This window comes from Capricornis sumatraensis, chromosome 2 (assembly GCF_032405125.1).
Source record: "Capricornis sumatraensis isolate serow.1 chromosome 2, serow.2, whole genome shotgun sequence".
NCBI classification, from domain to species: Eukaryota; Metazoa; Chordata; class Mammalia; order Artiodactyla; family Bovidae; genus Capricornis; species Capricornis sumatraensis.
Window position 1 is genome coordinate 55753922 of NC_091070.1, and position 72089 is coordinate 55826010.

Here is a 72089-nt window from a genome sequence, read left to right on the forward strand (position 1 = left end):
GCATTAATTTCTTCAATTTCTCCTACTTCACAGATTGCTTACGAAGATCTTAGCAGCTGCCCACAGTCCCTAATGAGGGGTGTAGGCACTGACTAAGCAGGTCAGAGCCAAGTCATTTTCCTGGAAGCAGGAATTAGCAGAGACCAGAAAGGAGAGTGTCAGAGAGGTGAGTATCCATGTTCTTAAACCACACAAGGTTCCAATGCTAAGACAGGGAATAGGAGCTGGACTCAAACAGGAAACACAGGTGAATGCCTTGTTTCAGGGGCAAATGTGCTGGACAGGTAGACAGATAACAGAACAGAACTGCAGTGGCCATAGCTTGCCTTATAGGATCAGGTAAGGTACAAATGGAGTGAGTTGGGTGACTCACCTATCGTGTGGAAATGACTGAGAGCATTACCAAAGGCATGTGTTTGTTTACTAAAATCCCCAACTCCCACACCTCCACCCCCATGATTCGGAGTACAGGTTGAGAATCACAGATATTAATAATGAAGTAGCGGTTTGATGAAGGTCAGGGCTCAGATGTGCATAGATCTCAACTGTGAGATTTCAGAGCCTTAGATGTGCTTTGGATTGGATGTGATAGTTTTTGTTTGTTTTGGTTGGGTTTTTAAAATTTATTTTTGGCTCTGCTGGGTTTTTCTTCCTCCGTGTGGACTTTATCTAGTTGTGGTGCGTGGGCTTATCGCAGGGCTTCTCTTGTTGTGGATTGTGGGCTCCAGAGTGTGGGCTCAGTAGTGGTACAAGAGTTTAGTTGCCTAAGGCATATGGAATCATCCTGGACCAGGAATTGAACCCACGTCCCCTGTATTGGCAGGCAGATTCTTAACCACTGGACCACCAGGGAAGTCCTGGATGCAATAATTATTAAGTGCAAATTTGTTTTCATTATCCCTTCCCCTTTCGTAATGTATAATTGAATGTAATGGCGAAGTTTGGAGCTCACTGACCCTACTTCCCGTTTGGGAGCCTTCAGTGTTCATCCCAGGATACCAACTTCTCTCCCCACTGCCCCTCTGCTGAGCTCAGAGGTCTCAGATCTGTGACCCTTGGGTGAACAGAATCTGCCAGGATGTTCCATAAGGGCCCACTCACTTTAACAAGTGATTTTAATGAGAAACATCCAGGTGATGCCAGCAAGATACTTAGGACCAGAGACTCAAGTTTAAAGTCTTAGCATTTCTCTCCCAGTGAAGCAACCAAATTCCATGTTATAGAAAAGCGCATAAAGAAAAATATATCCGTGAAGATTCTCATTAGACCAGAGAATCTGTTGTAAGTGAAAAGGGCAAGGATTCAGAGACCTGCCCAATAAAGACATCTAATCTGAAACAATGAGCCAGAGATTGCTCTGGACTCTGCTGCTTTTGCACCCCAGAGTTATTTGGTTTGAATGACTGCCAAATCCTCAAGTTCAAAAGGCAGTCACAAGTGGGAAAAGAGGCCAGCATTCTTGGGGTTGGATTCCCAGAATTCTCCCATTAATTGTAAGCCTCTCCTTCTAAGGTCAGCCCGCTCTGCTAGTGGTTTGGTTTTGGAGACAGCCCCTCCCTCTACTATGAAGACTGTGAGACAGATTCTGATGGTAAAATCAGCAACCATATTGTCCACCCAAGGACCTGATCTTGGGTATGTCATTTTCTTCCAGAAGCCACCACCATGGTCATGTCTCAGGTTCATAAGGATGGGCAGCTCTCTCACACTGAATCTGTCTGTTCTCATTAGGCCTGTCAGAATATACACAAGAGCGAGCATTTCATTGAAGTGTTTGATTGCAATTGAATGTAAACACACATTCAGTTAATAGGAATTTATGTTAGCCATTAAACTTGTTTTGTCTTTGAAGCCTTTCATTCTTTTCCCCTGCATGTTAAACATGCCCTAATGGGTTTTACCTCCAAATTACCACAAGACACTAGCCATTTCTCTTTTTTTTATTTTATTATTTATTTGACTGCATGAGATCTCAGTTATGGCATGTGGGATCTTTTCTTTCTAGTTTCGGCATGTGAACTTTTAGCTGCAGTCTGTGGAACCTAGTTTCCCGACCAGGGATTGAACCCAGACCCCCTGCATTGGGAGCGCAGAGTCTTAGCCACTGGACCACCAGGAGAATCCCATGGACCAGCCACTTCTGCTCTCCATTGCCATCACGCTGACCAGTCGCCTTCATGTCTCCTGTTACTGTGAGAGCCTCCTTACCACCCTCTCTGCTCCAGTTCTGCACTCCCCTCCCCAACAAAATCTGGTGGCCATGCTCTAACCCAAATCTGAGTGTGTCAACACCCTCCCCTTGCTACAAACTTTTGCTCTTAGGCTAAAACCCAGAACTCTTCCCTGTTCTCTACCTGCCTCTGCCACCTCATCTTGACCCTTTTTCCATCCATCCCTCTCTGCCTGCAGCCACATTAACCTCACGGCTTCCCCCACCTTTCTCCTCCACTCACCGACTGATCACAGTTCAAATGGCACTTCATCGGGAGTTTCCCATGAGACTCCCTATTTAGGACCGGTCTCTTTAAGTTTTCACTAACCATGTTTCTTTTCTTAAGAGTAATTACCTCCATTTTTTAAAGGAGTAATTACCTCCGTTTTTAATTACACATTCGTGAGTGTGATTATTTAATAAAGATTCATCTCCCTACTGGTCTCTAGGCTTTGTGAGACCACGAGCACAACTGCTCACTATCATATCCCTGGGCCCTTACCCCAGTGCCTGGCAAATAAACAGATCCCCATGGGATGTTCTTTGGGTGAATTTCAGAGGTAGACACTGAGTGGAAAACAGACAACTATGAGTCAGAGTTGTTGTTTTAAAAGGTCAGTACTTTTGAAGGTAAGGTAAATTATTCTCAAAACTTCAAGACAAGATTACTCACACAAATGGACACATAATGAATGAGGGACTTCCAATGGCTAAGACTCCACACTGCCAATGCAGGGGGCCCAGGTTCAATCCCTGGTCAAGGACCTAGATCCCAGATGCCACAACTAAGTGTTCATATGCTACAATGAAGTTCAAAGATCCTGTGTTGCAGCAACTAAGACCTGGCATAGCCAAATAAATAAATAAATAATTTTTTTTTAAATACCTGAAACACATAATAGATGAGATTATCTGTGCACAGAATCCAGGAGAGAAAAAAGTCCTAATAGCTTGTCAATACCACCGAGGCCTGCCTGGAGTATATGATCAAAAGTCAGGTGGTGCTAGTGGTAAAGAACCCGCCTGCCAATGCAGGAGACGTAAGAGACGTGGCTTCAGTCTCTGGGTTGGTAAGATCCCCTGGAGGAGGGCATGGCAACCTACTCCAGTAGTCTTGCCTGGAGAATCCCATGGACAGAGGAACCTGATGAGCTACAGTCCATGGGGTCAGAAAGAGTAGGACACAAATGAAGCAACTTAGCACGCATGCATACAGAAAGAGGGAGAGGGAGAGCAGGGAGCACTGAGGTCCTGGGCTGACCCGGGTTAAACACAGTCTCTGGAGACCGGTTTGTAACATGGTCTGTCAGACCACGTTAACAGGCACAATTAATGGGGACCAAGGGTGAGACAGGTCAGGTCCCATCAAACAACCAGAAGAAATGATTTGGTAACACGTCATGTTGGGGAGTTGGGATCCACCCAGATCTATAAGCAGAGAGTAGTAACTGACCAATGGCATGTGGTCTGTGTGACGGAAGTGTACGGCATCAACAAGGAGAAAGGCCTGAGTACCAGAGGTTCCCACTCCCTGTTTGTTGGGCGGAGGATTGTTGCTCAGCTGGCTCATGTTTGACTGATAACTCTGACCATGGAGATCATCCACACCACAAGGCTCTAGTCTCAGCTTCCCCAAGCAGTCCCTGATCATAGACTAGACCTATATGGAGCCTTCCTGCCACAGTGGAGAGAAAAACAGACCTACTGTGGTTAGTTGAGTAATGACCAAAGGACTGGTGGATTGGTTGAATATCACTGGTTGACCCCCAAAGATATTCACGTCTTAACCCCTAGAACCTGTCTCTGGGTTACCTTATGTGGCAAAAGGAATTTTGCAGATGTGATTAGTAAGGATTTTGAGGTGGGGACATTGTGCTTCATTATCTAGATAAACCAGACATAATCCCAAGGGGGAGGCAGGAGCGCAGGGTCAGAGAGAGATGGGGAGATGGCAGTGCTGATGGCTTTGAAGATAGATGAAAGGGCCGAAGAATGAAGGAAGGGTGTCTCTAGAAACTGGAGAACTCAAAGAAGTATTCTCTTCCAGAGCTTCCAGATGGAGAAGGCAATGGCACCCCACTCCAGTACTCCTGCCTAGAAAATCCCGAGGACGGAGGAGCCTGGTAGGCTGCAGTCCATGGGGTCGCAAACAGTCAGACACGACTGAGCGACTTCACTTTCACTTTTCACTTTCATGCGTTGGAGAAGGAAATGGCAACTCACTCCAGTGTTCTTGCCGGGAGAATCCCAGGGACAGGGGAGCCTGGTGGGCTGCCGTCTATGGGGTCGCACAGAGTTGGACACGACTGAAGTGACTTAGCAGCAGCAGCAGCAGAGCTTCCAGAAGAAATGCAGGCATGCCCACACCTTGATTTTAGACCAGTGAAACAAATTTCAGATTTTTAATTCCAGAACTGCAAGATAATACATCTGTAGGGGGTTTTATTGTTGTTATTATTTTATTGAAACATAGTTAATTTACAATGTTGTTAGTTTCAGGTATACAACAAAGTGAGTTAGCTCTATACATCTTTTTTTCATATTCTTTCCTCATAGGTTATTACAAAATATTGATTATAGTTCCTTATGCTATATAGTAGGTCCTTGGTGGTTACCTATTTTTTAAATTTTTTAATGTATTTATTTGTCTGTATTGGGTCTTAATTGTGGCACTGGGGTCTTCATTGCATCATTAAGTTGTGGGTTCTTTTGTTGTGACACACGGACTCTCTAGTTATGGATGTGAGCTTAGTTGCTCTGAGGCATGTGGGATCTTAGTTCCCCAAACAGGGGATCGAACTCACGTCCCCAGCATTGCATGGCGGTTTCTTAACCACTGAACCACAGGGAAGTCCCCTTGGTTATCTATTTGATATGTAATAGTGTGGTGTGTATTTGTTAATCCCAACCTTCTAATTTATCCCTCCTCCCAGCCTCTTTTCTCCTTTGGTTACCATAAGTTTGTTTTCTGTGTCTGTGGCTCTATTTCTGTTTTGAACGTAAGTTCATTTTTATCTTATTCTTTTTTAGATTCCACATATAAGCTATGTCATATTATAGTCTTCTTTCTTTTTCTGGCTTACTTCACTTAGTCTGATAATCTCTAGGTCCCAGTGTGTGTTGCTTGAAGCCACTAAGCTTGTGGCAATTTATTACAGCAGGAGTAGGAAAGTAATACATGGTAATATGAGTATCTGGCCAACAGATTAGTTCCTCAATCATGCATAAGTCTCTGGAGAGTTTAACTGTTTTCCTTAAGTTCTCCTGGGTCTATGCCCCTGCTAGAGGCATAGACCCAGTTTCTGAATCTGCTGAGAACCAGTATGGCTGACCTCAACTTCCCTAAAGGTCCTTCTTTCCACCCTGGGATGCCTTGCCTCACTTGGCCTGAGGCACCTCTGGCTCTTCTCTGTAAAGACCATACTGCCACTGATAGTTACTCATTTGTGTGGGCTGTTAGGTGAGCTCTGGGAACAAAGCACAGCCTATGGCATCAGAAAGGCCCGAGTTCAAATCCCTCTTCCAGGCCTGAGATGACATCTTCCTGATTTATACTGTGGTTGTATGGATTGAGAGAGGTGATGTATGTCCAACACCAAACACAGGGTCAGCGCCAGAGTAGGCATCCATTCAAGGTTACCCTTCCCTTCCCACATGTGCCACCTCTACCATGAGTCTTTGCTGTCCTCAGCTTTTGTAATGTAGGTCTCTCCAGTTACCTTCTCTGCAGCTTTGCAAACCCAGTGAGAACCCTGTGTATTGCTAGCACTCCAACTACAGATCAATGCCCTCAGTGCCACCCTCCCAGTGACTTGATGTCTAGTTGGAGTTTCTCCAGAACTGTTACCTGAGACAAGGATTCCAGCAGTGGTGGTTTATCTGGGAGATGGTCCCAGAAAATACCAGTGGAGGAAATGTATACTTGTCTTTTGATTTGTGCTGGGAAGAAACACCATTTCCCCAGCAAACCAAAGGCTGCTTTGTCTGGCATAGGCTTTCTATTATACTTTCAAATATCCTACAAAACTGCCTCCTTTTGGCAAGTTTCAAAGCCAAAATCTGCATATATTAAAGGTTTCTTAAGCCCAAGAAAAACTTTTCATCACCTCTAAAACCTTTACTTCTTCCCCCCATTCCATCACCTAAAGGTTACAGCCTCCCAGGGTTACTCTTATTGTTACCTGAGAATATTTTCAAATATCCAGATAATTGAGAACCCTAATTTAATAAGTCTGGATAATAGGAGGGTCACCATATGAAATGCAGGCTGATCATTGCCTGAGTAAAGTACAGAGGAGGCATTTCAGATGTGCTCAGCCCTGAAAAGCCAACACTGACACCCTGATGCTGTTCATCATTAAGTGATATGTATCAAATGCCTGCAAGATGGTAAGGCACTGCGCTGGGTGCTGGGAGGCACTCAGAGAGGCTTGAGAAGGTTTTGGGCAAAAAAGAAGAACTTTCCTTCCCTAAAACAATTCTGAGTCTGTTCCAGCTTCCACTGTTAGAGTTTTTTTTTTTCCTGGCCTTATTCAGCATCCCCTTATACAATGAACCTCTCACTAGGAGGGACTGAAACCTCATATATCGTGTGGCTGAGAGGGGCCCTGAGGTCCTGCTGGTATACAGACAGAGACTCAGAGGGGAAGTAATTATTAGCTGGGAGTGACCCAACCCACAGGTGGTACAGCTAGTCCTGAAATCTTTCTCCCCAGTGTCTGCTTTCTTCACATTTTAAGCTGTTGCCGGACCTTTGTACTTGGGGGTAGGGGGAATTAATTAAGGGTTGGCCTCTGAGATGGCTTTCTAAGAGCACGTACAGGCAAAGTGGATTCCCCCAGCTGTACCTCTTTCCACTTGGTAGCTGGCAAGCCCTGCTCCAGTGAGCCCAGCAGACCCTCTGCTGCCTAACCTCCTCTGAACACCCTTCTGTCTCAGTACTGTTTCTTCTCTGACCGCTATGTGAAAGTGAAAGACGCTGAGTCCTGTCTGACTCTTTGCCACCCCATGGACTATACAGTCCATGGAATTCTCTAGGCCAGAATACTGGAGTGGGTAGCCTTTTTCTTCTCCAGGGAATCTTCCTAACCCAGGGATTGAACCCAGGTCTCCCACATTGCAGGCGGATTCTTTACCAGCTGACCACTATACCCAGATCCTATAGGAAAATCATTTTAAATGTTCATTCTTGAGCCCTTCCCCAAACCTCCTGAATCAGAACTCATCCTTGGGGCTCCAGCCAAAGAAACCACACTTGTAAACAGGCTTTCCATGTGTTTCAGACCACACCAGAATCTGAGAACCACTCGCCTGGGGGCAGCAGCCCAGTGCGCTCAGTGTGGCTTAGAAGGCCAGCACCATCTGGCTGTGGCTACCCTCTGACCTTACCTCCATCAGCCAGGTTGAACTGCTCCCTGTTCTAGAAACAGATCTTGTCATATCAAACCTCTGAATCTTTGCTCACTCTATTTCCCCTGCCTTGTTTGCTTTTCTTTCACTGAACGAGCAAATTCCTGTTCCTCTTCCAAAGTGCTCTTGAAATGTCCCTCAATCTCTGTCACTCCGTTTAACTCCTTCCCCCAGAAGACTCCCCTGCTCCCTCCTCCCGCCTCACAGCTATTGATATCTGCCTCTAGGACAGCACTTTTCTTATTTTACACATATTTTTAATATTTATGTATTTATCTGGCTGTGTCAGGTCTTAGTTGGGTACCTTTTGTTGTGGTACATAGGTTATCTAGTTGTAGCACTTGAGCCCTGGAGCACAGGGGCTTAGTAGTCGCTGTGTGCAGGCTTAGCTGCTTCTCAGCATGTGGAATCTTAGTTCCTCGACCAGGGATCAGACCCGCATCCCCTGCACTGCAAGGCAGATTCCTAAGCAGTGGACCACCAGGGAAATCCCACGTTTCTTCTTATATTAATGAGCTCTAAGGCTGTACCTCAGTCCAGAGCTGCAGGGAGCACACCTTGCTCATTTGTGCATATTAGAAAGAGTCACCCCTTCCTTCAGAGCCAGACACAGGAGCACAGGCTGCATCTCCACTCCCTCACCCCTCCACAGACTCCCTTGTGCAGGACAGAGCCTGTCAACTGTGTGCAGAGACTCTCCACCTGTCCTCTCTGCTAACGAAGAGCTCCCGAAGGCCCTGGCACTTGTTCATGCTTGTACGTCCCCAGCGTAGATGTCTGGCCCTGTAATGACTCTCTGTGAAAGGTTTTAAAAGCTGCAGTGAACTGAATGCAGCCTGTGAGCACAGGCAAGCTGATTGCCCACATATCATCAAATGCTGTGAATTGCAGAAGGCCCTCAGAGCAGCAGAGGCTGGATGAGTTATGTCTGTTCTGTTCTCCGTGGATTCTGGATATTTTAACATCTGCAACTAGAAATTGTTTAGAGCTGTGAGACTAAAACAGATGCCTAAAGCAGTCTGTTAGCTCATTCTTTATTTTGTGGCCCTGAAAAAAAAAAAAGCCATATATATTTTGAATGAAAAGTGGGAGTGAAAGTTGCTTATTTGTGTCTGACTCTTTGCGACCCCATGGACTATACAGTCCATGGAATTCTCTAGGTCAGAATACTGGGGTGGGTAGCTGTTCCCTTCTCCAGGAAATCTTCCCAACCTAGGGATTGAACCCAGGTCTCCCACATTGCAGGCAGATTCAATTCTATTATATTTTGAATAGTAGTCCTTTATCAGATATGTCTTATACAAGTATTTCCTCCCAGTCTGTGGTTGGTCTCCTCATTCTCTTGATACTGTCTTTCACCGAACAGCTTTTAATTTTTAGGAAGTCCAGCATATCAATAAACTCTTTCATATTTAATCATATCATTGGTGTCATTCCTAAAAAGGCATTGCCATACCCAAGGTCATCTAGGTTTTCTCCTATGTTTTCTTCTATAGGTTTATAGTTTTGCATAAAGATAATTTTGAGTTAATATTTGTAAAGAGTATAAGGCCTAAGTATGTACATATGTACGTGAATGTTCAGTTGTTACAGCACCGTTTATTGAAAAGACTATCTTTACTCCATTGTACTGCCTTTTCTTTGTCAAAGCGCGTTGACTATAATTATGTGGGTCTATTTCTGCAATCTTTATTCATTTAAACATTTTTATTTTATATTGGAATATAATTGATTTACAATGTTGTGTTAGTTTCAGGTGTACAGAAAAGTGATTCAGTTAGACATATACATATACTCAGTATCCTTTTTCAAATCCTTTTCCTATATAGGTTATTACAGAGTATAGAGTTCTCTGTGCTATACACTAGGTCCTTATTGGTTATCTATACACTAGGTCCTTATTGGTTATCCATTTTTATATAATAGTGTGTATATGTTAATCCCAATCTCCTAATTTATTTCTCCTTTCTCCACCTTTCCTCTTTGGTAATCATAAGTTTATTTTTAAGTCTGTGAGTCTGTTTCTGTTTTGTAAGTAAGTCCATTTTTTAAAAAAGTTAATTGAAGTTAATTTCAATCACTTTTTTTAATTCCACATATAAGTGATATGATATGGCACTTTCTGTTTCTGGCTTATTGTACTTTACTTAGTATAATTTCTAGGTCCATCCCTGTCATTGAAAATGGCATTTTTTCATTCTTTGTCATGTCTGAGTACAATATTGTACACATATACATTTTCTTTATTCATTCATCTGTTGATGGATATTTAGGTTGCTTTCCATGTCTTGGCTATTGTGAATATGGCTACAGTGAACACTGAGGTGCAGGTATCTTTTCAAATTATGGTTTTCTCCAGATACATTCCCAGGAGTGGAGTGGCATTGTTGGATCATATGACAGCTCTATTTTTCGTTTTTCAAAGGACCTCCATCCTGTTCTTCATAGTGGCTGTACCAGTTTATATTCCCACCATCAGTGCAGGAGGGTTCCTTTTTCCCCACAACCCTCCCTAGCATTTATTGCCTGTAGACCTCTTGATGATCATTCTGACTGGTGTGAGGTAATACATCATTATAGTTTTGATTTATATTTCTCTAATAATTAGAGATATTGAGCATCTTTGCGTGTGCTTTTTGGCCATCTGTATGTCTTTTTGTTTTGTTTTTGATATTGAACTTCATGAGCCATTTGTATATTTTGGAGACTCATTCCTTGTTGGTCACATCACTTGTAAATATTTTCTCCCATTCTGTGGGTTGTGTTTTTTGTTTTGTGTATGATTTCCTTTGCTGTGCAAAAGTTGTTAAGTTTAACTAGGTTCCATTTGCTTATTTTTGTTTTTATTTTCATTATTATAGGAAATGGATCCAAAAAGATACTGCTGCAATTCATATCAGAGTCTTGCGCCCATGTTCTTTCTCTGTGGGGGGTTTTTTTCCTAATATTTATTTATTTGGCTACACCAGGTGTTTTTATTTATTTATTTTTAATTGAAGGATAATTGCTTTACAATATTGTGTTGGTTTCTGACATACAGCAACATGAATCAGCCATAAGTATACATATGTCCCCTCCCTCTTGAACCTCCCTCTCGCCTCCCACGCCATCCCACCCCTCTAGGTTGCCACAGAGCCCTGGTTTGAGTTCCCTGAGTCACACAGCAATTTCCCCTTGGCTATCTGTTTCACATATGGCAGTGTGTATGTTTCTATGCTGCTCTCTCCATTCGTCCCACCGTCTCCTTCCTCCCGCTGACCCATGTTCACAAGTCTGTTCTGTATGTCTGCATCTCCATTGCTGCCCTGCAGATAGGTTCATCAGTACCATCTTCTAGATTCCACATGTATACATTAATATATGATATTTGTTTTTCTCTTTCTGACTCACCTAACTCTGTATGATAGGCTCTAAGTTCATCTACCTCATTAGAACTGAGTCAAATGCATTCCTCTTTATGGCTGAATAATATTCCATTATATATACATGCCATAGCTCTGTGCCAGGTGCACGTGGAATCTTCAGTCTTCACTCCAGCATGCAGACTCAGTTGCAGGACGTGGAATCTAGTTCCCTGACCAGGATCAGACCTGGGGCCCTTTCATTGGGAGCACAGAATCTTAGCCACCAGGGAAGTCTTCTTCCCTCCTCTAAGAATTTTATAGTGTCCAGTTATACATTTAGGTCTTTAATCCATTTTAAGTTTATTTTTCTATATGATGTTAGAGAATGTTCTAGTTACATTCTTTTACATTAGCTGTCCAGTTTACCCAGCACTATTTTTCTGTTGTGTATTCTTGCCTCCTTCATCATAGATTAATTGACCATAGGCACATGGGTTTATTTCTGAGCTTTCAATTCTGTTCCACTGATCTATAATATAAGAAGTATAAGATATAGACAAAAAAGTGCACAGTTAATAAGTGTACAAACTTTCACAAAGTGAGAAAACACTTATGAGACCTTGTTTTGGAAAAACGATTCCTGTTTCTCGAGGGTGGTATTTTGGGCAGAACAATTTTTTTGTGAACTGTCATAGATAAACACAGCTGGATGTTAGCTAAATTTGTGAAAACAGATTTATTCAGAAACTGACAGTAGAGGGAAAGCTGAGCACCAGTTCTGTTTGTGCAGAGGGAATGGAGGAGAAGAAAGGAGGCAGTGAGCAGCGAGCAAGGAAAAACTACAAAAAACTGGACAAAGGTGTCAGTCCACATGAAAGCCATCTAGGTTTGCTAACTGGCTTATTGACTGAAGCTTATTAATTATTAATTGAAAGTTAGGCCTCTACCTTCCCACAGAGACTGAGAGACAGGGGCCCTATCATCGGGTGTTGCTGAAGCCAACAGTAAATGATTCTGGCAGCCTTGGGTTTTTATCAGGCAGACACTTTAAGTTGCCTTGAACTGTTAGAAACTGTTAGTATTAGTTCAAGACTTTATAGTCAAACTTGAGGCCTTGCATCAAGAAAAGGACTCAAGGATTTCTCTGGTGGTCCAGTAGCTAAGACTCCACATTCCCTATGCCGGAGGCTGGGTTCAATCCCTGGTGTTGGAACCAGATCCCACATGCCGCAGCTAAGAAAGAGTTCATGTGCCACAACTAAAGATAGTTAGTTCAGTCGCTCAGTCATATCTGACTTTGAATCCCCATGAACTGCAGCACTCCAGGCTTCCCTGTCCATCACCAACTCCTGGAGCTTACTCAAACTAATGTCCATCGAATCAGTGATACCATTCAACCGTCTCATCCTCTGTCATCCCTTTCTCCTTCTGCCTTCAATCTTTCCCAGCATCAGGGTCTTTTCTAATGAGTCAGTTCACATCAGGTGGCCAAAGGAGCTTCAGCTTCAGTATCAGTCCTTCCAGTGAATATTCAGGACTGATTTCCTTTAAGATGGACTGGTTGGATCTCCTTGCAGTTCAGGAGACTCTCAAGAGTCTTCTCCAACACTGCAGTTCAAAAGCATCAGTTCTTCACCACTCAGCTTTCTTTATGGTCCAACTCTCACATCCATATATAACTACTGAAAAACTATAGCTTTGGCTAGATGGACTTTTGTCTGCAAAGTAATGTCTCTGCTTTGTAATAGGCAGTCTAGGTTTGTCATAGCTTTTCTTTCAAGGAGCAAGTGTCTTTTAATTTCTTGACTGCAGTCACCATCTGCAGTGATTTTGGAGCCCCCCAAAATAAAGTCTGTCACTATTTCCATTATTTCCCCATCTATTTGCCGTGAAGCAATGAGTAGCATGATCTTCATTTTTTGAATGTTGAGTTTTAAGCCAGCTAAAGATCAACTAAAGATACCATATGCCAAAACAAAATTCAAAGATCCCACGTGTTGCAACTGAGACCCAGGGTAGCCAAATAAATAAAAAAGAAGGCACACAGCTGCTTTTAAAAAGAGTAAATAAATAAAGAAGAGGGCTCAGAGGAGGCTGGCTCGAGTTTGGTCCAAGAGAGAATCTTTGTCAGTACAACTGTCCCACAGATTGAGGACTTTAAAAATCATTCCCACCACCACATTATGCAGAGTAATTAGGTGCATTTCCAAATGCCCTCTCCCACAAAAACCACACAGCTGCTGTTAAGTCGCTTCAGTCGTGTCCGATTCTGTGCAACCCCATAGACGGCAGCCCACCAGGCTTCCCTGTCCCTGGGATTGTCCAGGCAAGAACACTGGAGTGGGTTGCCATTTCCTTCTCCAATGCACAGAGTGAAGTGAAGTCACTCAGTCGTGTCCGACTCTTTGCGACCCCATGGACTGTAGCCTATCAGGCTCCTCCGTCCGTGGGGTTTTCCAGGCAAGAGTGCTGGAGTGGATTGCCATTTCCTTCTCCAGGGGATCTTCCCAACCAATGCACACTAGGTAACATCTAATATGCCTACCAGCTTTGAAATCCTATAGTAATGTCACTGGCTATTTTGTCTCCATTTGAAGATAGAGATAAAGAAACAGGCTGAAAAGACAGTACACAGAGTGCTGGACAGGGGGTTGGAAGCTATAGGAGGTTATGACCTTCCTCTGCAAATTTTCATAAGAATGCACACTCCCTTGCCTGAATTACTTTGCACAGATTCCCAGGAAAACCAGGCAAGGAAGTGGGCAGACTATGGAGTAAACCCTAATTAAAATTTTGATTATGCCATTTAATTTTATTTCCATTAGCCACTAAGCTTCTCCTGGCCTTGGTGAGCTTTGCAAAGCCAGTCTTCGGTGGTTCCTGCTCAAGGTATACAAGCAGCCATACCCTCTACAGCCAGTTCTCCAAGGCTCTGCCAGCTGCCTGGCCCAGCAACTGGGAACCTGTGCCAACCATCATTCTCCAGTCTATTCCCTTTCCCCACACCTGCTCCTGACAGTGGGTGTGGGCCTGAAGGACTAGAAGGAAAGAAACCAGGAGATGAAAGAAAGCAAGCAGACAACTTGGTTAGAAAACAACAAACTGCACAACTGCTATTCAGGCCCTGCCAGGGCCTCCGTGCAAGAGGCACCCTGTTCAACTCCAGGAGAGAGGCATTAAAATGGACTTGGCAGAGGAAAAAGTACCTAACGCAACTGAATATTCCCTAGGAAACACACTACTTTTATAGCTAGGTAAGGCTTAGAAGGTTTTGGACCAAGAAAAGATGTCATTAAAATTCGCTTATACCCAGTAGGAAAGGGATTTGGCTGAGCAAATTAGATAGCTAGGAAAGACAAATCCTTCTCTGTTTATACTTCGTTGGTTTGAGACCTCTCAAAGGACCAGTTATAGTTGTTAACTACCTCCTGGTGGTGTAAGGAAAGCCCAGACCTTCAGGACCCAGAGGTCTGGCTACCATCTTGGCTGGGGAGAAAATGTGGTTCACTCTTGTGGAATTTTTCCCCCCAAGAAAAAAAATAGTTTTTCTCAATAGTTATCCACATGCCTAACCACAGGAGTCTGGACTTTCTCCTGTTGGTAAAGGGAGGTTTAAAGCATTTCACATGGGGGATAGATATGATTGAGTTTCAAAATATTCATCCTGGTTCCTAACACACCTTTTACTGTTTTAGAAAAATGTTTGTATTTTTTTCTTTTACTTTTAAATAAGCTTTTTTAGTTTGAGATAACTGTAGATTCACATGCAATTCTAAAAAATAAGACAGAAAGGTCCTATGTACTTCTTTCTCAATTTCCTCTTGGTAACAGTCTTGCAAAACTGTACTACATTAATCACAACCAGGATACTGACAATGAAGTGAAAAAATAGAAAAGCTCCTTCACTGCAAGGATCTCTCATGTTGCCCTTTTAAAGCAATATCTACTTCCCTCTCACTTCTACCCCCGCCTTAACCCTTGGCAAACTCTAATCCGTTCTCCATTTCTTTACTTTTGTCATTTCAAGGATGTTATATAAATGGAATCATACAGACCTATGCCTTGGGAAATTGCTGTTATCACTCTGCAAAATTCTCTGGAGATCCATCCAGATTGTTGTGTGTATCAATAGTTTGTTTCTTTTTTGGCTGAGTAGTAATCCATGGTATGGATGTACCCAAGGTTTTTTTGTTTGTATATATATATATATATATATTTAACTATTCACCCGTTTGAAGGACATTTGGACTATTATGAATACAGGTGGTATAAATATTCATGTACAGGCTTTTGTCTGAATATAAGTCATATTTCTCTGAGCTAAATGCTCAAAATTACAAATACTAGGTCATATGATAGTTGCATGTTTAGTTTTTTAAAATAACCTTGAATCTTTGGAATAAATTTCATTTGGTCATCGAGTCTATTTCCTTTTACATATTGCTGAATTTTATTTGATATGTTCTATTAGAAGTTTTTGTATCCATTTTCCTAAGGGATATTGTGCTATAATTTTTGTAGTACTTTTGTCTAGTTTTGCTATCAAGGTTGTTCAGTTCAGTCACTCAGTTGTGTCTGACTCTTTGCGACCCCATGAATCGCAGCACACCAGGCCTCACTGTCCATCACCAACTCCTGGAGTTCACTCAGACTCACGTCCATCGAGTCAGTGATGCCATCCAGCCATCTCATCCTCTGTCGTCCCCTTCTCCTCTTGCCCTCAATCCCTCCCAGCATCAGAGTCTTTTCCAAAGAGTCAACTCTTCGCATGAGGTGGCCAAAGTACTGGAGTTTCAGCTTCAGCATCATTCCCTCCAAAGAAATCCCAGGGTTGATCTCCTTCAGAATGGACTGGTTGGATCTCCTTGCAGTCCAAGGGACTCTCAAGAGTCTTCTCCAACACCACAGTTCACAAGCATCAATTCTTCCATGCTCAGCCTTCTTCACAGTCCAACTCTCACATCCATACATGACCACAGGAAAAACCATAGCCTTGACCAGACGGACCTTTGTTGGCAAAGTAATGTCTCTGCTTTTCAACATGCTATCTAGGTTGGTCATAACTTTTCTTCCAAGGAGTAAGTGTCTTTTAATTTCATGGCTGCAGTCACCATCTGCAGTGATTTTTAGGGAGTAGTTCTATAAATTTCCTTGTCAGCACAACTTTATTCCAAAAATTTTGATATATTGTATTTCACTTTCATTCACTTGAATGTATTTTTTAAATTTTTCTTGAGGTTCGTCTTTGGCCTATATATTATTAGAAGTAGAAAAATGTCAAAACAGAGGAAGTTAATATGAAATTCTAAACTGTCAAAGCAATTCCCTTGTATAAGACTTTCTCCATACAGGGTGTTGTTCCAGACGTTCAGAAGAATGGTGTGTATCTTGATTCCAAAGATAGATTTGCAGCTCCTGGCATGAAGGAATAGGTTGCCACCTCATGTAGGAGACATGCTTTGTGATGGTTGGTGCTGTAGTAAAGGATTCTTTGATTAAAAGTTAACAGAAGCTCATCAGACTAATTTTGGGAAAAAAGGAAAATGAAAGAAAGAATTGGAGAGATTATTGGAAATTTTAAAGGAATTCCTGTAGACATCCCCTCAAACATTGAGAGACATGGTAAGCTGGAAGCTGAACCATCAAAACTAAAGCAGCTCCTATTCTCAATTGTCTAACTAACAAAGAAACTCCTCTTTGCAGACAGGTTTTCTCTATTTCTCAGTACATGAGGGGAAAGGTAGCTATCTGGTCCTCCTGAATCTGCCAGCCCAACTATTCAAGAAAGACTGACCAGAATTTCTGTACCACAGTTACACAGTTCTGGCACAAAAAATCTGACCTGGCCTACCTTGTAAGGATTTGCCTGTCTTCCCATCATTTGTAACAAATACACAGGCACATGGACTTCTGTCTTCTGCTCAGTAAAAGTTTCTGAAGCAAGCTCTCTGAGAACAGGTTTTGTGAGAGAGTATAGGGATGGGATGAACATGAATGACAATGCTGACACAGTATGTGGGCCCTGCATCCTCCTGTTGGATCATGAGGAGGTCCACTGGGAGGTGTGCATATTACCAGATCCAAATTGGTTAAGTCCCACCAACCACTGCCCTTTTCTCTGATAAACAAGGAACTCCATGATGCAGTAAGAAAAAACAGCCTGGAATTTCTTGCTAGAGACTTTGAAGATATGGGTCAGAAACTGTAGGACTTAAAGACTAAAATGGTGGGAACTTGGTAAAGGGTTGAGCACTCTTAGCAACTAGGACAGTGCATAGAACACAGCTGCTGCTGCTGCTGCTGCTGCTAAGTTGCTTCAGTCATGTCCGACTCTGTGCGACCCCATAGACGGCACCCTACCAGGCTCCCCAGTCCCTGGGATTCTCCAGGCAAGAACACTGGAGTGGGTTGCCATTTCCTTCTCCGACACATGAAAGTGAAAAGTGAAAGTGAATTTGCTTAGTCGTGTCTGACTCTTCACGACCCCATGGACTGCAGCCCACCAGGCTCCTCCGTCCATGGGATTTTCCAGAGCAGTCTTCACTAAATGTGATTGAGTGAATGACAGACTCTTCATAACAACCTGAAAGAACATTGTCAAGAAGAGACTCATACAGAAATGAGCTTCTAGTGAAATTTAAGTTTTTTAATTTCACAGAATACATATAAATGTATTTTTTAACATGAGAACCTAACAGATAAAACTAATATCCTCTCTGACTACCATTTTGAATTACTGCCTCCTTTTCCACTCTCCAAGAATAGTCACTGGTATAAGTTAGATGTATATACCTTGCTAATATTTCCACAAACATATGTACCCACCAGAAATATGTAATATTGTACAGGTTTAAAAAATATATGAATGGTATTAGTCTTATAAATTGCTCTTCAGTTTCCTTTTTTCATTCAAAAAAATTTTTTTTATTTTTTCTTGTTGACCTCGAAAGAGACCTAGCTCATTCCTTTCAGTGAATACATAGGATACTTTGGTGCCAAGGTCCAGCCTCAGCAGAGTCCAGGGATATCCTCAGGATGGACTACGTCAGCGAATGAAGAAAGATAGATAAAGAGATAAAGAAAGAGACACGGGGTGACCAAGCTTCTTCGGTGAGTGAGGCCCCTTTACTTTATTCTTCTTGGGGCTTTTATACCCTGAGTTATACATACAGCAAAGTGAAAAATGCAGAGTCAACTCAACATTCCATCAGTAATAACTTTTATCAATATCAGGTTCCTTCCTGCAAAAGTCTTATTTTCTGTACATCATCTTCTATTCCAGAGGCCTGTTGGTATTCCATGACCTCCTTTTGATGAAAGTTGGTCAGCCAGAACACCAGAACAATGATTTTTCCTTAAAGTGTTTCTTCTTCAATTCTTAGCCTGCATCACCCTTTAAGTACAAAGTTACATTTTTATGGAGCAAAGATTCAGCGGGTTACAGCAAAGAAAGAACTTATTAACTCAAAGTCTAATGTTGCTAATGCTAAGGCTATTACTTGTTTCTTCTACATCCTGACTATATGCACTCCCAGCAACACAATGGATAAGGGATGTGAGAACTTGGCAGTAAGCATAGGCTCAACAATGTTGCAAGAGTCTGGATAAACCTGCCAAGTAAGCTAGAATGCTAACAGAGGGTTTGAAACACTCCTTTCATGCCCAGGAGATTTATCAACTAGAGCCCTAAGTTAACTCTTTTGGTCAGGGACAGACCCCTGCTAATGTCAGAAGAGCTGGTGAAAGACATAAAATAATAAGACAGACAGATTCTGGTTCGGGGGTAGATGCTCGAGCAAGTTCAGGGGGTCCGTTGAGTCCTGATCTCACCTTTGCCCGTCAGGCCTCTTCCTCATGACCTTTGCCATGGGTGGGATTCTCCACGCTGGCTCCCAGCACTTTGGTATGTATGTGCCACAATTTGCCCACCTCCTTACTGAAGGATACCTAAGTTGTCTTCATTGTTTTGTTATCATCAAAAATGCTGCAATAAACAGCCTTATGTTGTTTCTATATGCACACACGTAGAAGAAGGCAAAAGAAAAAGTCTCCATCTCCACTCTCCTTGTATCCACACACTTCGCAATGTGGTTTTGCAGCTCTTCCCAACAGATAAAAGTCCTTTTCTCCCCAACTTGAGTCTAGGATGACCTTGGACTTAAATCAGCCAGTGGAAGGCATGTCAGTGTGCCAATTGCAAGCCTAGACCTCGAGAAGTCTTGAATGCTTCTACTTTCTATCTCTTGGAGCTTTGTCCAAGCATCAGGTGAATGCACAAACCCAGGCCAGCCTGTTGGTGAAAAAGAGACCACACGGAACAGAGTTGAGCTATGTCAGCCTAGAGCATCCTACACTAGCCAGCCCCCAGCTATCTCAGCACCGGACTGAGCCAGAGGAAATCAGAACCTGCCTAGCTGAGTCCAGCCCACGTTGCCAACCTGGAGACCTGTGAGCTAAGTAAATACTTGCTCTAACAGTGAAAGTTATCTCATACAATGTGTACAGATATTTCTTTAGAGTAGATTTTTTTTCAAACTTTAGCTTGTATCAGTATCAGCTGGTGGGATTTTAAACTCACTGATTTGCTGGGTAACACTCACCACTCTGATTTAGTAGATCTGAGTGGGACTTGAGATTTGCATTTCTAACAAGTTCTCAGGCAATGCTAATAATGCTAGGGCCATACTTGGGAAGTCACTGCTCTAGAATATATAACCTTAAAATGGTGTTGCTGGGTCATGAATTATAAGCATGATTAATAGCTAATAGATACTCCCAAGCTACCATCCAAAGTGGATATATGCTTAGGGCGTCCCTGGTGGCTTAGTGGTAAAGAAGCTGCCTGCCATTGCAGGGGACTCGGGTTCAATCCCTGGTCCGGGAAGATTCCCACATACCGAGGGACAACTAAGTCTGTGCGCCACAGCTACTGAGCCCATGTGACTCAACTACTGAAGCCCACACACTTAGAGCCCACGCTCCGCAACAAGAAAAGCCACTGCCAGGAGAAGCCTGCACACTGCGACTGGAGAGTAGCCCCGCTCGCCGCACCTGAAGAGGGCCCACGTACAGCAGCGAAGACCCAGCACAGCCACAGGTAAATCATTTTTTTAAAACACTTAAAAAAACCCAAAGTGTATCCTTATAGAAAATTTAAGGGGTAAAAGAAAAAGCCACTGAAACAAAACTTTTAAACCAGATAGTATGAGGAACAAATGTGAAAAAATAAAGTATCAGTGTGAAGGAGGAAGTAAGTCAGTAATTCTTGGGGTTGGATGGTGAAACAGGAAGCTGATTAACAGTAATTCTTATGACCAAAGCACAGACTATGAATGATGAGGTAAACCTGAAATGTTAAGCCAAGAAAATAAAAAGTATTTCATAATACTACTTATTAAAGTATATGCTAGAGCAGGACTAGAAGCTGCTCTAGAAGAGTATTCCTTTTTCAAAGGAAGTGACAGGGGGTAGAGAGATAAGATCTTGAGTGGTCATTCTCCAGCCTCATCCCTCACTTCACTTTCCTTAGTTCTCCATGCCAGTTTCCATGGTTATCTTTCACTTCCTTTCATGAAACCTCCTCTCTCCCACCACAGGGCCTTTGCACTTACTGATTCCTGTGCATGGAACACTTCCTCTTTCTTTCTGCCCATATTCAACCAAGTTAATTTCTATTTAACGTTTTAGATCTAACTTCACTTAATCGGGAAAGCCTAATCTCCCAGACTAGATGAAATTTCACCATTATAAACTCTCAACACACTGCATTTCTCCTACACGGCACTTAATATAGTTGGGCTTTTACCTTTATTTTTGTGTTTATATGACTGATGACTGCCTTACCCTCCAGCCTGTGAGTTTCAGGAGGGCTGAAACTGTGTCTCTTCTCATCACCATTGTAATCTCAATATCAACTTTGGCAAAGAGCAGATATCCATAAATATGTGTTGCATGAGTAAAATAGGGCTTGCAAAAAGCTTTTAGTGAACCTGAGGTCAAGAGTACAATGAGAAACATTCAGAAGAGGGGAAAAAAGAGGAGGAAATAGAAGTATTATCTTCAGGATACCACACAGTAGTGGGTCACAGAATAGCAATGATGAGCTCCTGTTTGTTTGAACAACCATATCAAAAGAGTACTGGCTAGTGGACCTCTGATCCCCTGGAGAGAAGTTTCCACTGGTGTACTAGTGGATTCTAAGGTCGAGCCTTTTTCAGTATTTTTGAATTAGAAAGTTTGCCTATACCATCTTTGCAGATAACATGAGAGCCAAAAGGTTTATTTTGCCATAATTTAGATGAAAAATAATACCTAGAACTACAAAGTCAAAACCAATAAAGTAAAGGTCAATAAAGATACATATTAAATCAATCTTGCAAGTACCTGATTATGGAAGAGAAGCTGGGTTTGACTACCTGGTTTATATAAAGACTTGATTGCTGACAACAAATTCATAATGAACAAGTGCTGTGAGACAACTGGTAAGAGTGGTAACTGTCCAGAGAATGGGAACTGATGGTCTAACTTTACTGGTAGATTTTTGAGTACTATATCCAGTTCTTAGAGCCAGTTTGAGGCCTGGAAACCTTGAGATAGGAAGAATAGCATCAGGAGACAATTAGCCTGCAAAAATAAACACTAGAGGAAAAACAAAAACTGACCTTGGATAGAGATAGCTCACCAAATGTGTACCTCCAGCTCAGGAAGAGATACTCTTTCTAAAGCTCTCATGATTTTTTATTTTTTATGATTTCTGATAAGTTCTTTTTCATCTTATATTCTTGTTTTACTTCTTATTTCATAATTCCTTGTTTGTTTGTGAATATTATAATTCATTTCTCTGAGAATTCTTTGAAAAAAACTTTTGTTTTCTATTAATCCATGTTTAACCAGTGAATGGCTTCTTTTCTTTCTTTTAAGTATTTTTACTTGGCTGTGTCAGGTCTCATTGCAGGATGCAGGATCTTTCCTTGTAGCACTCGGGCTTCTCTCTAGTTGTGGCATGTGGGCTCAGTAGTTGCAGTCAGTGGGTTTAGTTGCCCCACAGCATGTGGGATCTTAGTTCCCTGCTGCTGCTGCTAAGTCATGTCAGTTGTGTCCGACTCTGTGCAACCCCATAGACGGCAGCCCACCAGGCTCCTGTCCCTGGGATTCTCCAGGCAAGAACACTTGAGTGGGTTGCCATTTCCTTCTCCAGTGCATGAAGGTGAAAAGGGAAAGTGAAGTCGTTCAGTCGTGTCTGACTCTTCACAACCCCATGGACTGCAGCCTACCAGGCTCCTCCGTCCATGGGATTTTCCAGGCAAGAGTACTGGAGTGGGGTGCCATTGCCTTCTCCTTAGTTCCCTGACTAGGGATCAAACCTGTGTCTCCTGCATTGGAAGGCAGATTCTTATCCACTGGGCCACCAGAGAGGTCTCCCCTTTTTTCTCTTTTCCTGTAGATTATTTTAATGCTTTCATTTGCCTGAGCTGATTTCACTCCTTGATCACTGATTTTGGTGCCAGTCTTTCTTAAAAATATTTTCCTTATGTGTTTCAGAAATTTGGTTTGCAGGTTTACTTTTAGTGGAAAAATTTCCTTCTTCTTTTGCCATTCTCTCCTTTTCCTGTCATCCCACTCTTTTTCCATCTCTTGGTTTACTTTTCTTCTATTTGGTTTCTGGGGCTCCCAGTCCAGAGACAGCTGAAATATTGCAGCTCTAGGCTCCTGCCTCACAGTGATAGTAAAAATCCTGCCACCATGTCTGCCAGCTGCTTGATTAAGTTGCCTCCTGCTGCTGCTGCTGCTGCTAAGTTAGTCATGTCCGACTCTGTGCGACCCCGTAGACGGCAGCCCAACAGGCTCCCCTGTCCCTGGGATTCTCCAGGCAAGAATACTGGAGTGGGTTGCCATTTCCTTCTCCAATGCATGAAAGTGAAAAGTGAAAGTGAAGTCGCTCAGTCATGTCCAACTCTTAGCGACCCCATGCCCTTGATTTTCATGGAGAACATCTATTCTTCATTACATTCACAGAAGCCATAATTTGAGTGGCCTCTCCCTACTTCTAAAACGGTAGAAGTCCGTGAGGATCTTGGCTTTTGCTCTATATGGCTCTCTGTTTCTGATTCAAGGAGAGGTGAAGAGTGCATAAAATATATAGTATAGTTTTTAAAAGAATGATAAAATTAGAATTTATTGTAACCACTATTGGCTGTCTTTTACATTCTTTATACTTTTCTCTCACTGAGATGTGCTTGGAGTAGTGGGGTCCCCTCTAACAGGAACCTCCAATACCATGGTGCCAGAGTACACCCTGTCCACTCTAACAGCAGGTGGTACTCCAGGGTCCTCAGTGAGTTTCACTGCAAAAACTTTTGGGTCCTAGGATAACCTGGTCTCTTCAGGGTTGTAGGCTTTATAAACAGCCCATCACTGTATAATTATTTAGCTCAAGGATCTTCTGACTAGATATGGTTACCATTATTGCCTTTTCCTTAAAATTAAATAATAGCTCTAGATGTTTGGGGTTCCCTGGTGGCTCAGATGGTGAAGAATCTCCCGGCAATGCAGGAGACCCAGGTTTGATCCCTGGGTCAGGAAGCTCCATGGAGAAGGAAATGGCAACCCACTCCAGTATTCTTACCTGGAGAATTCCATGGACAGAGGAGCCTAGAGGGCTGCAGTTCATGGGGTCGCAGAGTCGGACATGACTGAGCAACTAACACTTTCATTTTTTCAAGATGTTCGCAACTTTTTCTCTTGACAATAGCTTGTCAAGTCTGTGAATTCTCTCTACAAATTCCACGTATAAGGAAAGACAGGCTCATTTTATACATTGTGTATGCTGCCCCAGTGCTAAGGTTTACAAGCTTTCAGAAATCCTTGGGAAATATATAAATATATTTATTATTTAAATAATTTGATTTAATACATATTAAATATTTTTATTTTAAAAAATACTATATTTTAAATATACCATATGTAATATATAAAAGATAATTATATATCCCGACGTAATGAATACTTATCTTCAAAATTAACATCTCATTAACTGTTCAGTTAGGATTATACTCCTTTTACATTTTATGGTAACCTGAGGTTAGGTTTCTTATTTCACAAGAACCTCTGATCATCTACAGCTGTCAGAGATCATACCTAACTACAAATTACATGATACTTTTGGATTAGAAGTTTTAAGTGCAAATTTTATTCACAGAATTTTTAACAGCATTTTTTTTAATATGAGGCCTAGATACAACAATATTGTTATATGTTTGATGTGGTGTGAAGCTAGACTTTCAGAAGTAAGAGATTTTAAAGAGCCTCAGAGAAATGGAAGAAGCTGAAATGAGACATAAAGAATAGACATGACAAGAGAGGAAAAGGGTCCTGGGGAAAGGAGCTGCCTACTGAGCTGCTGCTGTTGCAGGAGCTGAAGATCTAAAGTAAGTCGGCCTGGTAAGAAATCAGATTAGTTGAGTGAAACAAAGCGTTAAGTGTTACTGAAAGTTATGACCAACCTAGATAGCATATTCAAAAGCAGAGACATTACTTTGCCAACAAAGGTCCATCTAGTCAAGGCTATGGTTTTTCCAGTGGTCATGTATGGATGTGAGAGTTGGACTGTGAAGAAGGCTGAGCGCTGTAAGAATTGATACTTTTGAACTGTGGTGTTAGAGATTCTTGAGAGTCCCTTGGACTGCAAGGAGATCCAACCAGTCCATTCTGAAGGAGATCAGTCCTGGGTGTTCTTTGGAAGAACTGATGCTGAAGCTGAAACTCCAATACTTTGGCCACCTCATGCGAAGAGTTGACTCATTGGAAAAGACTCTGATGCTGGGAGGGATTGGGGGCAGGAGAAGGGGACGACAGAGGATGAGATGGCTGGATGGCATCACTGGCTGGATGGCATCACTGACTCGATGGACATGAGTTTGGGTGAACTCCGGGAGTTGGTGATGGACAGGGAGGCCTGGTGTGCTGCAATTCATGGGGTCGCAAAGAGTGGGACACTACTGAGCGACTGAACTGAGCTGAACTGAAGATGTGCGCACTGGGGCTCCAGGTGTGGAGAGAGCTCCTAGGGACGGGGCCTACGAACGCTTCTCTGAGGAGGCGACACCGGATCTAAGAGGAGGCAGAAGGGGGTAAACGAGGGGAGGGAGAAAGATGAAGAAATATCAAGAAAGAGACAGGACAAAGTTAAAAAAGGAAAAGAGGAAGGACTCGATGCTATCGGCGCTCCGCCCATCGTGCCTTGACTGCTAGGGCCCGAGCGCAGTCACCGCCCCCCTCCCCTCCCCGCCCTCCCATCCCTTCCTAGAGCCTCAGCCGCCAGCCCGGCCTGTGGGAGCTCTGAAGCTGCCGGCTCGCCAGAGACACCATGTACCGGCTCCTGTCAGCCGTGACGGCCAGGGCCGCGACCACCGGGGGCTGCGCCTGGGGCTGTGGGCGGCGTGCGGTTCATCAGCGCGCCGGGCTCCCGCCACTCGGCCCCGGGTGGGTCGGGGGCCTCGGGCTGGGGCTGGGGCTGGCACTTGGGGTTAAGCTGGCCGGCGGGCTGAGGGGCGCATCCCCCGCGCCACCTGCCGCGGCCCCCGACCCCGAGGCCCCGCCTCAGGCCGAGCTGCTGCAGGCGCAGGAACAGCCCCTCGCCCCGTGGTCTCCGCAGACCCTGGCGCCGCCGCACGCCAAGCACTTCGCCAGAGCCATCGACAGCAGCCGCGACCTCCTGCACAGGATCAAGGTGGAGCGACCGGGGGTGTAGGCAGCCGGGAACCCGGCGCCCCATCCCCGGCGTCACCCCGGAATAATGAGGCCCCTTGGTGGTTATCCTTCGGGGCGAGAGGACCCCATCCCGGGCGGCGGGATGCCGGCTGGTGGCGAGAAAGACTTCCCGTTTCCCGTTCTCCCGGCCATGGTCAGAAGCTGTTGGGAGGTTGCCCCAGTCGGGGCGGAGGTCAAGGTCCGCCTCGGGGACCGCCCCTTCCCCCTCAGGGTGCCCAGCAGGCACACCCCTCACCGTTAGCGCCCGGCCGGCCGGAGCGGAGGTGGGCGGGGCCCGGGCCGAGGGGGCGTGGTGGGGCGGGGCCGAGGGAAGCCCTCGAGGAAGGCGCAGGCGGATTTCGGACTGTTTTTGAGCTGTGCTCTTGAACTATGCTTTCCCCTTGGCTCTTAGGATGAGGTGGGCGCACCTGGCATCGTAGTTGGAGTCTCTGTAGATGGAAAAGAAGTCTGGTCAGAAGGTAGGCTCAGAATAGCTTTATTTATTGGCTTATTTTCTGCCAGTCGGTGAATAAAATCTTCCATGAAGTGGAATACATACTTTAGAGAAAAGTGTCTAACAGAATAAAGAATTGGACTTTATTCTGTGTTGGAATAGAATAGCAAGGCTTAAAATATGACTGATGAATAAAATGGAGTCTTAAAGATGGGTTGTTTCTACCCCCACTTTCTTAAAAGACTGAATTTATTGCTTTCAAAGTTGTGTATAAAACAGTCTGTTAACTGCACGTTTGTAGATAACCCTTATGATTAAATAAAACATCAGAATGTAGTGGTTTTCCTTTTTAATTCAGTCGATTTATGAGTCCTCTGTTGTGTAAAATGCATAGTACTAAGAACTGGGGATATACATGATTCCTTTTTCTCAACGAGTTTACAATCTACTTTATTTGTTTTTGTTTTTGACTATACGGGGATGTCAGCTATATTTTCAGAAAAAGCTAGCAACTTGGGAAGATAGATTTCTAGTCATTCTGTGATACTTTTATCAAAGAATTTTGTAATTTGGTTTACTTTTCCATTGTGCACAAACTGGTCCAACTCATCACAGAAGGTTTTTAGAAACCCAGCTTTTAGGAAATGTTGTCTCAGACATCATTTAAAGGAAGGAGTACTTTTAGAAGTTGATAGGAGCAGTAAGGTTTTGAATTTAAAGAAAAAATGATTCTTTATCCAAGTTTAAGCATAGCCCAATCAACATTTATGAAAGATATTATAATAAAAATTATATAAATGTCAGCTCTGTAGGTGAGGGCTCTGTTTTTATGCAAGTATTTTTCTGCATAATCTACATTTACAGGTGAAAATAATTATACCTTTTCATTCTTTTCAGATCTAAGTTCTTTATATATCTTAGATTGCGACACTTTTATCCTACAGAAGATGAAACCAAACTTAAAATATTTTCTGGGCTTCCCTGGTGGCTCAGAGGTTAGAAGGAGCTTTATTTAAACTCGTTGTTGTTGTCAGTCGTGTCTGACTCTTTGCGACCCCATGAGTACATTAGTCTTCTTCTGACCTGCAGCTGAATTTAATTGATGATTAGCTTGATTGGTTTTCTGGGGCATCTTTTCACATTTGTTTTATTAGTCATTTTAAGGGATTTTGTATAAACTCCCTAAAAAATCAAGAATAAATATAATCTGAAGAACAATGATGTTTTCCTTAAAGAATGTAATTTATTTAAAATATGGAATAACCAAATTTTTTAGATAAGCTAAGCATCAGTAACTGAATCATAACATTACTGTTTTGCACAGGGTACAGTTTCAGTCTTGTTATAAGGTTAAATTGTTAGGCCTACTGTTGTCAGTATTGCTAAGACTCATCCCTTATATGTTCAGTTTTGATTAATTATGCAAGTAGAATAGCTTTTTCTTTTGATAAGCACATAGATTGTTTTAAGATAGTATTATTTCAGTTTTTGAAGACTCCTTTGACCATGAGACCTATTATGACTTTTTGCTTTTTTCTCCCAAAGGTTTAGGTTATGCTGATGTTGAGAACCGTGTACCATGCAAGCCAGAGACAGTTATGAGAATTGCCAGTATCAGCAAAAGCCTCACCATGGTTGCTATTGCCAAACTGTGGGAAGCAGGGAAACTGGATCTTGATATTCCAGTACAACATTATGTTCCTGAATTCCCAGAAAAAGAATATGAAGGTGAAAAGGTAATGAAGTTCATAATTATTTTTTCTAATGATGTCTCAGTGGTTTTTAAAAGGTTTCATAAGATTATTTGATTGTTTTTAAATTTTATTAATGGATTAAAGTTTTATTTTATCCTGATAATAACTGAGTGGATATTGTTCTAAAATTTGAGGCTAAAGATGTGTACATGATAGCAGCAGCTTAAAATGGAAAATATTGCTGAAACATTATTCCAAGGCTACTGACTTTTTATTATGCAGTTTAATACCATAGTTGAATTTTTATTTTTACTTTTAGGTGTCTGTTACAACAAGATTATTGATTTCCCACTTAAGTGGAATTCGTCATTATGAAAAGGACATGAAAAAGGTGAAAGAAGAGAAAGCTTATAAAGCCTTAAAGATGATGAAAGGGATGATGGAATCTGACCAAGAAAAAGAGTTAAAAGAAAAAGGAGGCAAAAGTAATGAAAAGAATGACTTTGCTAAAGCTAAGATAGAGCAAGATACTGAAACCAAAGGCCGAAATTCAAAGCCTTGCAAGAAAAAGAATGATTTTGAACAAGGTGAATTATATTTGAAAGAAAAATTTGAAAATTCAATTGAATCTCTAAGATTATTTAAAAATGACCCTTTGTTCTTCAAACCTGGTGAGTGTTAATTTCTTCTTTTTACAAAATCATCATTATTGAATGATTAATTTTCAGAAACTCCAAAATGATACCATCCTGAGTGCATTCAATGTGGTTGATGATGGTATGGTTTTGTTAGATGCTTGCCTTTGTTGTCTATAGTTCTTAACAAAGCCTAGTATTCAGGAAGTTAGTTGTTTGCTTTAACTTCACTGGAGGCTACCTAGACATTTAATGAGTTCTCAGTATCAGGATATTCATGGAAAAAATAAGGGGTTGGAATAGCCCTCCAAATAAAATTTGGACCAAAGTTTGCATGATGAAGCACTGCTGATTTTTTGTATTGTGTTGGTATTTAATTAAATTGTTCAATTTGTTGTATGTGTTCATTTCTTAAAGAAATTAGCATACACCAGCTTAATTTTATTTCCCAAAAAGCTGCTCTATAAAAATAATTTTTTTGTTATTTTTTTGGTATGATGCCTGCCAAAACCACTTTAAATTTATTGCAGGTTTATGTCCTTGTATTCCATTTTCATTTTAAAAGTGGTTTGTGGAAATTCCCTAGAGGTCCAGTGGTTAGGTCTCTACCCTTCCATTGCAAGGGGCAAGGGGTTCAATCCCTGGCCAGGGCATGACGAAGAAAACAAAAAACAAACAAAAAAACTAATAAATATATCGATCATTTTATTAACATTCTTGTGTTTGAGACATGAAATAAGCAGGGCCATTGCAAAGTTGACTAAATTCATTAATATATCATCCATGATCTTCACCTAAATGGTTAAGTAAAATATTCTAGTTTTTAAAATATGCCAGTTTTCAGTAGAAAAATATTTTGCATGTTTTTGAATAATAATGAAGCATTCTTTTTTTTCCCCCCTTTGCAATGATGTCTCAAGGTAGTCAGTTTTTGTATTCAACTTTTGGCTATACCCTACTGGCAGCCATAGTAGAAAGAGCTTCAGGATATAAATATTTGGACTATATGCAGAAAATATTCCATGACTTGGATATGCTGACAACTGTGCAGGAGGAAAATGAGCCAGTGATTTACAATAGAGCAAGGTAAATGATTACCTTCTGGTATGTCTAGCTATATTGCATCTTCACACTATGTTATCAATTTAAAGTCACGCTTTGCTTGTCTCCATTCGATAATCAACTTGCCACATTTTGGGAGCTTTTCTTCATGTCTCTTTTTCCACTTATAATGTAAGTAAAATAAAATGTATTTTATTTTTCATATATATATTTATATATATATGAAGTAGTCCAAGGTCCTTAGATAAAAGTTAGCAATAATAATTTAAGCACATGAATAATTAAACTAAAATTGTACCCATCATGGGTATCTATAATTTGATCCTCCATCATCTCTTATATTTTAGTTAATGTTTTATTTACCTTGTATTATTTTTAATTATTTTTAAAATTTTGAAATTATCTTACACGTATAGAAAAGTTACACAAACTGGTACAAAGAATTTTCATATACTCTTCAACCAGATTCCCCCACATTACTTATTTTAACATTTGCTTTATCTGTCTCTGTTATTTTTTCTCAGCCATTTGGAAATCAGTTGGCAATATGCTACCCCTTATACTTAAGTGGTACCCATAAATACTTAAATATGTATTTTCTAAAACTAAGGGCATTCAGGAAATTAACATCAATATAATACTTATATCAAATCTACAGACATTATTCAGATTTTATTAGTTGCCCCAATAATGTCCTTTATAACAGGGAAAAACATTTTTCTTTCTGGTGCAGGATCTAATCTAGGATCACACGTTACATTTAGTCGTCAGGTCTCTCAGAAGTCACATGAGTCATTGTATTCCTTTAGTGGTGATAATAATTTGAAGTGGTATATACCAGTTTTCTCCCCTGTAAAACTTTGAAAATCATTTTATTGAAATAAGCTAAAATTTTGTCATAATTTTTACTAGTAATGTATAAAAAAGGCAGTGAAAGAAAATCTTGTGACTAAAGACTAATTCGAATTTTACAGTTATGGTGTTTTTCATTTTACTCTTATTATTTGGTTGGTTAGAAAGGTAGCAACACATTTAACTAATCAACTGTTACTTTTACCTTTTAAGTTTCCATTAGAGAACACACTTTACAAATGACTTAATGATACTTGTCTAGATGAAATGGTAGATGTTTTTAGGTTTATCTCCCCATACTAGCTTTGCTCAGTTTACTGTTGTATTTAGTTAAATTACCATTTAAAAATTATCAGCTTATTTAAAAGGATCAAATATGCATTGCAAATCAGCGTGAAAGAGATTTTTTGAACCTGAAAGAAATTAGGTTAGCAGCAAGCAATGAATTATAATTTTTAAATGACCTGTAGGTTTTTTTGGTTGTTTTGTTCTGTTTTTTTTTTTTTAATTGAAGTTGATTTACAATGTTGTGCTAATTTCTGCTGTATAGCAAAGAGGCTCAGTTATACACATATACACGTTCTTTATTTAATATTCTTTTATATTATGTTGAATCCCAGGAAATTGGATATATTTCTCTGTGCTGTATTAGTAGGACCTTGTTGTTTATCCGTTCTAAATGTAACAGTTTGCATCAACTAACCCCAGGCTCCCAGTTCATCCCTCTGCCTCCTCACCTCCCCTTTGGCACCACAGCCTGTTCTCTATGTCTGTGAGTCTGTTTCTGATTTGTAGATAGGTTCATGTATGCAGTATTTTAGATTCCATATATAAGTGATATCATGTGGTATTTGTCTTTCTCTTCCTGACTTACTTAGTATGATAATCTCTAGTTACATTCATGTTGCTACAAATGACATTTATTTCTTTTTTTATGGCTGAGTATACATCGTGTGTGTGTGTGTGTGTGTATACACACCACATCTATATTTATTCATCGATGGACATTTAGATTGTTTCCATGTCTTGGCTATTGCAAACAGTGCTTCTATGAACATAGGGGTGCATGTATCTTCTTGAATTACGGTTTTGTCCGAGTATATGCCAAAGAGTGGGATTACTGGATTGTATGGCAATTCTATTTTTAATTTTTTGAGGAACCTCCTTACTCTTCTCCATAGCGGCTACACTAACTTACATTCCCACCAACAGTGTAGGAGGGTTCCCTTTCTCCATACCCTCTCCAGCATTTGTTGTTTGTAGACACTTTAATGATGGAAATGACCTTAGTTTTCAGACAGTGCTTATTATGTCTAGGTCCACATTATATTCTACTGGAAGCATAAAAAATAACACCTGAAGTTGTCAGTTGAATCTAGAAAAGATTCTCTAGTAGTGTTGGCATAGATGCATAACCTTATTTTGAGTTAAATCTAGGCATTTGATAACAAATACCTACTCTATTATATAAGGAAGAATCACTGAGCCTCTTTTCTCAACTGAAAATTAAGTCTCACGAATGTGCAGACTGCAAGTCAGCTGTTGTTTGTTGTTTTCTTAGTAAATAATGCACAAATACCAAAACATGGCATGTGACAGTGAGTTAATTTCATCTTATCGCCCATTCTTTGAGAAAAGGCAGTGGGTTTCTGTTTCTACCGTTAAAGGTTTCCATCAGCTCTGGGTTTTTCTTTAGATTTTGCTTGTGCCCAGTGGTGCTGAAGTAGTGAGTGATTCTTTTTAGGTAGATTAAATGGGCTGCAGAAATAAAGTAGGACACTAAAAGAAGAAGGAAATGTTGTTATAGAGGAAAATGTCTGTCCATTTTCTTTGTTTTTAGTTTACTTGATAGAATTTTTATTTGGGCCTCTAAAAGCTCAACTCTGATTCTTTTTTATTTTTGTAATAGTTATTTCAAAAGGGCTTAGAGGCACCAGCTTCGAGTAGAAGTGCATGAAATAAAAGAAATCTTCTCAAAGATGTATGTTTAAAAAAAAAAAAACACCTTAAAGTAAAACTTAGTAATTGCTTATGTTTCTGTTTGTTTTATGGTACAATTTTACAAGAAATAAAATTTTGAGCAAAAGGTTGCAGCTTTGTTATCTAGTCTACTGACCCCTTGGTATAATCATAAATATGTTTATATTATCTTGACCTAGGCTTTTTAGAGTTACTGTGCCCCAGAAGTAAATATTTATCATCTTTATCACTTCTCTGTGTGAATATGTGTGTGTCTTTAAACTAGTGTCTCAGAGTCACCTGTTTGAGGTATTTTCCCAGAATCCCACTCCGCAATACTACCTACATTTCTTTGGCCAGAATTTTAGTGTCAGGCCACATTCAGCTGTAAGGAATGCAGAGAAATCGGTTTTTAGCTGGGTGCATTGTTGTCCTGAATAAAACTGGGGTTTCTTGAAGAATAGGAACATTGATTCTGTATATGCAAATAGATATATTTATTCTGTATTTCAGGTATACTCTGTATAAGCAAGTAAACTAAATAATCCTTTAAGCAAAAACCCACAGGGGAATGGAGTGAATGTTCTTGTCACTGAAGGACACTGTTGATAGGGGAATCCTTAGTCAATGCATTAGCTTATTATTAGACACCATTCTTATTTTCTCTGTGTTTGGCATAATACTTGCAACAAAGATCTCTTTCCTAATTGGATAAGACCAAAATCAAATAAAATGTTTTCTGAAGTGTTTGCTGTATTTTTACAGTATAAGTATGGTCTTTTCCTTCTCTTATTGTCTTTATTATTAATTATTTTTATTTTTTCAAGTATCTTCTAAAATTAAGCATTGTTCCTTGTGAAGCTTTCTTTTATGCCTTTAGCCTATCTGGTAATAGGAATGCTAAATGTTAGAGTGAGATTGGTTTGTATAATATGCATGTTAAATTCTATAGGTTTTTTAACTCCTTAAAGCAATAAAATACAAAGTGATACATAATTATTTGTAAAGGCATTTAAAAAGGGATTTAAAATTATTTTGCATTTATAAGCTTCTAGATGTAGATTTCTATAGTACTATAATGTTGTGCAGAAACTATAGAGATTCTTCAGGATGACTGTTTGTCATCTGGCATCATTCCATCAATTATTCAGTTAAAAAGATATTCCAGTAATTTAAGAACTTGTGTCCATAATTCCATTCTTTTAGTGCAGAAATCCCTTAAGAATTTGAAATAGTAAAGATATTCAGTTGATCAAGATTATTTTCATGAGAAGTCATTAATTTGTCCTCTGTAAAAAGGAATCAAAAGAATAAAGCTTAGAATTTATTTTGAAAGAGGAGTCATCCTAATTTCCGGCCTTGATGTAAGTGCTTTGAAACACTTCATTAAAAGTTGTATAATGCAAAGCTGATTATTAACCGAAATAGATTTGTAGGTCTCTCCCAGTTTACAAACTTCAAGATCACTCTAACAAATATATTTTTCATTGAGAAACCTATTTTTATTATTTTATCATGTGAGATTTTTTTGAAATTTGATTGACTGGAAATGCAAGTGTAATCAGTGTTCAGGCAAAAAGTAACGAGGACCTTAAATACAAGAGTGACTATAGGAATGAAAGGAAGGGAGAAAGATTAGACAGAAAGCTAAGGTTGAATGATGAGATTTGTCATTACTGAATGTGAGAGAGTTGAGGCCAAGAGAGGCAAGAAAGGTCTTAATGGAGAGGAGAAATATGAGAAGGTTCAGAAGAGATCACTTCTGGACACATCCATCTTGCAAAATGAGAAGACAATGTATCAGATCATTGGCTCATGGGGGAGCATATTTAGATCCTCTGTAGACTTTTTTAATCTTCAGAGTATATACCTGTGGTCACTCCTGCTTCACCCAATATTATGACTTGGACTTTTGGGAGACATGTAAGAATCATGACAGAAGATAGAGGAGTCATTTTTCAAATTATGTGCCCACTTATCCTTCCGAGTTATGAATTTTGAAGGGAGGGATGAGGCCCACTACTCATTCTGATAAACAACATTGAGAAACAAGTTTGAGACTCATTAATGCTAATAGAAAAACCAGTGATAAATTTGGAACAGGGATTGTGGTACAGCTGTAGTTTTGTAGTTAATTCCTATAGAAAAGAAGACCTGGGACCCTGGAACCCCTGGTGATGGGAGGGATCTGGGGAGTCATGGGACTGAGAGCTAGAAGAGAGAGCGCAGAGCCTGTGGGGAGTGTCAGTGATGTGGTGGGTCACAGAGCTACAGGGGAAGCTAGAATGAGGGGAATTAGAAGATCCTTGATAACACGCAAGAGAGCTGTTTAGTAGAGATGAGGGAACAGAAGCTATATTCTAAGGAACTAAATGAATGGAGAGGGTGAGTGCATGAAAACAGCAGGTGTGGACTGTTTCATGTAGTTTGGCAAAATATGAGAGTTCCATACATCCTGGAATGTGAAGTCAAGTGGGCCTTAGAAAGCATCACTACCAACAAAACTAGTGGAGGTGATGGAATTCCAGTTGAGCTATTTCAAATCCTGAAAGATGATGCTGTGAAGGTGCTGCATTCAATATGCCAGCAAATTTGGAAAACTCAGCAATGGCCACAGGACTGGAAAAGGTCAGTTTTCACTCCAATCCCAAAGAAAGGCAATGCCAAAGAATGCTCAAACTACTGCCCAATTGCACTCATGTCACACACTTGCAAAGTAATGCTCAAAATTCTCCAAGCCAGGCTTCAGCAATACGTGAACCATGAACTTCCAGATGTTCAAGCTGGTTTTAGAAAAAGCAGAGGAACCAGAGATCAAATTGCCAACATCTGTTGGATCATCGAAAAAGCAAGAGAGTTCCAGAAAAACATCAATTTCTGCTTTATTGACTATACCAAAGCCTCTAACTGTGTGGATCACAATAAACTGTGGAAAATTCTGAAAGAGATGGGAATACCAGACCACCTGACCTGCCTCTTGAGAAATCTGTATGCAGGTCAGGAAGCAACAGTTAGAACTGGACATGGAACAATGGACTGGTCCCAAACAGGAAAAGGAGTACTTCAAGGCCCTGCTTATTTAACTTAGATTCAGAGTACATCATGAGAAACGCTGGGCTGGAGGAAGCACAAGCTGGAATCAAGATTGCTGGGAGAAATATCAATAACCTCAGATATGCAGATGACACCACCCTTATGGCAGAAAGTGAAGGAGAACTAAAAAGCCTCTTGATGAAAGTGAAGGAGGAGAGTGAAAAAGTTGGCTTAAAGCTCAGCATTCAGAAAACTATGGCATCTGGTCCCATCACTTCATGGGAAATAGATGGGGAAACAGTGGAAACAGTCTCAGACTTTATTTTTGGGGGCTCTAAAATCACTGCAGATGGTGATTGCAGCCATGAAATTAAAAGACGCTTACTCCTTGGAAGGAAAGTTATGACCAACCTAGATAGCATATTCAAAAGCAGAGACATTACTTTGCCAACAAAGTTCCATCTAGTCAAGGCTATGGTTTTTCCAGTGGTCATGAATGGATGTGAGAGTTGGACTGTGAAGAAAGCTGAGCACTGAAGAATTGATGCTTTTGAAGTGTGGTGTTGGAGAAGACTCTTGAGAGTCCCTTGGACTGTAAGGAGATCCAACCAGTCCATTCTAAAGGAGATCAGTGCTGGGTGTTCATTGGAAGGACTGATGTTGAAGCTGAAACTCCAGTACTTTGGCCACCTTATGTGAAGATTGACTCATTGGAAAAGACCCTGATGCTGGGAGGGATTGGGGGCAGGAGGAGAAGGAGACGACAGAGGATGAGATGGCTGGATGGCATCACCGACTCGATGGACATGAATTTGGGTAGGCTCCAAGAGTTGGTGATGGACAGGGAGGCCTGGCGTGCTGCAATTCATGGGGTCGCAAAGAGTCCAGCACAACTGAGTGACTGAACTGAACTGAGAGTGAAAAGACTGGAAACTGGAAGCTGTAATGAGGATAAGAAAAGAAAAAATGTGAGAGTGTGTGTGTGTATGTGTGTTTTCCCTTAGCATATAAAAAACTAGAGCACTTTGTGAACTAAGGTGAAGGCATCAAAATTCCTATCATGGCAAGGAAAGCCTTTATGACGTGTACCCTGTCCCATGTCTACTCCTCTGGCATCACCTTTTGAAGCACTCTCTGCTTCAGTCAAACTGAACTCTTTGCTCCCCAGCGGAGTGAGGAGCCATTTCAACAAGTCTTGCTCTCACTAGTGCTCAAGATTCCTCACATCCATCTTTCTAGTTATCCCATAACCTGTTACTCAAAGCAATACTGGCATCACTTGGGAGCTTGTTAGAACTGTAGGATTTGGGGCCCTCTCCAGACCTACTGAAGTGGAATCTGCATTTTAACAAAATCTCCAGGCGATTCATATGATGCTCTAAAATTTAAGAACTATCCAACAAGACTGTTTGCCCTTGAGAGCAGCCACGGTGTATGGTTTTTCTTTTCTCTCCAATGCCTTGCAAGGTGTCTCCGTTACATACTTGGCCAACAAGTGATGCTTTCGTGTATTCATCATATTTCCCAGTACTCAGTGGATGTCCAGTACTGTTCTAGATGGGGGAAATATCAGTGGACTAGGTAGATAAGATTCCTGCCCTTATGAGACTTACATTCTGTGGAAATGTAAACTGAGAATCTCCTATATTGACATGAAGAAAATAGAACAGAGCAGTGGGATATACACTAAGAGGCTGTTAAGGGGAGCTCTATTTAAAATATATTGGTTTTAGGCCATGTCAGTTGAATTGAAACATGAATAATAAGGAAAGCTATGAAGGAAGACAAGATGTCGTAAGTGATGAGGTCCCAGAGCTAAGCAAGGGCTAAATTATATTGGACAGTGAGTATCAGTGCCGTTAGACCCACTGCTCCTTACTTTAACAATATGTTTTAACACTTCCCTTATTATCTGAAATGAAAATAGGAAATCATATAACCTATATTCAATACTCTTATCTAAAATGTAAAAAAAGAAATAAAAGGAATATTATATAATAGATAAATATGGTATATAATAGATGTCTCAATATGATAACATTTACTTACCACAACATGCAAAGATGTAACAAAGTCAACTGCAACTTAATATATAAAATTATTTTAAGTGTGACAAGTAAATGCAGGCCAGTAGAGGTTTATTGCATTTGGTGCCTCAACCCATGTCCTTAGTGGCTAACTCTGGCTATAGCTGTAAGCAAAATATAGAATGGTCTTCAATTTTCACAAAGGCTGCATTCAAGAATTCATCTTAGAGTAAAAATGTGCCAAAAGTAGTTTGTATTTACATATAAAATGGAGGAGGTTCTAGGCTCAACTAGTTATAAACAGATTTTATTTTTGCTTACATGAACATCTGGTAGAATGGTTGATCTCACAGGATATAGATATAGGAGAATGCACCATGGTGTGGGACTTTCCCATATACCACAGGACATTTAGGACCCTTAGGCCCCTACCCCCTAAGTCTCAGTCATAGCCCTCCAATAATTGTGACAGCTAAAAAAAATGCCTCTCACAATTTCCCTTGGGGAGTTAGTCCTGCCTGTACGGAAGGCCATTGACTGTGTCATAGACTTGTGAGAAATTTGAGTTTTATTCTCATTACATTCATAACCATTGGAGGGCTTTTTATGGCTGGGAAAAGGAGGAGGCACAATCCCTGGCTTCTGCCTGCGGGCAGACTGCAGGAGGTACTACAGTCTAGGAAGTATAACTGCTGAAACAAGGTTGTGGAGGTGATAGGAGGCGGTCAAAGATGCAGGTAGTAGAATCACTCTTGAAAACAATAGGAAAATTTTTTAATAGATTGCATGATGATGTAAATGCGTTTTAAGATGAAGATGGGAGTTTCTAGCTCACTTTGGATGGTCTCAATCTTCTCAGTAAAACAAAGAATATAGTTATCTGCTGACTAACCCTGAAGTAGGATAGGGGACTGAGGGTGAGATTGGGAATCCCAACTATGAAGAGTACATGAGGGAGTGGGGCTTCCCTGTTGACTCAGTGATAAAGAATCTGCCTGCCAATGAAAGAGACATGGGATCGATCCCTGGGTTGGGAAGATACCCTGGAGAAGGAAATGGCAACCCACTCCAGTATTCTTGCCTGGGAAATTTCATGGACAGAGGTGCCTGGTAGGCTGTAGCCGGAGTTGCAAAAAGTTGGACACAACTTAGTGACTACAACAACAACATATCAGGGGATACCCAGGAAAAGAAGAAAGGATTTGAGAACAACAGCAAAGACCCTTAGCAAGAGTATGAATTTATAGCAGTCAGCTTTATTATATGAATTCCTGCAGCCTTTCTTGGTAGATATGGGATACTTAGGTTTGTTCAAGATTGATGGATTGGTATAGTGTAAGTTCAGAACAGTGGAACCGAAAAATGTGGTCTCACTAAAGACCACAACCAAAATGGTTCAAACGACTGATGATATAGTTCAGCCCAGAAGAGAAAATCAGAGGAAACCACTAGAAACTAAAAGACCTGGGAAAATTGAGAAGACTCAATGAGCATGGGATGAAGGTTCCATTGAGGACAGAGAGCAGGTTCATTTGGAGAGCTGGAAGGATTGGAAGTCATAGTCATAGGAAGAAATTTCTGAGTTTGAGACCCTAGTGATAAAACATAAAAAAATGATGGTAAGATTCAGGTCTAACTGTGCTTATGAATAGCCAAGGATAGACGAAGATGAGAGTCATTACGGATGAGACTGTCAGCAAACTGAAAACCCATTTTATTATGAATCTTGAAAGGCAGGAGCCTCAAGAGTTATGTCCTTTATTTATTTATTTTGTGATTTCATTTTATGTACCTAATGTTTATGGTACCGTTTCCTCGTATTAGAATGGAAACCTCATCAGGTTAGTCTCTTTTTTTTTTTTAACACTTTATCCCAGCATCCAAACAGTGCCTGGCATGTAGTACATGATCCATCAATAACCAATCCATCAATAACCTAATTACAAATTAGGACGGAAGCAGAGAGGCAACAGATTGCCTAGATTTTAATCCAATTCTGCCACTTATAAACTATGTGACTGGACAAGTTATGTATATTCTCTGTGCCTTAGGAATTTTAATAGTACCTATCTCCTAACATTGTTACAGGAATAAATTAGTTCATATGTATATAGTTCTTAGAACAATACCTGGAACATAGTAAAAAGTTTATACATGTTTATTAATCAAATAAAATAAACATAGCTATTAAGGGTGAGAGTTGGGATTCAGGCTGAGATTTGCTAACTCCTGCTGCTTCCACTACACCAAGAAAGTACCCCATCCCATCATTATACATAGTATTTCTATGTTATTTTTAACCAGGAGATGTAGTCTTCTTATAAATATTAACCTTATTCCTGAACATCCCAATGGTATGTTTTTAGTTATAAAATTTACATGTAGCACATGGTTCACTGAACCCAGGAACTGAAAATATCTACCAAACATTAGGTGTTTCTGCATATGCACAGGGCAAATATACATCATGTGTACTAATCAGTACATCTTTTAACAGTATTGAAAATTTCATACACTCAGCATGGGCAAGCCTTGCAATAGAAAAAACAATCTGCTTTCTATACTTTACTCAGTAACTTGTGTTTCATTTTATTTGAATCATACTGAAAACTAGTGGTTACTTTCTGAGAAAATACATTCACTACAATGAAATACAATCCGTCTCATGTATGCATTTTTCTATTTATCTTCATGTATGAAGTCAGTACTAGACTATCACATTTTTAATGACTATTCTTATTTCATTTTAGATTTTATGTTTACAATAAAAAGAAACGCCTTGTCAACACACCTTATGTGGATAACTCCTATAAATGGGCTGGTGGTGGATTTCTGTCTACAGTGGGTGACCTTCTGAAATTTGGGAATGCGATGCTGTATGGTTACCAAGTCGGGCTGTTTAAGAACTCAAATGAAAATCTTTTACCTGGATATCTTAAACCGGAAACAATGCTTATGATTTGGACACCAGTCCCTAACACAGAGATGTCTTGGGATAAAGAGGGTAAATATGCAATGGCATGGGGCGTGGTGGAAAAGAAGCAAACATATGGTTCTTGCAGGAAGCAGCGGCATTATGCCTCACACACTGGAGGCGCAGTGGGTGCCAGTAGTGTCCTGCTGGTCCTTCCTGAAGAACTGGATGCAGACGCTCTAAATAACAAGGTCCCCCCAAGAGGAATAGTTGTTTCTATCATTTGTAATATGCAGTCTGTTGGCCTCAACAGCACTGCTTTAAAGATTGCTCTGGAATTTGATAAAGACAGATCAGACGTACCTTAACATCACAGGTGCAAAACAAGCTGTTATGGTTTTGTTTTTGTTTGTTGGTTTTTGTTTTGTTTTGAAACATTGAAGTCCCAAATTACATGCAATTTTAAAGAATAAATTTGTAATAGAGTATAATTGAATGCAGAGAATTATGTACCTCTAATTGCTTACTTTTGTAATTGTCTTTTATTGGAGGATGAGTTCTTTATACTCAGGGAAGTAACTATATTTTTACTTTTTGAAAAAAGTGTTAACTCTTGAAATAAAATATTCTGATAAAAATGTACTTTCTGAATGTGTAATACAGAAGAAATTTCATTCAATGGCAGACTCAAAATATTGTTCTTTTAATATGACAGCAGATGGTACTTCCCTTGTGGTCCAGTGGCTAAGATTCCATGCTCCCAATGCAGGAGATCCAGGTTCAATCCCTGGTCAGGGATATAGATCTCACATGCTGCAACTAAAGATCCTGCATGCCCCAACCAAGACCTGCCACAACCAAATAAATATATATGTTTTAAAAAGAAAAAAATGACAGCAGAAACAAGATTGTGAGAAATGGTATATTAGTTCTCTATTGCAGCTTAAAAGAACACACATTTATTATCCCATGGTTTCTGAAGCTCAAGAATTCAGGAGTAGCTTGACTGGATGGATCTGGCACCAGAGTCTCTAATGAGGGTGCAGACAATATGTTGTAGTTATCTAAAGGCTTTTCTGGTCCCAGAGGAAATGTTTCCCAAATGCTCATTCACTCACAGTTTTTAAGATTTGTGAACTAAAGATGTTATTTGCTCCCCAGCCAGACACAGGTTGGTAGCTGCTTGATTAGTGTTCAGGGCCTAAGAACAGTTCTTGGCTCTTGGCTGTGTTCTCTAAACTCTTGGCTCTGCCCTCTGAATTACTTTTTTCATGAAAGGCAACATGTGTTTGCATCCAAGTGGCTTTCTCAGCCTGCTTTCATTTTTGGCCACACCAAGTCACATGTGGAATCTTAACTCCTGACCAGGGATCCAACCCATGCCCCCTGCAGAGGAAGCAGAGATTCTTAACTACTGGACCACCAGGGAAGTCCTACAACCTGCTTTCCTACTTGTACAAGTTGGAGGGTCCAAAGGCCTCTTTTATATTCTCCTTTCAGTCTAACTTAACAGTTTTCCTGCTAATGTAATTTTTTAAAACTCTGTGAGTCCCTTACAAATCTCACTGGGGTTCATGCTAATAAACATATGCCAAATCTCTTCAAACTAGACCCCTCTCTAACTTGGGATTCTGCTAAGACAATTGGAGAAAACACTGTTAAGCTTCTATTAAGACCTATTGTTAAAATAGCTCTCAAGATACCATCTTGCTTCTTTCCACAGTCATAAAGGATTTTATATATCATACTCTCAATTTCATCTTTAGGCTGTTTTTTGCTTTGTTTTCTGGAAGTCCCCTAAATTTTATCTTTGCCTTGAAGCTATTTCTTAATTTTAGCATCTTTTGTCATTTGGAGAGTCTGGGAAATTTCTGAACCATCAGTTATTGATGCTTTTTTTGTTTAGTAGCCCTTCCTTCGCTTGTCTCTCTCCAGCTTTGTAGTATGAGCAACAAGAAGCAGCCAAGAGTCAGTACTGGGTCTGGGAATCTCAGCTAGATTACCTAGTTCATTAGGCACATTTTCTACTTTCTGTGGTCTTGCAGGCAATAATGCTGCTAAACTTCCTGCTACTTCACAACAGTAATCCTCTTTCTTCCAATTTCCAGTAACATTTTCTTACTCTCCTTTAAGTCCACACCTGCAGCCTCCTCAAAGGCCATCATACTTCCAAACAGTTTCTTCAAGGCTCCTCAGGCATTCACTGACACTCTTTTCAAAATCCTTCCAACTTCTATTCACTGTTCTAAATTTACTCCCCCATTTTGGGCTTTTGTTATAGCTGCACTCTGCTTCCAGGTATCAAAATCTACAGTGTAAAAAATAAGTATTTCAGATATAATTCACAATTCATATACCTTAAAAGTCAACCTTTAAAGTGTACAATTTAGTGTTTTTAGTATATTCACAAGATTGTGTGCCCATTCAATTCCAGAATGTCTTCACCCAAAAAAGGAATCTTAAACCCATTAACATTTGCTGTGCATTCCTCTCTACTCCCAGGCCCTGACAACCACCGATCCAGTCTCTGTCTCTTTGGATTTGCCTATTACGGGTATTTTGTATAAGTGGAATTATAATATGTGGTCTTCTGCGTCTGGCTTCTTTAATTGTAACGTGCATTAATTATCTATTGGTGCATAACAAACTACTATATCTCAAAAATACTCCATTTTGTAAGTTTGGGAGCATTTTAGCTGAGCAGTTCTAGCTCAGGGTCTCTCCTGTGGCTTCAGACAAGATGTCAGCAGGACTTTCAGTCACCTGAAGGCTAGAGTGAGGCTAGAGGATCTAATTCCAAGATAGTTCAGCCATGTGGCTATCGGCAAGAAGCTTCTGTCACTTGCTAGCTTTTGGGAAGAGGTCTCAGTGGCTCACTACGTGGACTTCTCCATAGGTCTGCTTGACTGTCCTATGGCTTCCCTCAGATTGGGTGATTAAAGAGAGAAGGTAAAAGCCACAGTGTCTTCTATAATCTAGCCTTGAAGGCCATACAGTAACAGTACTACCTATGCAAATTTCTCCTGATCACACAGACCAACCCTGATTCAGTGTGGGAGAGAGCTACACAAAGGCTGAATAAATACCAGAAGGTAAGGCTCATTGGTAGCCATCTTGGGAGACTGGCTGCATGGATGGCTTATTATAGTGTTGACATACTGGGAAATTTTGTTGTAACAGGCATAGATGATCAGTATTGGAGACTACACTGAATTTAGGGAAATTCAAAAAGCAATGGAAGTTTTTTTATTCTCAAATAAAAGAGGCCTGTTCTATAGTTCTGAACTCTCAGGCTGTTTCTTCACTCTGCTTTGATCCGTAGAGGTAAGTAGATGGATATTTCTGAGAGGTCAAAATACAGACAGCAACTCCCTACAACACATCCATTTCATCTCCTTATTTCTTTCTGGCTTCTGACTTCTAGGTCTTCTATTCATGTTTGTCAAATTTTTCAACCCATACTTCTTTGATAAATAGAAAATGCCTTCCTTTAATGTTATTCTTTAAATTTTAAACATTAATTATTGTGACAAAAGGGAAATCAAATTAACAGCAATTTAAAAAAATATTTCTGATAAAAATATCATGTTTTGGGACTTCCTTAGTGGTCCAGTAGTTAAGAATCCACTTTTCAATGCAGGGGGTGTGGTTTCAATCCCTTGTCTGGGAACTAAGATCACATATGCTGCGCACTACAGACAAAAACAAATTTTTTTTTAATAATCATGTTTTCAGTTTGATCATGTGATACCAATGTGAGCTTTGAACCTTAACACAGACCACAGAGCGAAATGCTTGGACCTGCCAAGGAGGTGACATTTACACGGGGAGAGGAGGAAAGCGCATTGTCTGAGTGTTGGGGAGAAGTGCGATGTGACTGACTGTCCAAGGGAGCACAGCCACAAAGTGTGAAGATACCTGTGAAGTTGGTTAATGTGTACTATGAACAGGGTACTTGGCTTTAGACTAGTTTTTCACTTTTTAGGATTCTTGTTGAAGCTATGAGAAAGAGCTGGGGATTTTCTCAAAGTGAATCAATGTACAAACGTCAGGGGTTCACTGACCCCACATTAAGAATTCCTATTGACCATAATAACTTATTTTCTTACTTAATGCTTTGATAAATGCTAGATAGAAATGTTAGAAATGCTTTGATAAATTTCCGCATCTCCCAAAGTGATAGTTGTGGTGTGGCTGATCCTTTAGGGAAAAGAACTCAGGAGAATTTGACGCAAGTTGCTTGCTTTTTTTTTTTTTTTTTTTTTTCCCTGAAATTTACAACTTGTCAAGGTGGTTATTGGCTACAAACGATTTGCTTTACCTTCCTGTGGTAGAATAAAAAATTTCAAAATTCTGCTCCAGACTTGATAGTTGAGGTCCTGGAAATATGTCTTTGTAGTTTTTATAGAAAAAAATGTAAATCTTCATTTAGATGGGTTAGAGTTTATTATTGTATTTTATTAAGAAAGAAGTTACTTTTATAGAATAATAACCTCTCCTTGTAACCTTTAGGATTTTACAGATACATTTTCACAACTATAGGCATAAAGAATTATATTGTTATTTGCTATTGATTCAGGTTCAAATAGTCTTGAGTTCTATTCTTCAGTTCAGTTCAGTTGCTTAGTCGTGTCCGACTCTGCAACCCCGTGAATCGCTACTTGATACTTGTTTTGCTTTGGCTGTGCCATGAGGCTTTTGGATCTCAGTTCCCCAACCAGGGATTGAACCTGGGCCCTTGGCAGTGAGAGCACAGAGTCCTAACCACTGGACAACCAAGGAATTCCCCTGATCTTTCATTTTTGTGGGGAAAGAAAATACTAGAAAGCATAAAAGTTTCACATTGCAAATACCCATGTAATCCCAATAACCAGAATTTAAAATGCTATCATTTAGTCAACTTTTCTTCATTTAAAAATAATAATGAGTAGAACTTAATAGATAAAACTGAAGACCCCTAGAACCATCACCCAAAGCCCCACTACTTTTGCCCTGCAGGGACCTGCTGTCAGTTGATATATATTCATCCACTCCCTTGTTTAATACTTTCACAGCCAAGTATATACATATATACTATGTGTATACTATGTATCAGTTCAGTTCAGTTCGCAGCATGCAGGGCCTCCCTATCCATCACCAACTCTCCGAGTTCACTCAAACTCACATCCATCAAGTTGGTGATGCCATCCAGCCATCTCATCCTCTGTCGTCCCCTTCTCCTCCTGCCCCCAATCCCTCCCAGCATCAGAGTCTTTTCCAGTGAGTCAACTCTTCGCATGAGGTGGCCAAAGTACTGGAGTTTCAGCTTTAGCATCATTCCTTCCAAAGAAATCCCAGGGCTAATCTTCAGAATGGACTGGTTGGATCTCCTTGCAGTCCAAGGGACTCTCAAGAGTCTTCTCCAACACCACAGTTCAAAAGAATCAATTCTTCGGCACTCAGCCTTCTTCACAGTCCAACTCTCACATCCATACATGACCACTGGAAAAACCATGGCCTTGACTAGACGGACCTTAGTCGGCAAAGTGATGTCTCTGCTTTTGAATATGCTATCTAGGTTGGTCATAACTTTTCTTCCAAGGAGTAAGCGTCTTTTAATTTCATAGCTGCAGTCACCATCTGCAGTGATTTTGGAGCCCCCAAAAATAAAGTCTGACACTGTTTCCCCTGTTTCCCCATCTATTTCCCATGAAGTGATGGGACCAGATGCCATGATCTTAGTTTTCTGAATGTTGAGCTTTAAGCCAACTTTTTCACTCTCCTCTTTCACTTTCATCAAGAGGCTTTTTAGTTCCTCTTCACTTTCTGCCATAAAGGTGGTGTCATCTGCATATCTGAGGTTATTGATATTTCTCCCAGAAATCTTGATTCCAGCTTCTGTTTCTTCCAGTTCAGCGTTTCTCATGATGTACTCTGCATAGAAGTTAAATAAGCAGGGTGACAGTATACAACCTTGACGTACTCCTTTTCCTATTTGAAACCAGTCTGTTGTTCTATGTCCAGTTCGAACTGTTGCTTTCTGACCTGCATACAGATTTCTCAAGAGGCAGGTCAGGTGGTCTGGTATTCCCATCTCTTTCAGAATTTTCCACAGTTTATTGTGATCCACATAGTCAAAGGCTTTGGCATAGTCAATAAGGCAGAAATAGATGTTTTTCTGGAACTCTCTTGCTTTTTCCATGATCCAGCATGTGTATACTATTGTGCTATTTGTATAAATGTAACTAAAACATTTTCTACATTCCCTTTTTAAATTTAACATTCTTTTGTGATCTGCTCGTTGATAAATATAAATCCAGTTTAACTGCTATAAAGTATGATATTGTATATCACATTATATGGGCTTCCCTGGTGGCTCAGCAGTAAAGAATCTGCCTGCCAATGCAGGAGATGTAAGAAACACAGGTTTAATCCATGGTTCAGGAATATCCCTTGGAGAAGGAAATGGCAACCCACTCTAGTATTCTTGCTTGGGAAATCCCATGGACAGAGGAGCCTGGTGGGCTATAATCCATTAGGGTCGCAGAGTTGGACACAACTTAGTGACTAAGTAACAACAACAACATAATCACATTATACTCTCCATTTTTTAACAGATTTTTTTCTTTTACTATTATATACAGAGCTGTAAGGAACATCCCTTTCTTCGAGTTGAACCATATGAAATTGTTATTTTTCCAGATCAGAAGATGCTTGAATATAGACAATTTAATGTAGCTGAACCTAATTCTGTTGTTTGTATGCCAACTCTCACTTTAATTTTTGACTGAGCAATGGATAGGAAATGATACCTGACTATTTTTACTTGCATTTACCTACTGTTAGTGAAGTTAAACCTATTTTCACGCATTCATTGGCCACCTGGATTTCCTCTAAATTTCCTACCTATGTTTGTGCCCATCCAGAATAGGGGAAATGAATAAAGCATTTCTTTAAAAATTGATTGTGGACATGTTCATGGGGTTGGAGAATGAATAGCCTTGATAAGTATTGGAGTTCTCCCAAAATGTAGTAAAATTTTTAATAGCCACAAATTCCTCCCATTCCATTTTGCATGCTCCTTTGCAATGTGATTTTGCCTCTCTTCTCAGCCAAAGGTGGTGTCTGTTTCTCCACTTCCTTGAACCTGGGCTGGCCTTGTGACTCGCTTTGACCTGTGGAATATTGCATAAGTTCCAGAGCTTAGGCTTCAAGAGGTCTTCAAACCTTCCATCTTTACCCTCTGAGAACTCTGCCTCCAAGACTGCCATGTAAGAAAACCAGGCTAGCTTACCACATACCTCAGCTGACAGCCAGCACCAGACATGTGACTGAAGTCATCTTGGACCTTCCAGTCCAGTTGAGCTTCCAGATGAAGGCAGCCACATGATGAGCCAAGGTAAGATCAACCCACAGAATCATGAAAAAGAATGTCATCATTATTTTAAGCCACTAAATTTTGGGGTGGCTTGGTTTGCAGCAGTAGTTAACACAGCTATGCTCACGTGTGGTAATGAGGTGGGTAAATAATTTGAAAGAAAAAATAGAACTTGAAAGTTCTTGATTTTGAATAGACAGGATCCTTTTTTCTTTAAAAGAATACTATTAGCAGAGTGCTCATTATGTGTCAGGCATTGTGCTAAGAACTTTATATATGTTAACTCATTTTATCTTCAAACAACCCCATTAAGTAGAAAGTATTATAGATATTTTGCCCAAAGTCACATAACAATTAACCATTAGAACTCATATCAAATCCAGGCTTGTCTGACTCAAAAGGCTGTTCTAAAATTATCTTGTCTTCCCGTTAAAAAAAAAACTCTAAAATTTACAGGCCCAATAAAAGGATATTCGGTAGCATGCAACTTTATAGGTGAAATATTTAGTTTAAAAAAATTGTCATATAAATTGAATAAAAATATATTGGGATTTTAAATAGTAAATCTGGCTTCAAATAAAGAACATACACAACTTATTATTATGCAAATTAAAGACAAAAATGGCACAGTAGAGTCATACTTTTAAACACCACCTCTCTTATATACATAGCATTATATATAAAATGTGAAATGAGAAAATGAAAAAGATACTCTTGGACTTAAGAATACAACCACAGAACAGTGAGCAGGGCTGAAACTGGTGTCTCCTGAGCTCTGGGTGCAGATGGCTGTGGCAGCTCCAATATGTTCCTGTAGAATAGTCAAAACTAACCTGCTTCCCTAAGAAAAATTCAAATTGAGAATTTTTCCTATGTTGTTCTCTTATCAAGAGAGAGACTCTAAAGAGTCTTAACCACTGGGGCACAGGGGAATTCCTAGTCTTTAAGCCATTTTGAGTTTATTTTTGTGTGTTCCAGCTTCATTGATTCACACACAGTTGTCCAGCTTTCATACCACCACTTGCTGAAGAGACTGTCATTTCTCCATTATATATTTTTGCCTCTTTTATCAAAGATTAATTGGCCATTGGTGTGGGTTTATTTCTGAGTGCCTTATTCTGTTTCATTGATCTATGTCTGTTTTTGTCCCAATACCATGCTGCTTTGATTATTGTAGTTTTGTAGTATTATCTAAAGGATGGGAGCAGTATACCTTCAACTTTGTTCTTTTCCCTCAGGGATTGCTTTGGCAATTCTCTGTCTTTTATGGTTCGATATAAATTTTAGGATTATTTTTTCTAATTCTGTGGAAAATGTCATCAGTTATTTTATAGGGCTTGCATTAAATCTGTAGATTGCTTTGGGTAGTATAGCCATTTTAACAATATTAGTTCTTCCAATTCAAAAGTATAGGGTTTCTTTCCATTTCTTTAAATCATTTTCAGTTTTCTTTATCAATTTGTTATATAGCTCTCAGCATATAAGTCTTTCACCTGCTTGGTCACGATTATTCCTACATTTTTAAAAGTGATTTTTTAAAACTTTCCCTAATATTTCACTGTTCATGTAAAGAAATGCAATAGATTTCTATATATTAATCTTGTATCTTGGTATACCTTGATGGCCTCATTTATCAGTTCTAATGGTTTCTGTGTGGCGTCTCTAGGGTTTTCTATATATAGCATTATGTCATCTGCATATTTTCTCTCTTCCAACTTGATACATTTTATTTCTTTTTTTGTCTGATTGCTATGGCTGGGACTTCCAATATTATGTTGAATAGAAGTGGTAAGAGTGGGCGTCCTTATCTTATTCCAGACTTTAGTGGGAGGACTTTGAGCGTTTCACCACTGAGTATTATGTTGGCTGTGGGTTCATCATAAATAGCTTTTATTATGTTGAGATATGTTCCCTCTATACCCACTTTAGTAAGTTTTTAATCATAAGTAGATTTTGAATCTTATCAGATGCTTTTTCTGCATCTATTGAGATGATGTAGTTTTTGTCTTTTCTTTTGTTGATGTGGTTTATCACATTGGTTGTGTATGTTGAACCATCTTTGTGACCCTAGGATGAATCCAACTTGATCATGGTACATGATCTTTTTTATGTGTTGTTGGATTCGATTTACTAATATTTTGTTGAGAATTTTTGCATCTATATTAATCAACAGTATTGACCTATGATCTTTTTTCGTACTGTCTTTGTTCTGATTTTGGTATCAGCGCAGTAGTGGCTTCACAGAATGATTTTAGGAATGTTCCCTCCTCTTAAATCCTTTGGAAGAGTTTGAGAAGGATTGGTTTAAGTTCTTTTTATGTTTGGTAGAATTCCTCAGTGAAGCCATCTGGTCCTGGACTGTTTTTTTGCAGGGAATTTTTATTATTATTCTTACTATAGACAGAATCTCAATTTTCAAATCTGGATAGAATTTTTCAACTTTGTATTCTATGACAGGTAGAATAATGGCCCCTAAAATGTCCACATCCTTATCTCCAGAATATGTGAATGTTACCTTACATAGCAAAAGAAATTTTGCAGGTGTAATTAAATCAAGGATCCTGAAATAGGTTCTCCAGGGAATCTTCTCAACCCAGAGACTGAACCCAGGTCTCCTGCATTGCAAATATATTCTCTACCATCTCTGAGCTACCAGGGAAGCCCACAAATTAGAGTAGCAATGATAAATAACCTTACAATCACCAAAGTGGCAAAAAAAAAAAAAGGAGGGTTCCATTTATTTATGGAAGATGGGGAAGGGGGAAAATACTCTCATATATTGCTGATAAAAAGCAGTCTGACATCACTTGATTAAAAATATATTTATCTTTCTAACCAGCAGTCTTACTCCTATAAATCTAACCCACAGAAATAAGTGCTATTATTAAGGAATACTTAAATATATTTATGGCATTGATTATAGTGGGAAAAAACTAGAAACAAATTGCCCACCAATAGGATAATACTGAATAAATTATGGTACTTCCACACTATGGACTGTTGTGCAGTCATTAAAAAGAATTAGAGAATGAAGTTGGATCCCTGCTTCCCTTTCCCATATGCAGAATTCATTCAAAGCAGATCAAACCTAAATGTAAGAATGAAGACTATAAATCTCTTAAAAGAAAACAGGCATGAATCTCTGTGACCTAGGAATAGGGAATAATTTCTTAGATATGGCACCAAAAGCACAAGAAACAAACAAAAATTAGATTAATTAGACTTCATATAAATTAAAAATGTTTGTGTTTCTAAGGACAAAAGATGAAGAGACAAGCTACAGAATGGGAGAAAATATTTGCAAACCATATATATAAGGGATTTGTATCTAAAATATGTAAGAACTCTTACAACTCAAAAATAAAAAGGCAACCCAGTTAACAACGGACGAAGGATCTGAATAGACATTTCTCCAAAGATATACAAATAGCCAATAAGGACATTTAAATATAGTCAACATCATTAGTCATCAAGGAAAGTAAAAGTGAAAGTGATGTCGCTCAGTCGTGTCCGACTCTTTGCGACCCGTGGATTGTAGCCCACCAAGCTCCTCCGTCCACAGGATTCTCCAGGCAAGAATACTGGAGTGGGTTGCTATTTCCTTCTCCAGGAGATCTTCCCAACCCAGGGATCAAACCCAGGTCTCCCACATTGCAGGCAGACGCTTTAACCTCTGCACCACCAGGGAAGCTTCTAGTCATCAAGGAAATGCACATTAAAACCCTAATGAGGTAACTCTTCACAAACACTGAGATGGCTATAATTAAAAAACAAACAAAAACAGACAAGGATGTAGAGAAATTGGAACCTTTGTGCTTTGTTGCTAGTAGGAATAGAAGGGTGCAGGCACTTTGGAAAACAGGCAATTCCTCAAAAAGCTAAACAATTACCATCTGATTTAGCAATTCTACTTCTAGGTATATATATCTGAGAGAATTTAAAATATGTCTACACAAAAACTTGTATACATAAATTCATAGCAGCATTATTCATAGCCAAAAAGTGAAAAAAACATAAAAGTCCACTGACTGATTAATGGGTAAACAAAATGTATATTCTTACAACATAATATTATTCAGTCAAAAAGGGAATGAAGTACTGATACATGGATGAATGGCCATGATATATATTTATGTTAATGAAAGCCTGACACAAAAGGCCATGTATTCTATAATTCCATTTATATAAAATGTCCAGACAGCAAATCCAAGGAGACAGAAAATATATTAGTGGTTGCCAGGATCTGGGAGGAGGAAGCAATGAGGAGTGAATGCTAATGAGTATGGAGTTTCTTTTTCTCATAATGAAAACTGCCTGAAATTATTAGATATTAGCAGTGGTTGAACAACATTGTGAATAAAAACCACTTTATATTGTAAAGTGTTGAGTTTTACGGTATACATTATATCTGAAACAAAACAAAAATTAAACTTTATCAGATGACTTACAGAGGCAACCAGATAAGAAACCATTTATCTGATCAGATCAGAAGCCAAGAATTTAATTTTTAGTTATTTTTACGTAATTTTTTTTTCTAATTTATGGGATAGGTTAACCTCTCCTTACATTAAAAAACAAAGACAATGGTTAAGACTCTGCACTTCCATTGCAGGTGGCATGGCATTCCATCCCTGGTCAGGGAAACCAAGGTTCCACATGCCCTGTGGCAAGGCCAAAAAAAAAATGAGGACAGTATAAATGATAGTATTAAAGAAAAACACTCAGTAAATAATGATGTTTGGAAAACATATTATTTAAGTTTGGAAAAGTCTGAATGTTCTCCTCTGAGCATTTTTCAAATCAAGTAATACTGTTTAATAATGAAATAAAACTTAATATACCATTCAGTTCCCAGTGCCAAATATCTCTTTAAATTAACTCTTAGATAGGTTCTTTAAAGTACCATACTTTCTTTTGATGCTATTTCCAAGAAAATTTGCAAGAATTTGCTTTTCGGAGAAGGCAATGGCACCCCACTCCAGTACTCTTGCCTGGAAAATCCCATGGACGGAGGAGCCTGGTGGGCTGCAGTCCATGGGGTCGCTAAGAGTTGGACACAACTGAGCAACTTCACTTTCACTTTTCACTTTCATGCATTGGAGAAGGAAATGGCAACCCACTCCAGTGTTCTTGCCTGGAGAATCCCAGGGATGGGGGAGCCTGGTAGGCTGCCGTCTATGGGGTCGCACAGAGTTGGATACAACTGAAGTGACTTAGCAGCAGCAGCTCCCTGTTTATCAAAGGTTTTGCCAAAATTCCTAAACTGTGTAAGCTGAGGTGCCTTGGAACAAACATTGACACCTGACCTCTTTTGGAGACCACACAAACTTCGAATTCCAGGTAATTATGATACATTTAGACAGCACATTTCCTTTGGTGATACATCTTTGTGAAGCTGGGTTTTGGGTCATTGCTGTAATAAAAATCTAATACTATGCAAAAATCAGTGTGGAAAAAATGAAGATGGCAGTGTCCAATGTGATCCAAATTTTGAAAAATATTCAGTACCCAGAAGGCACACTCATTTTATTAGCAGGTCATTTAAGAACAAAGCAAAAATTATCACTTTGGTTCTAATTTACATGTAGTTTTTTTACTTTAGTACAAACTGCTATAATTTAACTACTTAATAAATTTAACCATTAGCTATTTCTTTTGGCCAGAGGACTCCATGAAAAAAATTACTGCAACTAAAGAGGCTATATACCAAGAAAGTTTGGGAAGCCCTGAGTTATCTGCTTCTCATACAATACACCCCAAACTTTCCACAGTTCTTCAGTTCTCACGCAACATTCCTCTGATGTAACAATCAGTATTGTTAATGGATCAGTCTCTCGGATTAGGGGTGTATGTATAGGAACACCTCGTGGTAGAAAGTGCCTGGCTTAAAGATAAAAGGTAAACAGAAGCAGTTATCTTCCCAGTCTAACAGGCAGTCATATAAGGGCTAGAAAGGGAGAGATATACTCTACTTCCTAAGTCCCAAGGGTCACTTTATAAACCATAAGAATGACAATGAAACTACAGAGCCACTTAACATATTTTGCAGTCACCAGTGCTCACCTGTCTGGACCAGAGAACGTAGTACCATCTACTGCCCCCTGCCAGGACATCCTGGAAAAATCATAATACTCTTGATTCCTCCTCTCAAATTTTCTACCCCTGAAGAGCTTTCTATTAAGTAACTCAGATGCCAGGTACAGTTACTATACTAAATTATGCAGTATGTTATGGGCACATAAATCCAAGACATTACATTGTGATTGTTACTGCATTAAATATGTACTTCTATACATGTTTCCATAGTTACAAAACCAAACTACATTTAGAATTAATAAATAATGAGCTTTCCATTTGTAAGCTTCCCTGGTGGCTCAGATGGTAAACAATCTGCCTGCAATGCCAGAGACCTGGGTTTCATCCCTGGATTGGGAAAATCCCCTGGAGGAGGGCATGGCAAACCACTCTAGTATTCCTGCCTGGAGAATTGCCATGGACAGAGGAGCCTGGTGGGCTACAGTCCATGCGGTCAAAAAGAGTTGGACAAGACTGAGCAACTAAGCACAGCACAGCACAACCCCTTCAGAGTAATCTGAAAAATGACATAAAATAAATATTGAGTTTCTATTCCTGAAGTGAGACACAAACTAATCAGAATATGCTTTTAAAAATGTTTAAACCAAACTCACATACACAGTATATATAAATGTATAGCATATTAACACATACTTTTAAAAAAGCAAAGAAGTAATTTGCCCATAATCAAAACTTTATTGAAAAACTGACACCAAAATAGGAGAGTGCTGCTGTATACCTTACAAAATTAAATGTAATTACATTATCTTGGTAGATTAACTGGAATTACTGAACTGATAAGGCTTTCTGCGATAGAACACAAATTTAAGAAGTTGTGTGGATCATTAGTGTTGCTTCCTTCTAAATGAACAGCCTGTAAAAGAATCACAAGAGCGTATTAAACACAAGTCTGTTCTATCTCTGGTATAGAGTTTTAAGGATAAAAAGTACTTTTTAAATAAAAACTTAGCTTTTAGAAACTTTAGATTAAATACTCATTAAGTCCTCTCAAATGTTATAATGAAATTCATTTAAGACCACGAGTTAAAACTTTAATGCAAGGTGTCAGAAGATGCAAACTTAATTTTTAAGAACTATTCTGAATTCTTTTCTCCATAAAATAATTTTTGTTAGAGTTCATCTCAGATCTTTTAGGAAAACTCTGGTACATATGTACCCTTTTAATCATCTGTCAGGATGTGGGCACAAATTCTAAGATCATGGCACGGTATGCAGGTTTTGGCAATCTTGCAAGTATATTTTTAAGCAGAATACTGCACTTAAATATTGTGCTCCTCAAAGTTAGATCTCACCAGGTCATACTAACTAGATCTTGGATTTGTTACCAATTCACTTATAACTCTTCCAGTGAGAATAACATGGAATTTACCATGTTACCAAAAATATCACAGGCCAATTTTAAATATCATTACTGAATTGTAAATCTCTAAGTACTACTATGGAAAATTATATACATATGTATTATTTCTTCTCACTGCAGAAAAGTGAAAGAATTAAAAATGCGACTGTCTTAATCATGAGTTGCTCATAGAAATCAAACCTCTAACATATTAAATATAGTTATCTGTTGCTTAGCTAGCAATGATAAAAACTATCTTAAATCATATGTACCAAATACATAGGAGACAAAAATATTTACATGTATTTATTCTTTTACTCTATTCTGATTTATGTCTAATATTCCAAGTTAAGCAAATTGACTAAATATAATACAACAAAATTAGATGTTCTAAACTAAGACAAATAACAGATTATGGAATTCTTTGCAAGGTCAAGAGTACAAACTTATCTAATTTAAAAGGGCACTCTTTACTAAAAAGAGCACACAATGAAAGATAAAAATTATTTTGGTAATTATGCATCTATGATTTCTTTTAAACTGATTTTTGTAAAAAGACTCTAAAATCATAAAATCTCATCACTGGGTTAGAAAATGCCAAATGATTTACCTTCTGTGAGTCTGGCCTTTCCTCCTGTTGGCTGGCACAGCACTGTTGAACAGCCTACACAAAGCACTACTGTCTGAGCATGGCTGAAAACTGTGGTAATCTTGTAGCAACCTAAAAAAGGGCAGTGTCAGAAGTGAAAAGCAGAAGAAAACACAGCACCTGTTGAATGTATTTCTAGTAGAGACCTTGTAAAAGATTAGGAACTTCAGTGCTGTGCAAACCACATCGGTAACAAACTTTTCTAGTAGCCACGTTAAAAACAAGTATTTTTTTTTAAGATGAAATTAATAATATAATTATGGAAGTCTGTATTTCCAAAATAATATCACTGCAACGTGTAATCAAAGCCTTTTTCCCTATACTATATCTTCAAAATCTGGTGTGTATTTCACACTTTAATGATACAGCATGAAACAAGAAAAAAAGATTCAGCCTAGTGACTACAGTTAATAATACCATACTGAATATTTGAAAGTTACTACTAAAAGAGTATATCTGAAAAGTTATCACAAGAAAAAATACTATAACTATGTATGGTGATGGGTATTAATTAGACTTATTGTGATCATTTCCCAGTATATATAAATATGGAATCATGACATCATACACTTGAAACTATAATGTTTTATGTCAGTTATACCTCAAGAAAAGAAAGAATGAAAAAGAATTTTTCCATTCTGACTAGCCACATGTCAAGTGCTCACTAGCTACATATGCCTAATGGCCACCATACTGGATCCCACAGCTTTACAATGAAGAATCAATATACTTTTCATTGAACCATGAAAAAGAAAACTTACCATCTGAGCAAGCTTAAAGACTTAATAAGTTCTATGCCATGTCCCTTGTGGAAATCCCATCTTCACAAACCCCTACCCAAATGTTTCTGAAGTGGTTTATTATGAAAATAACCCTATGACATTCCAATTCTGTAATCCCACTTCTACTCCAACAGAGGGTCCTAATATCTAAATGTACACAACAGACTATGAGCAGTCCTTATAGAAATTCTATAAGTAGTCCTTTAGAGAAATTTTCCTTAGGAAAGGAATTAAAGTTTGAAATTTCACCTGGACATTTTACATCCATGAAGTAAGAATTTGGACTTTGAACCAGCCGTTTCTTTTTATGTTTCTTCTTTTCCTCGTCCAAGGAAGGATGCAGTAAATCTCTAGCTAACTGAATAAAAAAGAAAGAAAAAAAAAAAAAAACAGTATGAGTACTAGAATGACACCACAACTCTGGCAGATTTAACCATATGTAAAATATACATGCAAAAATAGGAATAACAGTCATACTCAGCACAGACAACACTTTAGTTTTTGTTTTTTAAGCCTGTTAACTTTCATCAACACTTTTTATAATGCTTGCGTTCTCTTAAGTCCCAGTTAAGGGGCTTTATAACGATCCGGAAACAGATGGTAAGGTTAACTCCGTTCTTCATAACTAATAACAGTCGCCAGAGAAAATAAAACTGTGGTGCTAATGATCCTGACCCTGGTGGACCCGCTGAGAAAAGAAATTGCTGAGGTAGACCCGGAGAATGTCAACAGCGAGGTGATTTCTGCCCCCTGGGTTCAACGTCTGATCTGACAAGAACTCTTAAGTGGCTGACGCTTGACTGTCCCTGATAGAGTTAATCTGTATGGCAACTTCGAAGACAGTTTTTAAAAAGGAAATAAGCATAAAAATCGCTTCCGAGAGGAGGCAGAGGGGGGCAAGAGCCACAAAAATAAAGGAAAGCAATAAGACATAAACGATCATAGCCTCGCGGGTGCCCACCGAAACCCAGGAGGGCTGAGTAAGGTACGCAGGGAGCAGTCCCTTGCCAACCAGCAACTCCCGACTGCAGCCCAGGGCGGCGCCGGGCTTCCAGTTCCACGCCCTGGCAGGGCCCGGCTCGCCGCGCCGCCCGGGCAAGTCCCAACAAGTCCGCCACGCGCGAAAGAGCCTTGCCATCCGAGGCGCCGAGCGGCGTTCAGGGGAGTCCCGGGGCCCAGCGGAGCCATGGAGCAAGCCTGTCCTCGGGGCCCCTCGGGCGACAGAGAAGGCCGACACAAACGCGAAGCTCGAAAGTAAACAACTCACAGGCATGTTGATCCTTTCGCAAGCCCAGCCCGTGCAGATCTCTAAGGCGACAACCCCAGCGAGCAGCACGCGACGAAGCGCGCGGCGTCAACTTCCGGGATAGAGGAGGCTAGGAGGAGCGAAGCGGCGGGCTCGTCCACTCTAGGCGCACCTCTCGGTGGTAGGGGGCTGGCTCAGGCCGCGATCCGCGAGTGCCGGGAGAGGGGAGGTGCTGAGGCGCACGCCCATCCGACACCGCAAAGCCCAGGGTTCTAACGCGCTCCAGGGCTAGGGCCCCCGGCCTCAGGTCTCTGCTCTGGGCCCAGGAGTGCTTAGGGTCGAGCTCAGGCTGCTCACTCTCGTCTGGGAAGCCGCCTCGGGCTGCGGGAGCGGACCAGGGTGGGCATGCTGGGTCCTGTCAGCGGTCCCGCCGACAAGACACACTCCGCTCTCCGCCACTCAGCTGGCAGGCACATGGGCGATGCCTATGTTCTTTTATGTATTAAAAACAGTATTATTAATTAAAACCATTAACACGTGCCAGGTGAAAGAGGCTCCTTTACTTGTGCATCCGGCTCCAAATTACTGGTTATTAAGTTCTTTGTGGGGTGTGGCTGTGCTTTGGGTTTGCTTGGCCTTGAAAAAGTTCTTAAGAAGCACCTATTTGCTGCTTAGTTCATTGTGTGGCTCCTTCCTGTCCTCCGTGGGTCGCACTTTCCAGAGTGGACAGCTCGGACTTGAAAAAACAGCGAGTGTCACCGATGGCCAGACTTGAAATATTTTTCATGAAGAGCACCATCCTGGAGATTGAGCGAGTGTTGTCAAAAGCTAAAAAATACTTGATCAGAAAATTGTCCTAGGTAGACGTTCTCGATCAGCTTTTATTTCTCTTTGAAAACATGATGCACGTGTAATGTCTATTTTGGAAAATGGAGAAAAGCAAAAGAAATTTAAAATCACCATCCAGAGATAACTATTGTTGATATTTTGACCTATATCCTCCCATTTATTTTTCACTTGCATGTAGGTTTATTTTGGGATTTGGTTTTACATAATTGGTATCATCTTGTGCATGTTCTTTTATGATAAGACGAATCCCCATACACACAACTTACTGTATAGTGAACGTCATCCCATGTTACTATATATTCTCCTACGTTATGACTTTCAATAGGCACATAGCATTCATCCTGTGAATATATAGCCTATGTCATCCATACACTAAGATAGACATTAGGGTTGGTTTTTAAATGCTTAATATTTAAAATATTAATGTTAAATAGTTTCAGACAGATTCGTATATGGAATAATACAGTTGTGTATGCAGAATCACGGCCCCCAAAGACTTCTTAATCCTCAGGACCTGTGCTTATATGGCAGGTGGAATTAAGTTTGCTAATTATCTGGCTTTAAGCTAGGAAAATTATCCTGGATTGTCTGGGTAGACCTAGTGTCATAACAAGGGCCCTAAACATGGAAGAGAAAGAGAGAGAGGTGTGGTGATGAAAGAAGAGTCTGAGAGATGCCAAGTTGTTGGCTTTGAAGATGGAGTAAGAGGGTGGTGAGTGGAGGATTGTAGGTACCTCTAGGAGCTGGAAAAGGACTCTCCCCTAAGCCTTCCCTAGAATCAGCTAAATATTTGCCTAAGTTTTCTTTTAATTCTTTTGTTGTAGCATTTATCTGTAAGTTTTTAATTAACCTGGGAATTTGTATGGGGGGTGGGGTAGGTGGCTGCATCACGCAGCTTGCAGAACCGCAGTTAACCCCTGGTCAGGAATTGAACATGGAGCCCAGCAGTGAAAGCCTGGAATCCTAACCGCTAGACCACCGGGGCACTCCCTAACCTGGAATTTCTTTTGGTACTTGGTGTGTAGTGAGTCTCAGAACAATGTCTAACAAGCAGGCCTAGTTATTGTTTCAGCTTCTTAAGCAATGCCCAGTACAGTGTCAAAACCCTTTCACTTCTGAGACACTGTAACAGTGTGAGAAATAAAACTCAAGGTCAAGAAGATCCAGACTCTATGTATGCCTGCTTGTCCAAAGCTCAGTTTCTCCTAACATGTCTCCAGGCCTTTGCACTGATGACAGATAAGGAGACACGTAGGCAGGTGCAAGGGTGCAGGATCCCTTGGCCTTGGCAGCCTACTCAGGGATCCTGCACAAGGAACTCCTGCCTGGCTTCCCAAAGGACTCTGAAGTACCAGCTGAAATTCTGTATGCTGCTTGAGAACTTTCCAGTTGAACTTTCTCTCTAGCAAGGTCTGAGAAGGTGCTGCTGAACCCTCCGTTCAGCATCCAGCCCCCTTCACCTTAGAAGTGTGAGGCCATTTCTAGCCCCTTCCTCCTTTCCAAACTTCAAAGGCTGGGAGAACCCACATGTGTTCACCTTAAACCAAATCAGAACCCACTGATGCTAAATTTCAAGCTGGGCAAAATCGGTTCTAGACAGATCGGTTCCCCACTTTCACCTGGGCTGGAGTTCCTCAGGCTTATACTCTTCTTTTCCCAGAAAGACGATAAGAGGTTTAGTTTAGTCTCAGCTTTAAGAAATTCAGGGTGTGAGGTGGGGCCCTAATGTTAACTTTTGTTACTGCCTAAGTATTTTTCTGAGAAGCTCAGGGAAATCCATTATTGTCATCAAACTTTAAGTAAGACAGCATTATTTTTCTCTTCCTTCTTTTGTCCACCTGTGGGCAGGTTGCAAAGCACATGTGGCTCATTCTCAACACATTCTTGAACGCAGCAGCGACTTCTGAAACCCACCTCTTTTCTGCACATCAGTTCTCCAACAGGGACATAAACACTGTCCCCAAAGCTCTGTTGTTGGGGATGTTTGACACTTCACGTAAGCTCCCAGCTCTAAGGAGTAAGAGTCTCAGATGCAAGCTCTGACATCATTTTCTTAATTTTTCATACCGATTTAATTTCTGACTGAGGCAGCGCCCCCATAGGGCTAGTACTATAGTGTGAAAGTGAGTATTAGTTGCTCAGTCATGTCTGACTCTGCTACCCAGGGACAATACATAGTCTGCCAGGTTCCTCTGTCCATGGAATTCTCCAGGCAAGAATACTGAAGTAGGGTGCCATTTCCCTCTCCAATGGATCCTCCCAACCCAGGGATCAAACCTAGCTCTCCTGCATTGCAGGCAGATTCTTTATCGTCAGAGCCATCAGGTTTATGTCCCCCATAAAATTCATATGTTGAATCCTAATCCCTAATGTGATGGTATTGGAGGGTGGGGCCTTTGGGAAGTGATTAAGTCATTAGGATGGACCCCTCATGTTGGAATTGTTGTCAAACCTAAGATCATGTGCCCAACACAGCAAAGCCAAACAAACTGAAACGCTGGAGTTGGGAACAGAGAAAGGTTTATTGCGCAGCCTAGGAAGGAGAACAGGCGGCTCCTGCTCAAAAGACCTGAACTCCCCAATGGGTTTCAGGGAAGTATTTTTAAAGGTGAGAGCGGGGAGTGACAGGGTATGTGAATCAAAGGATTGTAGTTGCTGGTGAGGTAACAGGGTGTTGTCAACAGAGGTCAACATTATCAGTCCTCAGGCTTGGGGGCTAAGTCCTCATGGTCATCAGGTAGTTAACTTCTTCCATTTTGTGCGGGGTTTTAGTATCTAAAACAATGCAGGAAACGTGCATCAGACACTGTTATCCAGGTACTTCAGCAGGGAACTAAAAAGTCTGTGACTGCTCTATGGCTGATTTACTATTTAAATTTTTAGCAATTCTCCTGGCCCAACTGCTATTTTTGTCACTACATATTCACATCCTTTCAATAGTTAATTCTTGAGCCAGGCTTTTGTGACTCAGGGGAGGCCTGGAGACGACAGCTTTTCTACAAACAAGAGGCAGGCAGGCCGAGGATATGGGGGATGTTCCAGGGAGGCCCCATAGGGCCCTGGTCCATTACAGAATTAGTACCACTAAAAAAGACACCCCAGAGAGCCCCCTTACCACTTCTACCGTGCAAGGACGCAGTGAGAAGAACGCCATCTGTAAACTGAGAACCAGGCTCTCGCTAGACATTAAATCTGTTGATGCCTTGATCTTGGACTTTCCAGCCTCCAAAACTAGAAGAAATAAATGTGGTTAAGCTAGCCAGTCTAGAGTATTAATATTTTGTTATAGCCACCGAAACAGACTAAGATAGCAGGCCTAGCAGAACATCTCACCTCATTCTTTTCTTTGTTTCTTTCTCTTTTTTGGCACCCAGTGGCATGTAGTATCTTAGTTTCCTGACTAGGGATCAAACCTGTGTCCCCTGGAGTGGAAGCATGGAGCCTTAACCACTGAACCACCAGGGAAGTCCCAGTATTTTGTTAACAGCAGTCACACAGACCGAGATAGCTGGCCTGGCAGAACATTTCACCACACTCCTGGGGATTGTGCCAGGTTATCTGTAACATAGATAGGTTGTTATCTGGGTCTGCTCGCCATCCCTCACCCTGCTCTGTGCCCAGGAGGCTGACTTTGGGCTGTATCAGCTGACTTCTCTTGCCCTCTGATTTCTAGACCCCTTTTGAGTGAGTCATCTGTGATCTGCCAGGGTCCCCTGCCGGGATATGCTCCCCTTTTAGTGTAGAAAGCTTTGCAGATGGGGACCATCTGGTTCTCAGTCATAAGTCTAAACAGGTCACTGCACAGCTGTCCACTGTCCCTGTCTGTGGAACCCTTCAGGTCCGACATATTGTGCCTCCTCCTGTTCCATGTTTGAGATGGATGTGGGAATCTTAAGGGAGATGGCCTGGAGTCATGGCCACGCAGACCTCCGCCACTTTGTGGACCAGCAGCACTGGGGTCACCTAGGAACTTTTGGAAATGCAGACTCTCAGGTCCCATTCAGACCTACTGAGTCAGAATCTACCTTTTAACAAGATCCCCTGGTGATTTGTGTGTGTATCGCAGGGTGAGGGGAGTCTTTCTACCTTCCCTGTGGGGCTAAGGGGAAGCCAGATTCCTACTACTCCAGGATAGTGAATCAAGCTTATTTCTCTAGATTGGAGCAGGGAAGCTCCCCACCTCCTCTGTTTCTCCAAGATACTTTTGTTCATTCTAGCAAGTCTCACTCTCTCTTATCATGTCTAGGAACCCTTTAAATACTCAAACTTGATTGCACATTAGAATCACCAAAGGAGCATCCTCCTGCTGCTGCTGCTGCTGCTCCTAAGTCGCTTCAGTCTTGTCTGAGTCTGTGCGATCCCATAGACGGCAGCCTACCAGGCTCCCCCGTCCCTGGGATTCTCCAGGCAAGAACACTGGAGTGGGTTGCCATTTCCTTCTCCAAAGCATGAAAGTGAAAAGTGAACGTGAAGTCACTCAGTCGTGTCCGACTCTGCGACCCCATGGACTGCAGCCTACCAGGCTCCTCTGCCCATGGGATTTTCCAGGCAAGAGTACTGGAGTGGGGTGCCATTGCCTTCTCCAAGGAGCATCCTAGGTCAATTCAATTAGAGTATTGGGTGTGGGACCCAGGTGGCAGTCTTAAAAATTCCCCAGGTGATTCCAAGAGGAGCTGGGTTTGAGAACCACTGCTTTAAGTTCTCTAAAGGGCTTCAAAATGTCTAAAGCAAAGCCCCAAAAGGACTCCAGGCTACTCTTGCTTAAAGGTAGAAAGAGGGAAAAATATAAAGAGAGAAACATCATTAGCTAATAATTCATAATACCCAGGCTCAGTAGCAAGGGGAGTTGTCTCAGCACTGTCTTATGGGTCTTAATGATCAGGTCTCTGGTCTACTCAGGGAAGAAAGGGAGCTCCTTGGAAACCAGGTGCTCTCTCAAACTTCATTGTCTTCCTACAACTCATAGTAAAGAGGTTTTGTGAAGGTACTGAGGTCAGCATAAATTTATGCAAATGTAATCATTCCCTTTTCTGAACTCATTGCCTACATTAGCCATTTCTCAATAACCACTGCCATCCTGCGTGCTTTTTCTTTTTACATTCTCATACTGCGAATTCATTTTCCTTATGTCTATATGTCTTTGTCTTCTCTTCCCTAAAAGCTCATAGGTGTCTCAAAAGTATCTGGTGTCATCTCCCCGACGCCTAGTATAGTGCTTATTAAGCACAGAACTGTATCCATTGAGTGACATACTCAACAGAACTGACCTGTGGTCATTCTTTGAGGACAGTTTCCCTCCCAGTTTATCTTGAGCCCTTTTTTTCTAGTCATAACTTTACTAGGTTCTTCTTTTTAAAATTTATTTTAAGTTCAAGCTCATCTTAAAAAAGTTTATTTTATTGAAGTACACTTGATTTATGCTGTTAATTTTTACTCTATGGCATAGTGATTCAATTATACATATATATCCATTATTTTTTTATATTTTTCTATTATGGTTTATCACAGAATATTAAATATAGCTCCCTGTGGCTATACAGTAGGAGCTAGATTCTTCTTCTTTGTTGAGAAAGTATTTATTTGGCTGCACCTGGTCTTAGTTGCAACATGCAGAATCTTTAGTTGCAGCATGTGAACTCTTAGTTGGTGCATGTAGGATCTAGTTCCCTGACCAGGGATTGAACCCATGCCCCCTGCATTGAAAGCTCAGAGTCCTAGCCACTGGACCACCAGGGAAATCCCAGAACTGCTGCTGCTGCTAAGTCACTTCAGTCGTGTCCAACTCTGTGCGACCCCAGAGACGGCAGCCAACCGGGCTCCCGGGTCCCTGGGATTCTCCAGGCAAAAACACTGGAGTAGGTTCTTCTTAAAGCATGCCTTTGGTCTTTCCTCTGCCTTGACTTTGTGTGATAAAGGTATCAAATATGAATTCCAGCTAAGCCTTCATTAACTTGTTTCTAAAATTGGGAAAATAATTGTGTCATTGTAGGGTTAATGAGATATTAGAGTGAGATCTGCCCCTGGAATGTGTATAGAAGCAAAATAAATGGAAATCATTCTGATTTTCCATTAGATAAAAGCTGCTTAAAATACTAATAGGTCAAAGGGCTCAAAGTATTAGGAAGAATGGTGCTCTATTCACATTAAAAAACTGATTGAACTATTTATGGAATGTCTGCTATATACAAAGCAGTCGGCAATGTTTCCTAGGAGCACAGAAACTTTTTAACTCTAATAGCTGCTTAAACACTTAAAGTTGTTTCCCCATCTGTAAAATGAAAATATTTATACCTATTCAATTCAGTTGCTCAGTTGTGTCCGACTCTTTGCAACCCCATGAATCGCAGCACACCAGGTCTCCTTATCCATCACCAACTCTCGGAGTTCACTCAAACTCACGTCCATCGAGTCGGTGATGCCATCCAGCCATCTCATCCTCTGTTGTCCCCTTCTCCTCCTGCCCCCAATCCCTTCCAGCATCACGGTCTTTTCCAATGAGTCAACTCTTCACATGAGGTGGCCAAAGTACTGGAGTTTCAGCTTTAGCATCACTCCTGCTGAAAAACACCCAGGGCTGATCTCTTTAGAATGGACTGGTTGGATCTCCTTGCAGTCCAAGGGACTCTCAAGAGTCTTCTCCAACACCACAGTTCAAAAGCCTCAATTCTTCGGCACTCAGCTTTCTTCACAGTTCAACTTTCACATCCATACATGACCACTGGAAAAACCATAGCCTTGACTAGACGTACCTTTGTTGGCAAAGTAATATCTCTGTTCTTTAATATGCTATCTAGGTTGGTCATAACTTTCCTTCCAAGGAGTAAGTGTCTTTTAATTTCATGGCTGCAATCACCATCTGCAGTGATTTTGGAGCCCCCCAAAATAGTCTGACACTGTTTCCACTGTTTCCCCATCTATTTCCCATGAAGTGATGGACCAGATGCCATGATCTTCGTTTTCTGAATGTTGAGCTTGAAGCCAACTTTTTTACTCTCCTCTTTCACTTTCATCAAGAGGCTTTTTAGTTCCTCTTCACTTTCTGCCATAAGGGTGGTGTCATCTGCATATCTGAGGTTATTGATATTTCTCCCGGCAATCTTGATTCCAGCTTCTGTTTCTTCCAGTCCAGCGTTTCTCATGATGTACTCTGCATAGAAATTAAATAAGCAGGGTGACAATATACAGCTTTGACGTACTCCTTTTCCTATTTGGAACCGGTCTGTTGTTCCATGTCCAGTTCTAACTGTTGCTTCCTGACCTGCATACAGGTTTCTCAAGAGGCAGGTCAGATGGTCTGATATTCCCATCTCTTTAAGGATTTTCCACAGTGTATTGTGATCCACACAGTCAAAGGCTTTGGCATAGTCAATAAAGCAGAAATAGATGTTTTTCTGGAACTCTCTTGCTTCTTCCATGATCCAGCGGATGTTGGCAATTTGATCTCTGGTTCCTCTGCTTTTTCTAAAACCAGCTTGAACATCTGGAAGTTCATGGTTCACGTATTGCTGAAGCCTGGCTTGGAAAATTTTGAGCATTACTTTACTAGCGTGTGAGATGAGTGCAATTGTGTGGTAGTTTGAGCATTCGTTGGCATTGCCTTTCTTTGGGATTGGAATGAAAACTGACCTTTTCCAGGCCTGTGGCCATTGCTGAGTTTTCCAAATTTGCTGGCATATTGAGTGCAGCACTTTCACAGCATCATCTTTCAGGATTTGAAATAGCTCAACTGGAATTCCATCACCTCCACTAGCTTTGTTCGTAGCAATGCTTTCTAAGGCCCACTTGACTTCACATTCCAGGATGTCTGGCTCTAGGTGAGTGATCACACCATCATGATTATCTTGGTCGTGAAGATCTTTTTTGTACAGTTCTTCTGTGTATTCTTGCCACCTCTTCTTAATATCTTCTGCTTCTGTTAGGTCCATACTATTTCTGTCCTTTATCGTGCCCATCTTTGCATGAAATGTTCCCTTGGTATCTCTAATTTTCTTGAAGAGATCTCTATTCTTTCCCATTCTGTTGTTTTCCTCTATTTCTTTGCATTGATCACTGAGGAAGGCTTTATCTCTTCTTGCTATTCTTTGGAACTCTGCATTCAGATGCTTATAGCTTTCCTTTTCTCCTTTGCTTTTCTCTTCTCTTTTTTTCACAGCTATTTGTAAGACCTCCCCAGACAGCCATTTTGCTTTTTGGCATTTCTTTTCCATGGGGATGGTCTTGATCCCTGTCTCTTGTACAATGTCATGAACCTCCGTCCGTAGTTCATCAGACAGAATATGGTCCACTGGAGAAGGGAATGGCAAACCACTTCAGTATTCTTGCCTTGAGAACCCCATGAACAGTATGAAAAGGCAAAATAATAGGATACTGAAAGAGGAACTCCCCAGGTCGGTAGGTGCCCAATATGCTACTGGAGATCAGTGCAGAAATAACTCCAGAAAGAATGAAGGGATGGAGCCAAAGCAAAAACAATACCCAGTTGTGGATGTGACTAGTGATAGAAGCAAGGTCCAATGCTGTAAAGAGCAATATTGCATAGGAACCTGGAATGTTAGGTCCATGAATGAAGGCAAATTGGAAGTGGTCAAACAGGAGATGGCAAGAGTGAACATCGACATTCTAGGAATCAGTGAACTAAAATGGACTGGAATGGGTGAATTTAACTCAGATGACCATTATATCTACTACTGCAGGCAGGAATCCCTTAGAAGAAATGGAGTAGCCATCATGGTCAACAAGAGAGTCCAAAATGCAGTACTTGGATGCAATCTCAAAAAACAACAGAATGATCTCTGTTCGTTTTCAAGACAAACCATTCAATATCACAGTAATGCAAGTCTATGCCCCAACCAGTAACGCTGAAACTGAAGTTGAATGGTTCTATGAAGACCTACAAGGATGTCCTTTTCATTACAGGGAACTGGAATGCAAAAGTAGGAAGTCAAGAAACAGCTGGAGTAACAGGCAAATTTGGCCTTGGAATACGGAATGAAGCAGGACAAAAGCTAACGAGTTTTGCCGAGAGAACGCACTGGTCATAGCAAACACCCTCTTCCAACAACACAAGAGAAGACTCTACACATGGACATCACCAGATAGTCAACACCAAAATCAGATTGATTATATTCTTTGCAGCCAAAGATGGAGAAGCTCTATACAGTCAGCAAAAACAAGACTAGGAGCTGACTGTGGCTCAGATCATGAATTCCTTATTGCCAAATTCAGACTTAAATTGAAGAAAGTAGGGAAAGCCACTAGACCATTCAGGTATGACGTAAATCAAATCCCTTATGATTATACAGTGGAAGTGAGAAATAGATTTAAGGGCCTGGATCTGATAGATAGAGTGCCTGATGATGTATACCTAGAAGATAAGGTTAATTGAAGATAAAATGAGACAGTGCTTATGAAGTACATAGTATACTACACATGCTCAATAAATGCCAGCTGTAATTCCTAGAGCTTGTTGGTGATAAAGAAATCAGTAGTCTAGTGGTTAAGACTTTGCTTCCACTGAAGGGGAACAGGTTTGATCCCTGGTCAGGGAGCTAAGATTCCACAACCCTCATGGCATGGCCAAAAAAAAAAATATCAGTTGACTATAGGAATCTTCAACTGATGGTGGTTTCCCTTATGACAATGTGTACAGGGCAAAGTGTTTACAATAGTTCTGTTTTAAAGGAGATTACGAATATGTTCCACGTGCAGAAAATACTTGCTGGAGTCTCACCTTTGAATCGAGGCTGACAGATTGTTCTTTCAAAATCCAATAGGGGGCACAAGGAGCCACTTGTGCAGGACAAGCACTGGCCAACAGAGTGCTTTATCGTTCCACGTTCAGGGGGCCTTCATTTGCACACGTCTTCCTAGTCTGTTACATGGCCACTCCATAAGTAGCTGACCATGTACACCGTATACAGACCATGGTGATTATGGGTTTTCCTTAAAGAAAAAGAGGTGTGGCCTAGAAGGCCGTTAAGAATGAGCCCAGTCTCCCTCAGATATTTCCCCCTAAATATTCTACTCATCTGAAACTAATTACAATAAATTACTTAAATTCCAGATTGCCCTTATATGGAAGTTAACTACCATTATCTGTAAATATATTTCTTATAGAGACACATGGTCAAGAAATCTAGTAGAGGGTCTATTGTCATTATTAACAGTGCCAGCTCTGTCATCATGGGGTAGCGTGGATGCTAAAGCAGTGGGCACTGGTCGATGAGCTGGAGGAGTAGGGTAGGGGAAGATGATTTGCTCTGTTTGCTAATTTCTGTAGCTGTTTCCACCACGGCCAGTTTCAAGTACTAAGACGAAGTCCCTTAACACAGAGTGGGGAAGAGATGAGCACAATATCCTAATTAGGTAATGCCAAAGTCTTATTTTATAAATATTTCAATCATCATTGGAAGTGCTTTAAAAAAAATCCATATTGACGATTTGGGGCTTCCTTTTCTCTTTTCCTCTAATTAAAAAAACAGAGTCGGAATGAGAAGTGGGAGGAAGAATGGACATGTGTATCAGCTTAGCCCAATGTCACGTAAGATTTTTTGGCAACACAATGGCATCACACTCTTGATTTACAAAAAATCATAGCTGATTAAAATCTAAGCCTTTTTAGCTGTTAATAGTTCTCATAGCCTTTATGATATAATTCCATTTTAAGAAATATAAGTTCAGTGAATATACTAAAAACCATTGAATTGTACCCTTTAAATCACTAGGTTGAGTGATTTGTAGATTTTATCTCAATAAACCTGTTAGAAATACAAGTTCGAGAAAGAAAGACATGTGTTTTAGTAAGTATTGAAATTGATGGGGACTTCCCTGGTGGTACAGTGGTTAAAACTCCATGCTTCCACTGCAGGGGAAATGGGTTTGACCCCTGCTCGGGGAACTAAGATCCCACATGTTGTGCTGTGCATCTGAAAAGAAAAAAATTTGGTATTTTATTAAATAACTACTAAATTTTAACAGATACATTACCTCATATAATACTTTCAACACTCTTGAGTCCTACAGGCATTAGAAAACTGGGGCAAGTGGAGGAGCTAGGACATAAACTCAGGTCTGCCCAGGATGCCCATGTTCATGTTGCGGTCTTCGCGTGCCACACCATCTCCCTATCCCCTGCTGTGTGTGAGGCTTTGTGACTGGTGCCCAGTTGAAATCAGTGGAGGAGTGTGCCAGGCAGGCAGACGTGCAGGACCACGTCTGAGAGTAGTAACAGGTGACATCATAGTTGAGAGAGATTCATTAGAATCAATTGAAATTAGAAAGATCTAGAAGGTAGCAAAATGTAGGTATCCTATACACGGAACAAATGTGATTATGGGCAGTGGTGAAAGTAGGCATGAGGGAGGAATAGTGTGAGTGACCCAGACTGGCGGTGTCAGTCAGACAGGACAAGCGGCAGTTTAGTGAGTTCCCAGCTTGGTCCGCATTTCGGGTGTGACACCTGGAGAAAACAGACGTAAACAAGTTAAGAGTCCTGATTTTGAAGAGGCCAGGGTCCTGGTTAGATTATGGAAGAGGAGCTAAAACCTGGGGAGCCAAGGACTCAGACTCTACAACAGGGAATTAGAACAAGGACTCAATACCAGATTGAAGGCAAAAGCCGAGAGGCCAGAACCAGGGCATCTGATCAGGACAAGTTACAGGATATCCTAATTATATCCTGAACTACCGAAACAGGGCTGCTTAAGGCCTTCAGCTGGAGACAGGATTTGACGCTGAATCTGGGGAGGGGCCAAAGCTACAGATGAGTGTCCAGTGGCCCAGTGACGGGGACTTAGAGCTCCTTAGAAGAGACCAGTGCCTATCCAGCTGCGCCTTGATTTGTCTCCTGCAACTTGCATGGCCAATGACAGCTGTAGGTACATGTACCCCTTTAAAAATATTCAGGGTTAGACACAATTCTGGGTGTGCCATCTACGATGCCAGCTGCTTCCTACTACACAAGAAAGCATTTACGGAAGTGACTAAGAGAGAACATTGTTTTGGAATAACTATGAATCTGTTCTATTCAGTTTTATCATCAGGAAAAATCACTTGTATGCATGTCTGATTTTGGCAGACCAGTGTGATGGGACCACCCCACCCCCCACAGGGGCATCCCCATGTGGACCCTGTGCAACCAGAATGCCTGGCTTGGCCTCTCTTTCTGTGCCAGCCCACTTGCTTAGCCAAGGCTCCTTGGGTTTCACGTAACAGATACAGCTCAAGCTTGCCTGAGCTAAAATGGAGAGTGGGCTGGACATGGGCCAGGGCCGGAAGGGCAGCTGGGCCTCATGGGGGTCAGAACAAAGCCCTGAGAGGCCCCTGGGAATGTACACAGCTATTCTTTCACCCCCTCCCCTTTTCTTCCAGTGGCAACCTGGTTTCTCATCTCTACTTTTTTCCCCCCTGACGCTGTTTTAGTCATCTTTCTCTACAGTCCAGTTTTTCCTGCCTCCCAGAGCACACAGTGAAAATGACCATGCCAGCCCCTAATTGTATGCTGTCCTAGATCTGGGGCCAGTGGCGACTGACCAGAAGGCCTGTGTCCCCATTCCAGATGTCCTGCAGAGAGAGTCTGGCTGTCTCAGTTTGGGTCGGGAGTGTCTCCTCCAATCAGCTGTGGGCCCTTGGGGTGGTAGTGACTCCTGGGGCCCACCCCTGAGGGAGCAGATGGCACAGAAGCTCTTAAAACAGGAGACCCAGACTGAACGAAGACCCCCTAAGGTGCCTACTCCCTCCAAACTGTTAAGGCAGCCAGTGGCTCTAAGACCCCTCCACCCATTCCAGCTGCCTCGCTGTAACTCTGCCTTCTCCCTGAAACGCTGAACGATACCTCAACATAGTTTGTTAACTGAAAAGGCCTTCATCACGAACTTCACCAAACTGATGATGGAGGTTTGCAAGTAAAACATTGTTTTTCATGTAGAATAATCTAGGAACTATACATTAAGGGGCAAAACCAATTTAAACTAAAGACCTACCAAGTACAGTGGAACTGAGCCTGTTTTACAAGGATCTACATTGCCTAACAGTATATTTTTTACAGGCAACAGAATCACTTAGGTATATGTACAAGCAATTCATTTGCAAAGTGCCTTTTAAAACAGCCCTCATATTATATCTGAATGAAAAGTATCATATTTATACTTCTTTAGGTAGCCAAAGAATAAAACCTGAAATCAGAGATTAGAAGCAGAAAACCTGCAGGTTCTAACATAAATGAATTTGTGCCTCAGATTGATAAGGTAGCATTAAGGGAACTGGAGCAGGTTTTTAAATCTGAAGGATTTAAAAGAAACTTTATTTGTCTGTATAGGGAAGATCTTAGTTGTGGCACACAGAATCTTTGGTATTTTTTGTGGAGGCACGTCAACTCTTAGTTGTGGCATGTGGGATATAGTTTCCCAACCAGAAATTTAACATGGAGTC

The 72089-nt window shown here is 40.6% G+C and overlaps 2 protein-coding genes across 3 annotated transcripts; one reads left to right on the top strand and one right to left on the bottom strand.

Annotated features, from left to right (window-relative positions):
- Positions 1-25330: 25330 nt before the first annotated feature.
- Positions 25331-40960, top strand: LACTB (lactamase beta). Of its 2 annotated transcripts, none has more exons than XR_011144431.1 (6): positions 25331-25693; positions 26126-26192; positions 27713-27903; positions 28181-28532; positions 29421-29582; positions 40180-40307. XR_011144431.1 is itself a non-coding variant. In XM_068965357.1 (6 exons), exons 1-6 carry the CDS (start codon positions 25331-25333, stop codon positions 40709-40711), a joined length of 1671 nt encoding a protein of 556 aa, XP_068821458.1. In that variant the 3' UTR covers positions 40712-40960. The 2 variants fall into 2 exon arrangements, 1 of the variants encoding a protein (XP_068821458.1); XM_068965357.1 differs by having other exon boundaries at positions 29417-29582; positions 40180-40960.
- Positions 40961-54468: 13508 nt separating this feature from the next.
- Positions 54469-57916, bottom strand: RPS27L (ribosomal protein S27 like). Its single transcript, XM_068966022.1, has 4 exons — positions 57834-57916; positions 56816-56924; positions 55746-55856; positions 54469-54649 (listed from the first exon to the last, which is right to left on the bottom strand). Exons 1-4 carry the CDS (start codon positions 57837-57839, stop codon positions 54621-54623), a joined length of 255 nt encoding a protein of 84 aa, XP_068822123.1. The 5' UTR covers positions 57840-57916; the 3' UTR covers positions 54469-54620.
- Between the last annotated feature and the right edge of the window lie 14173 nt (positions 57917-72089).

What these genes read in the sequence shown, in the direction of transcription:
- LACTB (XM_068965357.1), top strand. Translation starts at nt 25,331, where the DNA reads ATGTACCGGCTCCTGTCAGCCGTGACGGCCAGGGCCGCGACCACCGGG. An exon ending in AAAAGAAGTCTGGTCAGAAG is followed by an intron (nt 26,193 to 27,712) that starts GTAGGCTCAGAA and finishes TTTCTCCCAAAG; the next exon opens with GTTTAGGTTATGCTGATGTT. An exon ending in CCCTTTGTTCTTCAAACCTG is followed by an intron (nt 28,533 to 29,416) that starts GTGAGTGTTAAT and finishes TGATGTCTCAAG; the next exon opens with GTAGTCAGTTTTTGTATTCA.
- RPS27L (XM_068966022.1), bottom strand. An exon ending in CATGGATGTAAAATGTCCAG is followed by an intron (nt 55,857 to 56,815) that starts GTGAAATTTCAA and finishes GCCCTTTTTTAG; the next exon opens with GTTGCTACAAGATTACCACA. An exon ending in AAAGGCCAGACTCACAGAAG is followed by an intron (nt 54,650 to 55,745) that starts GTAAATCATTTG and finishes ATTCTTTTACAG; the next exon opens with GCTGTTCATTTAGAAGGAAG.